Here is a 72,089-nt window from a genome sequence, read left to right as displayed (position 1 = left end):
CAGACATATTTGCGTTGACAATTCCGCAAAGCTTCAACACTTCTTCAATGTAGGTTGTGCACGTCTCGCCGGGCAACTGAGCCCTACGTGACAGCGTTTGCTCAGCTTTTCTTTTTCATGAAACTCGTGTCCCCAAAGCAGGCCTTCAGTTCCTTAACAAATATATCCCAAGTGGGGAGGACATGTTCATGGTTCTCAAACCAAAGCAAGGCTGTCCCGGCAGGGAAGAATACTACGTTCACGAGCTTCGCCGATGCGCCCCATTCATAGTAGCGGCTCACTCTCTCGAAGTGTTTTAGCCAAGCGTCCACGTCTTCGTCAGTTTTACCTGAGAAAATTCGTGGCTCAGGTGCCCAGTAGTCTGGTTGTCGAGGTCGACAGCCACCTTGTGCCGTGTCGGTGGCACTGGTGGATGCAGCAGCATAGGACGTCGATGGGATTGCTGTGTCGTCGTTCATGCTGATGTTGTCCGGAGGTAGGCCAGCTAAGCGTCTGCTTCTTCGAAGAACTTCTGCTGCGGGGTCCAGGATGGCAAGTTACCCAGCACCGCTCCACCAAAGCTGTTACGGATGTGATGGGTTTATTTACAATGAAAAATGTCAGCGCTCTACCGTCACTGCCGAATCACCATCGCTCGAGCGCGTCCGATCTCTTCTTCTTCCTCGCTCTTTCAGTCCGCGTTACAATATATATATATATATATATATATATATATATATATATATATATATATATATATATATATATATATATATATATATATATATATATATATATATATTGTCACGTTTGCGAAGTAACTCGCAAGCACAGAGACTATTGTGTGTAGTACGGCTTGAGTCGTACGACATGCACGAATTCGCGTGGTTTTCGTGGGGAAGAGGACGAAGAGGTTGGGTTGGAGCAGTTTTTCTTTTTGTCCTAGCTTGACGAGCAGTTCTGCGGAAGGTTTCCTTGAGTGAGACAAGATTGGTGACAAGATTGGTGGAGCTGCTGGGTACGACAACTGACGACGCACCCCATGCACAAGAGCCCATCCAGGAGCCGGAACACAAGCCCTGTGCCCGTGGACACGCCAGTTCACAGAACAAGCCGCCGCCAACGAGGCCTACCACCAGAGACACCGGCACAGCTTATCCATAGAGCGACTATGACTTCGCCTCAAGGCGTCATGGAAACTCCTACGTCGTCGGCACCAATTTATTGCACTGTCCAGAACCCGCTGATGCCTAGTCCCTTTCACGGAGAGCTGTTTGAGGATGTGGACGACTGGCTGAGCGAGTTCGAACACGTCGCAGCGATCAACTACTGGGACGAAGCCGCCAAACTCCGCAACGTCTACGCGTGTTTGAAAGACGGCGCCCGAACGTGGTTCATGAACAGAAGTGATGTCTTGACATCCTGGCGCGAGTTCCAGCATCGCCTCTTGGAGACCTACCGGAGCCCCGACCGCCGCGATCGTGCTGAACGTGCATTGCATTCACGCATCCAGATGCCTAATGAGACCGTCACCATGTACGTGGAGGACATGACGCAGCTTTTCAGGCGAGCGGATCCGGCAATGCCAGAAGAAAAAAAGCTACGCTATCTGATGCGAGGCGTGAAGGAGCAGCTTTTTGCTGGTCTAGTGCGGAGTCCTCCGAAGAGTGTAGCAGAATTCCTGACCGAAGCCACTACGATGGAGAGGGTACTTCATCAGCGGTCAGCCCTACTCAACCGGCAAGTGAATTCTGCATCACCTACTGAATTTTCCGCCAGCTTCGGGAGCAACAGCATTGAGTGGATTCGCGAAATCGTCCGCTCCGTCGTCCGCGAGGAAATCGCGAAACTACACGGGGCGAGACAGCCGGAGGTAAGCAGCATCACCAATATTATTCGGGACGAGGTCCAGCAGGTGCTTCACAGCCGTCGCCCTCAACCAACGGTTACAAATCTAGAACCACCTCCTGCGTCCACTGATGTTGGGAACCGCACATATGCCGAAGCTCTGCGCACTTCCATGCCGGTCTCAAGCCCTGCAGTCCCAATCCAGACGATGCCGCCAGTTTCAATTCAATCTGCGCATGCTGGTTTGGACATCGACGGTCGCCGTGCCCCTCCGCGGAAGTCCGATATTTGGCGTACGTCGGATAGAAGACCCCTCTGCTTCCATTGCGGTGAAGCCGGTCACATCTACCGGGAATGTCCATACCGACAACTTGGACTGCGCGGTTTCTCTATTCATTCGCCTCGTCCCCTAGTTGGTCAGAGGCCAAGAGAAATTGAGGACTACCTCGCGCAGCAACGTCTGCCTTTCCCACGGCGTCAATCGCGGTCTCCATCTCCACGACGACCCGCAGCTATTGGACCACGTCTCAGTACGATGGCACGGGGACGTTCCCCAAGCCCTCGTCGGGAAAACTGAAGGCAGCGACCTTCGGGGGCGAGGTCGCTGGGACTAAAAGTGCGGAAGACCTCCTATCGACGCTTCCACAAAACGCTGCAGACATTGAATTGACGTCTGAGTGCAGTGCGAGAGAAATGCCGGATTGTGCGTCTGAACCCAGTGGCCGAGTCTCACTCGACATTCCCGTGCTGATAGACGGTCTTCAGGTCAGCGCATTGGTGGACACAGGTGCAGATTATTCTATTATGAGCGGAAAATTGGCAACCAGTCTTAAGAAAGTGATGACACCTTGGAATGGGACGCGTATTCGCACTGCTGGAGGCCACGTTATTACTCCATTGGGTCGCTGTACCGCAAGAGTGGAAATACGCGAGTCAACGTTTGTGGTAACCTGCCTCGTACTACGCGACTGTTCTCGTCAGCTCATCCTTGGAATGGACTTCCTTCGAGAGAATGGCGCGATCATAAATCTCCGCGAGCGAATGGTGACTTTCTCGACGCAACTTGCAACCGATCGAGGCGCTGATAGCTGTCGTAGACCTGCGCTGCGTGTTGCCGACGAAAGCGTGACGTTGCCTCCCCGAGCGACTGCTTTCGTAGAAGTCACCTGTGAAGACCTCCAAGACGGTGACGTGGTCGCCGAGAGCAACGTATCCCTTTTACTGCTTCAAGGTGTGTGTGCAGTGCGAAGCATTCTGCGTGTGCGTGACGGACGGTCGCAGATACTCGTCACAAATTTTAACTTCGAGCACCGACATCTTTTCCGCGGCACCACCGTGGCCTTCGGAGACCGTGTAGCGGATGTCACCGAGTGCTTCGCATCCGAGGAAATGGTTGATGGAGATAAGTTTCTGGACCACATCGACGTCAGTTCGAAGCTTTCGGACGAGAAGAAGGCCGCACTGCATACCCTGCTGAAGGAATTTAAATCTTGCTTCGCCTCTTCATCTAGAGTCGGTCAAACACCCCTCATAAAGCACCGAATTATTACCGACGATGATGTTCGCCCAATCCGCCAGCAACCTTACCGTGTTTCGGCTAAAGAACGCGAGACTATACAGACGCAGGTAAAGGAGATGCTTGACGACGGGGTGATACAACCGTCGAGCAGCCCGTGGTCCTCGCCAGTCGTTCTAGTAAAGAAGAAAGACGGAACGCTGCGATTCTGTGTTGACTACAGGAAACTCAATAGCGTCACCAAAAAAGACGTCTACCCGCTTCCACGGGTTGATGATTCTCTCGACAGGCTACGACACGCGAAGTATTTTTCATCGATAGATTTGAAGAGCGGCTATTGGCAGATAGAGGTCGATGAGCGAGACAGAGAGAAGACAGCGTTTGTAACTCCCGATGGGCTTTATGAATTCAGAGTTCTTCCTTTCGGCCTCTGTTCGGCTCCCGCAACATTCCAGCGAATGATGGATACCGTCCTCGCTGGCTTGAAGTGGCAAAGCTGCCTTGTATACCTTGATGATGTGGTCATCTTTGCCGAGAGTTTCGAAGAACATCTGAAGCGTCTAAGAATGGTTCTGGAAGCTATTCGTTCGGCCGAACTCACGCTAAAACCCCAGAAGTGCCATTTCGGCTACGATGAGCTGAAATTTCTGGGACATGTTGTGAGTGCGGATGGAGTGCGGCCTGACCCAGAAAAAACTGCAGCAGTCGCCACCTTTCCTGTGCCGTCAGACAAAAAAGCGGTACGGCGTTTTCTCGGCTTGTGTGCTTATTATCGCCGATTCATTACCAACTTCTCGACGATAGCCGAACCGCTCACGCGACTCACCCGAGATGATGTACCGTTTGCCTGGACTACAGAGCAAGAAGCAGCTTTCACAGAGTTACGGCAGCGAATGCAAGAGGCACCTGTTCTTGCGCATTTTGATGAGGACGCTGATACCGAAGTTCACACGGATGCAAGCAACGTCGGACTTGGCGCTGTCCTTGTACAACGGCACAACGGCGTAGAACATGTCATAGCTTACGCCAGTCGTACTCTCTCTCGAGCCGAGGCCAACTACTCCACTTCAGAGAAGGAATGCCTCGCAGTCGTGTGGGCAACGGCAAAGTTTCGACCTTACCTCTACGGCCGTCCCTTCAAGGTGGTGACCGATCACCATTCGCTGTGTTGGCTGGCCAATCTCCGTGACCCGTCTGGTCGTCTCGCTCGGTGGAGTTTGCGCTTGCAAGAGTTTGACATCATGATTGTGTATAGGTCTGGGCGCAAGCACGAAGATGCCGACGCACTTTCTCGAGCACCCGTGGGACATCCTGATATGGACTCGGAATATGCTGATGGTTTTCTCGGAGCCCTCAGTGATTCTGACTTTATGTCTAGACAGAGAGCCGATCAGGAATTGCGCCCTATTATTGATTCCTTAGAAGGCCGAAATTCTCACACTCCTCGGCGCATCGCTCGCGAATTGTCATCCTTTTGTCTAAGGAGGGGCATTCTTTACAAGAAAAATGCTCGAGGTAGCAACAAAGCCTTCCTCCTCGTTGTACCAGCCGACATGCGGGATGACATCCTCCTCGCGTGCCATGACGAGCCCACGTCGGGACACTTGGGCTACTCGCGGACTCTCGCCAGAGTGCGCCAGCAGTACTATTGGCCACGACTTTCGACCAGTGTACACCGCTACGTGCAAGGCTGCCGCGAGTGCCAGCGTCGCAAGACGCCACCCGTGAAACCTGCGGGCCTTCTCCACCCTATTACACCACCACGGACACCTTTCGACCTCGTGGGAATGGACCTTCTAGGACCCTTCCCTTTGTCGGCCACTGGTAACAAATGGATTATAGTGGCAACCGATTACTTGACCCGGTATGCTGAGACAAAGGCATTACCCCGCGGCACGGCGTCTGAAGTGGCGAAGTTCTTCGTGCAGCACATCGTCCTCCGGCACGGCGCGCCGTCATGTGTGATTACGGATAGAGGAACATCATTTACGGCACAAATGCTAGAGGACATTTTCAGACTGAGCTGCACGAGTCACCGAAAAACAACGGCTTACCACCCACAAAGTAATGGACTGACGGAAAGGCTCAACAAGACCATAGCGGACATGCTGTCAATGTACGTGGACGTGCAGCACAAAACCTGGGACGATATCCTCCCATACGTCACGTTCGCATACAATACGGCAATGCAGGAAACAACCCGATTTTCACCTTTCCACCTTGTTTATGGACGCAACGTACAAACGATGCTTGACGCTATGCTGCCGTACGATAATAGCGATGCTCTTTCTCCAGAAGCCGAGCAATACACGCAGTACGCCGAAGAGGCTCGTCAACTGGCTCGCGTGAACATCGGTCACCAACAAGACGCAGATGCACGACGTTACAACCTTCGCCGTCGAAACGTCGCATACCACCCGGGTGAACGAGTGTGGGTGTGGACTCCTGTCCGACGACCAGGCTTGTCTGAAAAGCTTCTGAGCCGTTATTTCGGACCATACAAGGTTATCCGACGTGTGAGTGACCTTACATACGAAGTACTTCCGGACGGCACAGTGTCGTCACGTCGACAACATCGGCCCGAAACTGTGCATGTCGTACGACTCAAGCCGTACTACACACAATAGTCTCTGTGCTTGCGAGTTACTTCGCAAACGTGACAGTGATCTCATGTGGTGTTTTTTTTTCTTGACTCTTCCACTGGTGCTGTTGTGTTCGCGCATGGTCCAAGTGCTTGTGCGCCCTCTTTGTTTTCCCTGGCACTCACTTTGTCATTCTCTGCGTCAACGCGTGTTCTAATTATGGGTTTTTTTTTTCTTCTTCTTTTTATTTAGAAGCATCGAGTCGATGCTTTTTAAAAGGGGGGACTAATGCCGCATGAATTCGCGTGGTTTTCGTGTGGAAGAGGACGAAGAGGTTGGGATTGAGCCGCTTTTTAATGCCGCATGAATTCGCGTGGTTTTCGTGGGGAAGAGGACGAAGAGGTTGGGTTGGAGCAGTTTTTCTTTTTGTCCTAGCTTGACGAGCAGTTCTGCGGAAGGTTTCCTTGAGTGAGACAAGATTGGTGACAATATATATATATATATATATATATATATATATATATATATATATATATATATATATATATATGGGCTGTTCACCCACTGCTTGTAGTTTTTTTCGAGGCAGTTCTCTGCACGTAGCTCCTGACGGCCAATCTGGGCACTGGTTCTTATAGACAACTTGACCGCACGCACGTTTCCGACAATGTTATATGTATGCAGACGCTCTTCCTTCGTTCTGTAAATATACAGACATACATTTTTTCACACGTGCTGTTATGCCTAATGGCTTTCAAAATATGATAGACCCACAGCGTCGCTATGAGGCTGCAAAGTTGTGTTATATATCTTTGTTTAAGCTCGAAGTGTTTGTGTTTGTGTGCAGCATTGTGCCTCAAAACTGAGGCGCCGCAGTCATGTTGCTTGGAGGAGGCGAAAGTAGCGGGCGCAGTGCATAAAGCGGAAGCTGAGAGGTATAACGTTGAAAATGCCTTGTTTTTTTTTTTTTTTTGCGCGACGGTTCTTTTTACTTATTGTGTGGCTGCTTGCTGGATTGTTGGTTGCGCGAGTTGTTACGCCCGCGTTTGTGATATGCTTGTAGTTAAGGCGCTAAGTAATGGCTGCCTTGCGTGGTTAGAATAATGGCCACAGACGCGCAATGACAGTCTACGCATGTTGCGAGCGCGTTTGTCACGTTCAACTGATCGTTCTGCGTCTCCAAATGTGGTCGTTTTTGTACACCTCTCCGTCACTTCGCGTGTAGTTCATTGTGCGTACTAATTTGTTTTATATTTTCCGTAAGAATAATCGAAATGTCAAAATGATCGCGTACGTATATTCAAGTGCATCTTAAAGAACCCCCAAAGCGCGAAAAAATTGTGCCATGTTCACTATTGTGTGCCTCATTTTTTATCGCGAATGTAGGATGTAAAGCTGAGCACCTTCATTGAAGTAAATGCTTTATCGCCTTTGTATGCATTCCTCCCTGTGCTGGGGCGGTAACGCTTACGGGGCGCGCATGCGCAACTTGCCTGTTGCGCATACGCGCCCCGTTTCCCTCCTTTCTTACTCTCCATCCTCTCTTTCGTCTCGCAATGCCGACGCAGGCAGTGTCTCTTGCTACCCCCTCTCTCCTCCGGGCATCCCTCCCAGTGGTGTTTACACCCGCATTGCGCATGCGCGTTGTCTCCTCTCCTATGGTTTCCCTCTCTCGCCTCGGAACGCCGGCGCAGGCAGCGTCTGCTTGAAAAAAAAATCGAGTTCTCGTGCTCCACAACCGTTCACTGGCTACCCCGTGTATATAGACACTAGATCTCGACCTCCATGGTAGTGCCAGTGAGAGATTTCTCGTGTGCATTGTTGAATAATAAAAAAAATCACAGTATGTGATTTAACTGAAAGCGGACTGTGGGTCTCTGTGTCCAATCGGAGGTCTTCTGTCTCTCATTGTCCATTAACAACGATTAGCATGTTCCAGTAGAAACAGCGTTCTAGAACTGCGTTCTTTGCGCCTCTCCAGGTTTCTCTCCAGCGCAACGACGCGATGAGCGCCAGCGTCAGCGCCGTCGCCAGTATAAGCGTTAGCGCCCGCTGCTTCGCATCTTCACAAGGTGCCCTCTAGCGCGAGATGGTGGAACTTTTGGTGCGGGGTTTAAAAAGGGCCTAGAGCGTTTTGATGGAGTGTGTTGATGGAGTGTGTTTTGATGGAGCGTTCAGGAAAGTTCATGCATAACGTTCCATTGGATGGCCGCAGTCATTATGGGCAAATTGCCGCCCCTGTTTTCGAATTTCGCACGTTAGTCTTGTCAAAGCAATGCTATTTAGCAACTGCCCCGGACACTTTATAACTGATATCGCAATAGAAAGGCACGAAAAATCGGCCGTGACATCTGGTGAATATTCTCGTTGCGTCTCTGGTTCTGACTACACAGGGTTTTTTTTTCGCAAACGTAGATGGACTAGGTACTGCTGCATTCCAAATGATGTCAGCCTGATGGATTCGAACATTTGCTTGTTCTGCCTGGTCTTATCAAAGAAAAAAAAAAACTTATTGACAGGAATTCATATGTTTTTTTTACTTCTGTTAGAAGAATGTCGCATCGAACAGCGCAATAACAGTGAAGGAGGTCTGTGGCTTTGAGGACTATGCCTTAATGAGTGCCGTATAGCGCCGATGCGCACTCCAGGAACATGTGTGACGTCCCCGCAAACACGGACTGAACCCCAGTCCTTTCAAAATGTTTACGGTCGTTTCTTAAACCCAAGCATTAAAAAAAGGAAAAGAAAACCTTCGGTGTAACGAATGGGCATTCCGGAGTGGAGTACCTGGAAGAATTATTTCTACTGTTCTCGCCCCCCCCCCCCGCGAACACGAGGGCCGGGCGGCGCCTTGTTGTCTACAGAGAGTGTGACAGTGTACGGTGGCAATAATCCGCGCGCACCCTTCAGATTTGTGGCATGGGGGAGCAGCAGAGCACCTTTTGTTGGTTCGGGGAATGCGACCCTGCCGCAGCGCCTGTGCCCGGTGGGGTCTGACTTTCCGTCAGCCTCCTTGGCTCCAGGGCTCATTACTGCGTTCTGCGCGGATGGCTACCCGCGGCGTTGAATGACGAAGAAGCGGCGACTACGGAGAATTTCGCGGGAGACACCGAGCTGCATGGAGACGTCGAGACTCGTTCTGGACATCGGCTCATCAAGTACCAGAAACCGGGGAAATTGGTTCGGCCGAAAACTTTTTGGCACAACACTGCAAACTCCGACGTTGGCCAGTACAGGCGACGCACTTTGTCGGAAGCATCGGGACCATTGTTCGCCCGTAATTAAAGTGTCTTGGGACAGCTCTCCCATCTCTCTCTCTGCAGCTTGAGTTTGTACATTGTTACTTGCTCGGATTTGTTTGGGAGAGGGTTTTCTACTGGTATGGGCCACGGGGGCGGCCGTCGAAGATGATACACTCCGACTGACAAGAAAACATGCCGCGTCGATAGTGGCAATCGGTTTGGTGCCCCGGTAGGGCGGAGTCGGGTCCTACAAAAAGGAACTACGAGACGATACGAGGGGGTCAGAGATACGATGCAATGAGCTCGAGATGGTAGAGAGACGGAATGGAAAAGGAAGATAACGGTGCGAAGAGATAGCGATGAGAGGCGATGAGATGATGACTGGGGCAAGGACGGTACGATGAGGAATGAAAGTTAGGGATAGGAGGCGAGTGAATGGAGCGTTACGAAAGAGGACTAAGATGGAAATCACTGAGAGGCATGACGAAGGCGACGATGACGAAGACGATGAAGACGCTGACGAATTGGACAATGACCCCAGGAAGAAGCCCTGAGCCCCGACTTGAACAGCCAGCTCCGAGGCCCCCGTCAACATGGACTTTTCGTGAGACGGACTTTACGCACCCTATTTAGATTAGCTTTGCGGGAAGGGAGGTAGCGTGTTGAGATATTGCGTGGTTTTATTCACTGATAACTTCATCATTCGTGACGTCGTGTGTTTTCTTTATATATGCATACCCTTGTATTGTTGCAGTTACTTTCTTTATGTGCATGTCCTGTGTCGAACGTCGCGAGTGTCTAAATCATGCGTTATAATTTTTTGTGTAGTGGTTGACGTACGCGGGTATACGATGTTTGCCGTTAGTAATAAATTAAATGAATCAGTAAACAGAAACAGGTCGTAGCGTCTCTTACTTCCCGGCCCCAGCACGAATCCCTGTATGTGAGAAGTGATTGAGACATATAGCCAAGAGGGAAACGGATAGACAAGGGGTTGAGTGGTCTTCCCTCTCTTTGGTAATCGGTGGCGTAGTGGGGACGTCTCAATGTGAGATTGAAAATAAGTATCCGAGACTTGTAAACTGACTGGGCCATAGTATCCCAGAGTAGATCCTTGAAACTGTGACTCACAACCACGCTGTGAGATTGACCAAGAACTGAAACATTCTCAAAAAACACATAATAAATTAAGGGTCTAAGTTTGTCTTTGTAGAAAAAAAGTATAAAAGTTGAACAAAAAAGTTATAACTAGAATGTAAGTAATGAAGCAGAGAACTTGAATAATAAATAAGCCATTTATAAAAGTAAAAAAAGAGGAGTAAAGACTGATTCTATGACCTCAATATATTTGACCCTCAAAGGAACTCGCGCAAGGCATCGGCAACCTTTTCGTCACTGTATTCAAGAGACAAAGACATGAAAGTACATTTGGTACATTTCAATTGAATCTCAAAAGTCGGAATACAGTACCCACAGTGATACAGTACCCAAAGGAGTTAAGACTATAATTTTTCATGTACTCCACAGCAACAGAAATTGCTAGGCCAACTCCGTGTAAATAAAAATTTATATGTAGAGTCGGACAACGTACTTTGGTTCATTTGCGACTTTAATTGTTCGAATTAGACTTATTTTACTATTCCACTGATGATTAACATGTTGTAATTAGAAAGTGATTGTTATTGAAGGTGTAGAAAATTAACCCTATATAATATTCTCGCTTAGACTGGCGTCCATAATCAATATTTTGGATACCGGCAACATCTGAATAACCGTGCTTGTGTTTGCTACTGAATTTGCGATGTTGACTTTTGTGCAAGAGAAGAGGAGTAGCCGGCGCCACGCATTGGCACCAACCTCTCCTTACATACATTTAATAAAAAAAAAAAGATTGGAATGCGCACTAAACGTGCAAGCCCTCATTTTCAAGTGAGGAAAGATTATGCCGATAGCGAATTTGTCAAAATTACTGCGAAACTTAGTGATACTCTTTAATTTATGGATAACTACAGTGATCGTCAAGAATTCTGCTACAAAGATGGACGTCACTTCTGGAAGGTGAAGAGAAAGCGACCACTGTAGAGTAAAAGAAGAAACCCAATGACACGTATTCTTCACTTTGTGAAGAATCAGTTGTTCTGGCTGTTTTTGTTGGTATATATACACTAGCTTATCACTTAAATTAGCGTTTAAGAAGTGGTATGACATTAGTTGTTCATTTCTTGGGAAAATGTCGTCAAACTACTTTATTAGAGTTGTTTCTATTACTGATGGAAGCCACTGACTGATTAGAACGTTTAATTTGTGCGAAGCCTTTTGCATAATCAGAATTTGAAGTGTGTAAAATCTCGGCCAGTCTACTAAAAAAAAAAGAAGTGAGCACGGGCAATACAAACTGTTTCTGAACGTCTTACGTGGGATTCATACCACATTAGAGATGATTGTATCGCTAACAGTTTAAAACGGGTAGCAAGTGAGCGGATCCTGGCTTCCAGATAAAAGACGTTCAGTGCTACACATTTAAAAAGATCCCAACATAATTTCAAGGCTTGTCTTTTGAGGACTACAAGGGGATGACACTTATAAGCAGGAGCGTCAGCGCACATATGCATGCCAGCGCACATAAATACTTCCTAAGGATAATTTTTTGTTGGGGAGACAAAATGATAATTCTGCATTTATAGGTTGCTGTATTATATTCTTTTTATGTAGAAATTTATATAAAGCTCGTTGGAAGGGAACAAAAAAACTTTATTTTAGTCCTTTTTCGCGCGATCGAGTTTTCGCGCGATCGCTCGGTTCTCCAGAGTTAGAAGCCGTCGCTCATCGCCCGGAAGTGCTGGGCTCAAGCAGCCAATATCGAAAAACAGGAAAAAGACAAAGACTACGTAGGTGCACGTGACCCTGCCCGAGTCACGTGTGCGCAACAAGAAATAACGCAATGTTTATTACGCATGTGCATATAAAAATTGATGCAAAGCAATAATAACCACTTTCCGTTTCATTACACAACAATATATCTTATTTTTAAATTGCATACCGCTCGCTACGTGGTTTTCTTGGTGCGAGTAGACGGCCTCATGCCAGCAACAGTGGAATTCGCTCGCCGAAGCCGTCGCGTGAGTGAGGTTTGCCTGCGCTAGCGACTGATCGCGCGAAGCCGATCTATGTCGCGTCGCTCGTCGCTGTCGCGTGCATTTTCGCGCTTATGAGGTTTGGCCCTAAAGCGTTTTAGAACATCAAGTTAACAACCAGGCGTCACACAATGCGAATTGGGTAACGAGTTGGTCATTCAATGCTACAACTCATTAGAAAACTTGTTTTAGACCACCTATTAACTGTGGCGCTTACCCACTTCAGGCATAATTCTTCAATGTCGTCAGCCACTGCAAAAAAAAATTGCACAAAATTCTTAGCAAGGCCGGGGATACCACGCTTCTCCGATGAATGACGAAGGTAGCATAGTGAATGCTGGCGTACTACACAAAAGTTGTAATTATTTATAACGTAGTGGGTACCCAGCAAGTGTGCTTGTAGCAGTTACCCAAATGGCGTTAAGAAAGGGCTCTGAAAGGCCGCTCTTCTACCTTTCGCTGTGACTGTGCTGCGCCTTCCGCGCAGGCCTGGCGTTTTTTTTTGGCAATACATATATTTATGAAAATTTTATGAAAGTAAAGCACCTGTAGTTTTTACTCACAGACTCTACGTCAAGGCGGCGAAAACACAGTGCCGCTGCTAAAGCTGCATCGAAAGTACTAATGTACAAAAACTGATTATTAGCGTTCAAATTGTCAACTTGAAGGCAGTTGATGAATTAGAAAAAAAATTGACGGCGTTGTAATATATGGGAAATCAGTATATATTTTTTATTTATTTCACAGAGTCTCACGTGATTGGAGACATTTATCAAGTGAAACCAGGACGCGGAAACCGAGCTCGACAGGCGTATATAAAGCGCGGCCGTGGTGTTGACGTCGTGTGTAGTCTGTGTGAAACATAGAAGAACGGTGTTGAACTTATAACGTGTTACTAATTGAAAGTCTAGATTAAATACTTGGCGGTGTGATGATGGTTTGTAAAGGCCGACTGGGTGGTAGTTTTACTACTACAAAGATCATTCTTACAAGTATTATCGTTTCTTTTGTGCTTTGTGAAAATATGGCCCTTTTTGTTACAGAACATTGGTGCACAACATATAGCCCCTTAGCTTTGTGCAAAATGCCCCGCCGCGGTGGTCTAGTGGCCAAGGTACTCGGCTGCTGACCCGCAGTTCGCGGGATCGAATGCCGGCATTGGCGGCTGCATTTCCGATGGAGGCGGAAACGTTGTAGGCCCGTGTGCTCAGATTTAGGCGCACGTTAAAGAACCCCAGGTCGTCTAAATTTCCGGAGTTCTCCACTACGGCGTCTCTCATAATGATATGGTGGTTTTGGGACGTTAAACCCCACAACGAGACTGGTTATAATCAGCCCGCGAGGGCTGATTATAACCAGTCTCGTTTCCCCAGGTTCTATGATCGGGGAACGGGTCCATATATGCACCATCCAATAGCATTTCCTATAGCACTCCCGAGGGTCATTATGCCAGCACCGCCCCAACATACACACATACACAACCCGAGCACGTGTATGGTTCTGCCGACGCTTTCTCATCCGGTGAATTTCGCTTCCAGCAACTGGGGTGTGATGAGTCCACCGTCTCGGCGCTCGGGCCGACCACATATTCTGTCCAATGGCGGTTGCAGGCCAGACGCCTCCGATAGCATATGCCTGACCACAAGGCGCTGATTTGAGCGTCAGCGGCCTATATCAGCCAGAGACTCACAGCGTAGTGGTCTGACGTCCGTCTTTGGCGGAAACTCGGCATTATGGATTTCCTTGGGGCGCAAAGACGCCCCGTGTCGCATTTCGGCACCGGCCCCAGTGATAGCAGTACTCCGTCAAGTAATTGCCACCACGCACTCATAAGAACGCACTCAAATGTGGTTCCTCCGTCTGTTTCGTCCAGTTGGTCGTAGCACTGCATACGAACATTAACCAAATTGGCCAACTGGTGAATGCATTCGAACATCATTGCCTACTATATATACCGCGTCGTCTATACCACGTTGCGACGCTACTTTACTGGCGCTTGTCTCTTGATGCCCTGCTCTTATCACATTGTTATGGTGATCAGTACCCCGTGAACCCTTTTGTGTGTGAGGGAACTATAGTGTCACGATTGTGTAGCGATGGATTTTTTGAATGCTGTATAGTTGGACCAACTTATAACAATACACAAGTGCCACGAAAATTTCATTAATATATCCGATAATTGCTGTAAATGGGTAGCACAAAATTAGCAAGATACGGGGATGGTAGGCTGTTGGGAGAAAAATATCAGACGGGATATGCAAACAGACACCAGTGATAAGGATCACAAAGCTGCCGAATTTTTGGACTTCCTTGAAAATTTGCGCTCTTTCACGAGACCGCCAAAGGCTCCATAGAGCCAATGTAGGAAAATATTTGAAGTTTCAGGACGATCAAACTCTCCCAAGTGTGATCTTTTCACTAAAATTGAGCATCCGAAAGTGCATTAACAGAAGCCACCGCCGTTACCGCACCGTACTGGATTACCAAAGTTTGGCTTTGCCGCAGTTACAGCCAATTATGCGGGGAAGCAATCTAAGAATCTGAAGGTGTGCTGGGTGACATTGGTTGTGGGCGGGAGTTGAACAGCTTGAATTTCTCGTTTTGTTCTTTCTCTTCAAAGATTTCGCGTTAAGACAACTTTTCGCACGGACATCGAACAGCCAGAATTCATTGTTATTAGCAATAATGCGTCATGCGGGCATTGCTGTAAGCGGGACTTTTCATCATAAAAACATAGTAACGTTGACGGTGCAGCAGTTTCACATTGTTATAACTGAACCATTGTTAAAACGGTAGTGTCATACAGTGAAATCTTTGTGTGCGATGTCAAAGCTCTAAGCACAAGAAGTCACGTTATCGCTGCAATGGGAACCCTAAAGGGTCTAGTGTTGGTCCAGCAATGTAATTGATGCTGCCCTGCTTTTCTGCAATAAACTTGCGATCTCCTCATCACGAAACTATTCGTAAAATGCCTGCTTCTCGGATGCAATGACGTCCAAAACCTCGGTGAACTCCGCAGCGAGCTTGAACTCTTCCAATGCCTTCTTGAGGAGGCACGTAAGCTGTAAAATGCAAAGCCGTCGCAGTGCCGCCATTTCCCGGCTTCGCGCGTTTTGACGCTACCCGGGGTGTCCCCCTGGTCCACCATTCAGCTTTCGTCCACGGTTCACCAACAGAAGAATGTAAAAAACGTCCATTTTGAATTCCTTGTCAAGATTCATCACCAAGCCCTGCCAGTGTTCCAACTACACGGTGTAGCTCCGAACGTTGTGCTCATGGGCCATTTTTTTAGGCAAAACAGGCACCTGGGCGAGCACTTCAGGGGGTGTCGGCTTCCTATGGTGAAACTGCTTGAACCACACCTTGAAACTGATGTGCACCCTCAACAGCGCCTTGAAACACATCTCGAAGCACAGGAACTCTCGCACGGTGTTCTCTTCTTCTGACGGCAACTGCTCATCGTGCATCGAAGAGCGCTTCCACAGCTACAATGCCAACTTCACGGAGTCCGCTGGCTGTGTATAGAATGTCTCGTGTGCACCGGCGATCTTCCCCAGGCGCACATAGCCACGCATGATTGTGTAGCGTCATCTTCACCATTATTCATCATCGTTATCACTTTTTAGCCTCAGCGCCGCGCCTCTCGCGTCACTCGTGCTGGGAGCTCGAGGCGCGAGCTAGAAGAGCATGAGTTCTCGCGCGCGCGGCTGTTCGATGCTGGCAGCCGCCGCCGCTTCGCTTTGGCCCTGTAGAACCATGTGGCGAGATCCTTCACGTCGCTCTGCATATCGCTCCAAGTGCATTCGCTTGCCTAATCGCCTCATATCTGGCAGAATTGCCGATCAGGATTATCACCCGTGGTCTGCACTCAGTGGAGGTTGCGCAAAGCTTTATTGGTTTCTCGCCAGAAATGTGAACTTGCTCGACCAGCCTCCGGGTAATGGCAGCATTGTTTCGCCCAGCCGACCATGCTCTCTTAAAAAAGAAGGTAGACATATTCACAAACTAAATACCAACCGTTCTGTTGTCACGAAAAGTACTAGCATCTTAGTAAGCGAAGGTAGTAAGATTCAGGTTAGTCAAATTTACTACCTAGTTAGTGAACAGTGCTGCCAGAAATGGTAAGCCTATCGCTAAATTTTTAATAACCACCAGTGTTGTATCCGTTAATAAAAAAGTCACTAAATAAGTTACTCGTTACACCAACATATAGGAAACGCGTTACCGCCCTGATTAGCTACAATAATAGGTAACGCGTTACCGTTACCGAAAAATGTAACGGACGTTACCTCTATCATTACTACACCACCATGAATTTGAACGATTTTATATATATATGTGGTTTAACGTCCTAAAACCGCCATATGGTTTGGAGAAACGTTGTAGTGGAGGGCTGCGGAAATTTCGACCACCTGGGGCTCTATAACATGCACCCGAATGTGAGCACACGGGCCTACAGCATTTTCGCCTCCGTAAAAAATACAGCCGCTGCAGCCGGCATTCGATCCCGCGGCCTGCGGGTCAGTAGCCGAGAACCTTGGCCACTAGGCCGCCGCGGTGGGGGCATCTTAAATTTTATTGTGCTTGGCTGCTGACCCAAAAGTCGCGGGTTCGATCCCGGCCACGGCGGTCGCACTTCGACGGAGGCGAAATCGTACAGGCCCGTGTACTGTGTGATTTCAGTGCAGGTTCAAGAACCTCAGATGGTCCAAATATCCGGAGACCTCCCCAACGGCGTCTCTTATAATCATGTCGTGGTATCGGGGTGTGAATTCCCACATAATATTATGATTAAAATAAAAAAAGTCCTTGCTACAAGAACTCGCATTAAGAATATTTTATATCTCATGTTTACGCTTCAGATCCAACTTCTAACCTTAACAAGGATTATACTCAATAAGCTCATTGAACGAGTATAATTTGCACAAATTTACCCGACCCTATAGCAATGTTAGAAAGGCTTAATATTACTTGTAGGGTAACCTGTGATGGCTTGTGAATCTGTTGCACATGTGAAGGCATTTGTTTCAATGCGAAACTACACAATATAAGATTCAATCATCCATGCTAGCCACAAGGATAGTTAGAAAGCATCGCTGAACTGACAAGAAATGTACAGTAATCAGCTTTTTCCGGGTCCGCATAGCCCCTCCAGTGGGGATCGTTGAAATCGAAACTGGTCGTTCGTGCCCGTCGCGCATCAGTAGGCAATTGTAAGGGCGTGCATTGGCGCTCTTTGGAAGGGGGGGGGGCCTATGCAAGTTTGTGACACCTGATGTCTCTTGTGTTGAGTGTAGACGATAACGATGGCCGCATCTTGGGCATAGGTGTCATCATCATGGGCATTAAGGTGTTCCATTAAGGGGAAGAAGATGGAGCAGCCGTGTCGTCGGTCTCATTTTTTCATATATGGTGCCGTGCAACCCGGCACTATGTCTCCGGCTGAAACTAAGACCACTGGGAGCACCCAGGGACGTACGTGAGTGCGAGCATCGTCTGAAGGCTCGCGAGCAGGGAGCCCTCACGTCTCCTTTGGCTCCGTCCTGACTCGCCCTTCACGGTGATGTCCTGCGGTTCGCAAGGTTTGGACACACACGTAGAAAGGAAAAGCCCGAAAGCCTATCGACTACTCAATGCCCATCGCAACATTTTCTTGACAATGACACTTTATCGCGGCTCGTGAGGCCAGCGCGACGAACTTTTGTCCCGTTGCCCATCTTGTGGGTGCAGCCTTCGTAGCAGCAGGAACATGTAGTGGGATGTAAACTTCCCTCACGAGAGTGGCTTCGAGGCTCTCAGGATTAATATGCTGAATTCTTGTTATCCACTCTTGACTCTTGAAACCACCAGCTGCGCATCTTTCTATATGATGGAACTTTATTATGACAGTACATACAAGATCCGCGAGGCCAGTATGTCGAGTTTTTTGGGTAGCATCGGCCTGTGAGGCCTTAAGAGCGTGAAAAGACAAGAAAGCTGTGCATCGCGACAGACGTATGGGCATTCGCTGTAACACAGCGAATGCCCAAGTAACTATTGCAATGTAAGCGACCATCTGAACCACGAACTACTCAACCTGATGTAAGCCATTTGAAGACTATTGTTGCTCACAGTGCTTTTGTTTCGACTCAGCATGTTTATCTGGCGCGGGCGTCAATGGGTTGAGTATAGGCGAAACCGACGGTTGCATCTTGGGCATAGGTACTATCATCATGAGGATTAAGGTGTTTCATTAAAGGGAAAAAGACGAGGCAGCCATGGCGTCGGTCTCAGTGCTTTACACCATTGTCGACTCTTTTTGCCTTGTTTGTGCCGCTAAAATTTATGGTGAATGCTCCATTGGCGCCTGTGCGCATGCGCGGACGATCTACACAAAAAGGGCCCACTTGGACGACGCGCTAAGAAAATGCTTTATGGCCTTGTCACAGAAAAAAATATTTGTGCATAAACACTTCTCGTCCTTGTTTACCTGGTAACTACCGAGAAAATTTGCGAGTGTTTATGACAGCGTGTTCAAGATCTGTCTCGCTGGCCAGTAATTTATAACCAAAAACGTTGCTGCCGTTTAGGAGAGAAAGAAGCCGAAGTTGTTTTATAAACGAAGTTGATAGGTCGTATCAAGTTTCTGGCAACTATTTTGTAGCAAGTATTATAAAAATTTTCCACTTATACATTTTTTTAAAGTGACAGTTTCGGCACAAGTTCGAAGCAATGAATGCGATAGACACATCGGAAGATATAAGGCTTAGCATACTTAGGAACGTTATGGAATGCGGTGAACATGGTCGAATTTGCGTTGAGCTGCAGTGTTTCTCCTCCGCGTAGCAGCACATTATCCTTGTGCCCGAGCTCGTACGCGAGCCCATCTTGCTTCAGCGTGACTAGCATTCCATTAAAGCTGTTCCGCAAGTGCTCGCACAACACGCGGTGACTTCACAAAGGCCGAACTACATACAGTGTTTTTGTTTTTTGCCGGTGCTCGTCCGTCGTTTCCTTTTTTGGCGTCAGTCGACGATGCCGGTGATGGTAGCAAAAAGTACAGTTCCAATGAACTTCGCGAAAACATCATGCACTTCGCCAAACAGTCAAAATTGTACCAGACATTTCTTTGTGGCTGTCGATGGCGGAAACAGCTGTGTGGTGAAAGAAGCTTGCTTGCTTATTCTTTGATATATAGCTCCCACCCACCATGGGGGCAGACCATAAAACTAGCGGTTAATTTTCTTACGGAAGAGAGACGCTGTACCAACGAGGCCGTGGATGAAATATATTTCAAACCAGCAGCAGCAACGGCGTGACTGGTAGGCATGACGATGATGATGTTGAAGATGACGATGATGATGATGACCTCTTATGAATGGCGCTCACCCACAGAGTGGGATGGGCCAAGAACCGGGTGGCAGGATACTTAAATGAAACTAAAATGAAAGTGAAGCCAATCTGAAAAAGTATAAAAATAATACTACCAAAAACAAAAATGTTTGCTGAGCAAGTGGTCAAACCATCTCTTGTTTTTGATAGACATAACTACGAATTATAAACTAAAGATCTGAAAAGGTTGGGGTTCACTAGCACGGTAATCTTTTAGTTGCGTTGATGTAATCAAACACAGTGGAGCATACATCCCTGTGGCAGTAACCAAATGAAGTTCCGCCAAGTGATAAAATTACTGGTAGATTTACTGGTGTTTTTAGCTTTTGTAATGGGGCTACAAAAAATTTTTTTCTCTGATAAGAATAACGATGACAGAATACAAAGAAATGTTCAACTGTTTCACTTTTGTTGCACCAAATGCATAGCGGTGACGCGTTAAGTCGAGCTTTGTTAAGGTAATAATTTAGTTGTGGAACTGCACAGCGCAATCTGGTATCAGTGACCTCTAACTGGCGAGATACACACCACTGTTTATTCCAGCAATAGCTAAAATGCTCGAAATCTTTGTATTTATCCAAATTACTTTTTTCCCATTGCAGGCAAGCATTTCGGAACCTTAGCGCTGTCTCGTAAGCCTTATCTGGCAGAACTGGGATGGTGGGCCCACCCAGGGATACTGCTGCTAAAAAGTCCGCCATTTTGTTCAAATATAATCCGCGGTGGCCCGGTACCAATAGCAAATGCAGTTTTTTTTACGTTTTTCGGTACTAAATGCCGAAACGTATTCATCAGCTCTGCATTTACTGCCACAGAAAGTGCATTACAAACTGATAACGAATCTGTAATGATAACTGCTAATGATTTGCTTGAGGGCCATTTGCGTAGGGCAAGAACAATGGCAAATAATTCTGCAATGAATACAGGGGCATAATCTGGGAGTCGAATCGAAAAGGACCAGTCCAAAGAAGGAGAGAAGATGCCAACCCGAGCCTTTTCTTTTGACACAGATGCGTCAGTCGCCATGATATTGCTTATCTCTTAGTGAGCTAGATAATCTGCTAACTGGTCATTTAAATACCTATGTGCCAATTGTTTCGCGTAATGAGGAAACAAATCATCAAATTGTATGCTAAGCATTGACTTTAAGTTGTGTATTAGACCAATATGTCTAATTTTACATTCAGTTGCTGTAGTAGCGCTTGTGCAAATACTATTTGTGGGGTGTGTAGTCGCGACCAATGGGTTTCGAAAAATACTATTCGACGAGTACCCATCTTTAAAGCAGTAATATTCTCTCCCTCTTAAAAACTCCGACACCCACGCAGTGATGTAGATGGGAAAGTGGTGATATTCCATCTGTTTCAATAAAATTGAATGCTCAACCCTGTCGTACGCTTTAGCCAAATCAAGAGTAACTAAAGCACAGTATTGGCGCCGACGCCGAGCCAGTTGTATTCGGCTCTCTAAAAATCAACATGCGAACACCACATTGAGCAACCGGATCTAAAACCAATTTGACTGGGGTTTAATATTGCGTTATTATTAATATACTTCATTACACGGGCATTCAAAACTCTTTCAATTAGCTTAACAAGATTTGACGTGAGTGATATCAGCCTTACATTGTCAAAGGCAAATCCTTTTTCCTGGTTTTTAAGAAGTGGAATCACTTGAGACAGCTTCCATTCCGCAGACACCCAAGATTTTGTCAAAAAAAAAAATCACCAGATTAAGTACTTCAGTTGGACAAATCTCGGAAATTACTTTTATCATTGCATTTGTTACCCCGTCTGGTCCAGGTGCTGAAGGAGATAAGTGCCTTATTATCTCTGCCAGCTCATCTAAAGTAACCTCCTCAAAATCCTCGCCTGCCATTGGGTTCACAATGTGCAGTGGTATAGTTGACATAAACCTACCTTGGAGCCCTTTCGCAATATAGACCAGACACCAAGCGGAGACCACTCTTCGTCTTCCTCGTCAGGCACACACGTGCGTCGCCCCCTAGAATCTCAATTTGCATGCATGCAGCAATATAAACAAAGTTTTTAATTACTGGTAATAGACCTAAGAGGAACATTCTTTCACAAAAGAATTGTTTAGGTCCATCAAAGGTAAAACAGTGGTAAATGTGATATATATATATATATATATATATATATATATATATATATATATATATATATATATATATATATATATATATATATATATATATATATATATATATATATATATATATATAAAATGTTACAGACAATAATGCCAAGGAAAGTATAGAGGAGGTTATTAGACCGAACTGTAAGGTAATTGTGAAGAAAGAAAAGTGGTTGAAAAGATAACTTGCCGTGGGTAGGAACCGAACCTGCAACCTTCGAATAACGCGTTCGATGCTCTACCACTGAGCTACCACGGCGGCTATCCCTCAGCCACTTTATTGAGTATATATGTGAAGTTAAACTTGGGAGTGTCAGTCAGTGCCATCTGTAGCCATGGTAGTGAGTGTGGCACACCCTTTTATGAGCCTGTGTGGCGTCACGTAGCACGTGAAGTTATTAGGAGCTGGCAGCTGACCAATAGTCCCTCGTATACAACCTAAGGCACCAAAAACACCATTGAAAGGGTGTTACATAAGGGGTGGGTACACACATGAAAAATAAAAGCAATGTTTTATAGAATGACAAGTGATCTGTTAAAGTGGTCGAAAGTGTGAAAGAATGGGTAATGGCTGTGATGTCATTGGAAAGGCCGTTCCATTCGGTTACTGCACGATAAGAGAATGAGGACGAAAAAGTGACGGTGCGGTCACGTGGGCGAGCAATTTGTGTCGGGTGACCGGTGCGACTGGAGATGGGGGATAGTGTACGGTGGCTTACCGAGGGAGCTGTGAAGAAACCTGTGAAAATGACAAAAGCAAGTATTGAGGCGACGAGATGCGAATAGTGATAAACTGGATTCTGTTTTCAGTGCCGTTGTGCTGATGTCATAGGAGTACTTACAGTGAATAAACCTTGTAGCTCGATTATGAAGTGACTCGAGTTGATTATGAGATATTGTTGATGAGTGCCCCAAATGGCAGATGCATATTTTAACTTTGACCTGATGAGAGACTGATAGGTGAATAGTTTTACATCTAGAGGGGCATGACGCAGGTGGCCTTTTAAAAACCCGAGTGTTTTACAGGCAGATGAAATGATGTTCGTAATGTGAGTCACCCAGGTTAAATCACTACAAATGGTTGCTACGAGATATTTTTAGGAAGACACTAGTTTAAGGTTAGCGCAAGCAATTTGGTAAGAAAAAATAAGTAGATTTTCATGGCGGTGGAAAGAGAGAGCCTTTCGTTTATTAGGGTTTAGTTTCATTAGCAATAGGTTACACCATTCTTGCACACTTCGCATGTCGTTTTGAAAAGAAGCGTTATCGGAGACGTTAGTAATGGTACAATAAGTTACGCAATTTTCGGCGAACATACGAATATTATATGAGATGCAGTGGTAGATAACTATGTACCTTAAGAAAAACAGTGGACCAAGTACGGACCCCTGAGGAACACCTGAAGTTAAGGGGGTAGCACTGAATATATGGTTTTTAATAAAGACGGATTGTGAGCGTTTACTTTATAATTCCTATATCCATGCTAAAACATTGGGATTTAGATGTAATGCATCAAGTTTCAGTGGTATACGTTCATGAGGAACTTTGTCGAAGGCTTTTGAATAATCTAAAACGATGGACTTAGCTAGTCTGTAAGTTAGAATCCAGATTTACATGCAGGTCGTGAGCAAACATGGCTAGCTGCGTGCCATATGCATGGCACACGCTTCACTCTGCAGTTACTTGCAGTCTATAGTTATCCTAACCACTGTTAATGACTTCTCCGGTGTTGCATGGCCTACGTGCTCTACCAGGTCACAATGCGAATTGCAAGATCCCGCCTAACGGCTCTTGTGCGGCGCTGATAACTCCTCGCAAAGTGTATGGCTCTGAAAATATATCGCAACTGCTGAACCTCCTTTCAGAAAAAAGAAAAAACAGTTTACGTCAGAATTGTTCAAATGAGTGGTGCTTATCTACATCGCGGTATTACTAAGTATCGGCGAAGAGGGACTGGCAACACGGCGAACGGAACCACTGCTGATGAAATAAACATCGTGGTGTTGAATATATATTCGGTGTTTCTGGCCTCGTAAATTATGCAGTTAAAAAGATAACTGAGATCCTTTTCGGGCTACTGGATGCTATATGTTTAAAATATGAAACACTCAATTAACTCTAATACATAATTTACGAATTCGTGTCATTCTTTCGTGGAATGGCCCGTTCGCAATAGTGACGTAGCCAGGAGTGGCTCACTGAGCCCGTGCGCCACTCGCCCTAAATTTTTGTTGCCACCATTTATAGCGCTAAATGACCGTTCGCCTGCCCGGCCTCCACTTCAGCTCAGTAAGGTTCCCCCGGCCCACCTCCCGAAAAAAATACGTTTCAAGCCCCTTTTTGCGGTAATCGCGGTTATTACACTATCTTTATATCTGCCATGACGCTGCCTGTAACTGTTGTTAGCTGGTGTGTTCATGTGACAGCAGTAATATTGGCCTTTAGTTGAAACAGGGGCTACCAAGAAACCGCGCCAACCGATAGGGTATTCAGAAAACAAAAACAAAGCCTTTTTTTTCTTGAGAAAAAAATTGACCTCTGGCGCTTCACTCACATTGTTTTTGAAGGTTTCGATCTTGCCACAGAGTCACTTAAGCCTGTTGTCCATGAAGTAAAGAATTGCGTTTAGGCAAGTTCCCAACGACAGTGGAGTGGTACACTCGTCAACTTATAGCGGCTGTCTCATGGATGCGCCAGGATTTTACAGAAAGCCACCTATAAAATCGGCTCCGGCCCAACTAGTCTAATATGGTCGTTCACCACGCTGTGCTCAGGCTGTGCACTCCTTTGTCCTTCGAACATGCAGACGTCGGTTTTTCATTGTTGCAGGCTTTCGAAGAAGTTCTTGCTTCCCCCAGGTGTGAAGCGTGTCAGTCAGCGCGTGGTATGAAATAAACAAGCCCTTGTACTTTCCCTTCGGTCTGCCGGTATTTTGGGCACGGAAAAGTGTAGGTGCCACCAATCCACCTGCTACAATCCACTTTTATGAAAAGTATGATTCCACGGGTTTTCGCAACGGAAACTGTGCCCTTCTTCAAGCTTTGTGATGGTTCAAAACTCTCCACATGGAGTCGCTTCCATTCAGGAATTTCTATCTGTAATTTATGCAGACTGAAAAAAAAAACATTCCACTCTCGCTTTCATTGTGAAAGCGTGCGCTCGGACAGCTGTCAGACGTTGTGACAAAAGAGTTCATCGGGGTGAGTTTTGGGATAAGGGCATCTCCAATATGAAAAATTAACAAGTACCTTCACGCCGTGCGTTACCGAAAATTTGTAAGGTAGGTGAGTTACCCGTTACTGTGCTAAACCTGGAATGAGTACGTTACTAAGCTTCCGAAAAGGTAAAGGGTTACCAGTAACGGCATTACGTGGAATGCATTAGAGCCAATAATGGTAACCACGCTAGCAACTTTGTGAGCATAATACTCTAGTGGACTGCAATTAGTCAAAAAATATTTACGCGTGTGTTCTTATACGTGCGTGGTTTGCCGTAAGAATATGATCCTATTACAAATGTAAGGGATTAAAAAGAATGGCCGTGTCTCACCCTGTTGCACTGCAAAGGACGTCAAAAGATGATAGTTTTCAGTATGCATTGCTGCCTATAATATTGCGCTAACTGACCGTAATGTCAAGAAAGGAAAGTGTTTTCAGAACGCAGAAGCACTGGAAAGTGGCAGCACCGGGTGGTTTAAGTTTAAGACACTTGTCTTTTTAGCGAAGAGTAGTAGGAAGCGCCCGCTTTTTCTTTCAAACTTTTGCATTGTCAGCGCAGTGTAATTAACACTTCTGTTTTTAGAATTACGTACCAAAGCATGTTTCAAAGAAAAGACCACACTGTCATACACTTACGTAAGATTGTTACACCTGAAATGTGAGTAATACAATTTTCACGAGTATGAACGCAGCCACCAGACCAAGTCGAATGGACTTTGCGCACTGCCTTCTTTCGCCAGGTGACTGTCTGCCGTCCTTCATTGCTCTCCTGTTTTCCGTTGCAATAAAAAGCTTTCCGTGTGAAGTGTCTCACCTTGCAGTGGGTTTTCTGAAAACTGCGTAGAAATCTTTAAAACAGAGCTTTGGTGTCCATGTTATGTCTCCCTATATTGGTGGGATGAATGCCAAAAACACTGGTCGGTGCCGGTTAAAGTCGAAAACTGAAACCGCGTGTGGTTTTTGCAGGCTTCATCAATTTTGGTTAATAATAAAACAAATAACTTAGTGGTTGTTTTAGACATGCGCACACGTTTTTGTTGTTCTCGTGAAAAGCGGCGGACACCGTTGTCTAGTTTCTCTGCCGTTTCCAGGCAGGCATGTAGGCAAGCAAACACACCGTCGGCAGCGCCACTGGACACCTATTCGAAAGCATGAGACAAAAAAAGCAAAAATGGATCTTTGGCCCAACCTAAAGCGGTCTCAAGTGCATAAATTACAATTTCAAGTAAATGTGCTTGCTATTGGGCGGAAAAATTCTACCTGCTTTAATTTCTTGTCTTACCAATAGATTGTCAAGATTGGCCGTATTCGCTGTTGGGTGACGCTAGTAGTCACTTCTCATCTCCTTCCAACATGAAGTTAATGTTATAATGCGTTTTTTTCTGGCATATAAGCAAGCTCGTTGCCCCCGATTTAATGAACGATCTTTTCATTTGCGCCACATTCAGAAAATGTTTCTCACCGGTAGACAATCTCTATTTTTTGGCAAAGACCAGCAGACAGACCAAATATTTGCGTTGATGCGTATCAAGAAGTTGTATCGCCTTTGAAAACGAAGTGGCATTGCCCTCGTACATAAAAATGGCCGCTAACTACTTTATGTAACTGCCATGGTAATACCGCATTGTAGCAACATACACACATAGAAGCGATCACATACTCATATGATCACATCATACTCACCTGATCACATAGAGTATATGATCATATGCGTACGTGAACTCATCAGATCACAAGCGAGAACGCACAATCACACGCGAACTCGCAGAATTTCAAGTCTTGGACATAGCCAATTTCTACTCCAGCAGCATGAAGGCTATTGAATTCAGATTGCACAACGTGTACTGGTTACCAGCCATAAAATTTAGAAGAATAACTGATGCTTTCTACACATCAAAGTATGTCGTTCTATTTGCTTATGTGTACCATCAGGTATCGGGGAACTTCTATATTTGAATATGTAGTCAATAAAACTAAATTTTGTAATATATTGCTTGAGAGTCTCGCGATTACGGCAATTATACTTCAGCATCTAGGAAAGATCTTTGCAACGTAGGCGAATTAGTATTAGTTAAAAACGCTAAGAATGTTTTCCTGGTTACTAGCGGCTAAAGTAACAAGGTTTACTAGCTGCTAGTAAGTAAAGGTGTGCCGGAAAGGCAGTAAAATACGGTGGACTCTAGTAACTACACCGGAGTGCTCAACACAAAGGCGGAGGTCCTGTTCTTTGGGGCTCTAGTTTGGAGGCCGTGCAAGCTGCTTGTACTTGGCGACAGGGTCGGTTGCTTTTAGAGCGGCTGCGTACGTGGCCACCAAGGAGGCATGGCTTTCGTCGACGAGCATGTGTATGTAGATGCTAAGAAGTTCACTGAACGCCTCAGTGCTGGTCTCGGCGCCAACTTGTCGCAGCAACAGTGCCATGTGAACCAGAAACCGAATGGTCAGAAGCGGCGTTTTATCCACCTGACGAACTACCCAGTAGTGTATTTCTTCTATCAAAGCATCAGCATCGCCAAGCACTACACCTCGCTGCAGGATGTGTGCGATCTCTTGGTGCCGCTTGCCCCTCGTGCCCACAGCCTCCCGCAGGTCACGGAAGACGGTTTCAAAGGTTCCACGGTCACTGGGGTAGCCGGGCGGTAATGGTCCGAGGCTTCTATCTTGCTTCTTGGCAGTGCGGAGCTCCTGCTCTACGCACACATCCACAACAGCGCGCATGCGAGCCCATAGCTGATCATCCCATGTGGTACACGTGGGCAGCATTGCTTGTAGGTTGCCACTCAGAGCACCATACACAGCGCGCTAGTAACGTGAACACACGGGACTCGACGCCGCTCTCCAGCAGGCTCGCATCCAAAAATTCCAGTAGAAGCTGCCTTGGGTGGTTTGCTTGAAGCCGGCACCAAAGATGCTGGCGTTGTGCAGGTCATGGCATGGCCTGCATCCTTCGAGCGCGGCGGCTAGCCAACGATGACCGTTGTCGGCAACCAGCTCTTTGGCCCTCAGCAGTTAGCCTGCTCGCAGATGGAAGAATACGCTGTGGAAGAGGTGGAATTCGTGCATCGGTACCCAGTGCCTCGAGGGCGCGCCCGCGTCCAGTTCAGTCACGTGAGACGACGATGCACTACCGATGTTATTGTGGGACTGCACATGGTGCAGTGTGTTTTTCCAGGCGCAGCTTCCGCCGGCAATGTACTGGACCTTGTCGTTGTCATCGCGCATACCGCGCTGATGCGCCACGCAGCTTTCCATCCAGTCGACCACTAGTTGCGCCTGGCGTGTGAAGGAGTCTTTCGCCATGAGGGCCTCCACAATTTTCCGGTCGCTACCTTCGCAAGATCTGTCGACGAACATGGTTCTGTTGCCGCGTTCTTCCATGAACTCGTTTGCCTTGAGACGGTCGCGCAGGAGGGCACCCGTGAGCTTCCAAGTGTCTCGCTCTTCGGTGAGGAATGTTTGGCACGCGATGGCTTCTATTCGCGCCGGTGTGGCCTTGCGAGAGACTAGGCTCTCGGTCACTTTCATCACTTCGGCTAAGTAACTGTCGCACAGGCTAGCGTACTTCTCAACAAGCGTGACGACGTCCTCCCTACTGGTATGAGCATTGTAGGCTTTCATAAAGTCCGTATATATGCCGGCAGTAACGACGGCTGCGGGATTTTCGGTCGCTAGCACTATGGACGCGCTAAAGGTGGTTATGTCGGCGGCTTCCAAGTTAGTACTTACATTGCCGGTGCCACGCAAAGGCCTGCGACCATCAGGCGTAGTGAAGTCTTCCATAGATCCTCCCGCGAAGACGCTCGCAATTCTGCTTAGGGTACTGGTTTACGAGGCTGCTGAATGCTTAAATCCTGCTGCTGCCGTGGAAAGGACGCCCTCCAGTTGCTGAAGCGGCTTCAAGATCGTAGCACGGTCACCGGCGTTATGGCTCGAGCTTCACAGCACGAGCTGGTCTTCGTCTACTTCCTCTCCACACATGGCACAATGCCATTGGACGGAATTCGCCGTGTAGTAGGTGAAACTTCCGGTGTGTGTTTCGGTTCTGATTTCGTGGTTGTCAGATTCGTTTTGATATGAGGTGTTTTCGCCCACAAGGGGTGCTCCCTTGTGTACATTTAGAGTTTCTGTTAATGCTTCAAAACGACCAAGAATTTTTGGAAATGCGTGGAGTGAATGGCTTTGGCGTGAATTTAACATGAAATAACCACTAATGAGTCAGTACTGACACAATGTGACTCGCGATACCTTATCACGCCTATCACCCGTGTAAGCACTATTCACACCTTCGATATGCATATCAAAGGAAACGCCGTCCACACAGTAATAACTTGATACTTATTAACCAGGCCAATGATCTCATCACGAGTGACTTAGGTGACGTGCTCACGCATATCCCCCGCGCACGCACTGTCATAACCTTCCGTCATGCATATCAAATAAAACATCTTTGAAAGGGCAGGATCTTGATACCTAAAACTCGGCCAAGCCACCGGATCACCAGTGACTCAGGGGACGTCACCACCCTTATCACCCGCGCACGTAATATACTCGCCTACCGACATGCATACCAAACGAAACATCTTTGAGAGAGCAATAACGTGTTACCTATGACTCGGCCAACTGACCTGATCACTTGTGACTTAGGTGACGTCATCACGCCTATCACCCACGCACGCAATATCTAACCTGCCATCTCTTATACCAAACGAAACATCTTTGAGAGGCTAATAAATTGAATGCTGGCACTAGGCCTAGCGACGTCAACACTAGTGACCCACGTGATGTCATCATGCATATCACACACACACGCAGTGTCCAAGCCTGTCTTCATACATATCAAACAAAACGTCTTTGAGAGAGTAATAACTTGAATGCTGTCGCTAGGCTCAGTGACGTCATCACTAGTGACTAGCGTGACGTCATCTCACCTAAGGTTCATGTAAGCACTCTCTAATGTGCCTCCATGCTTATCAAACAAAACGTCTTTGAGAGGGTAATAACTTGAACGATGTTACTAGGCCTAGTGTCGCCATCACTAGTGACTCACGAGACGTCAACACGCCTATCACACATTCTTTCGCGTTCTTTCGCGGACAGTTCGCGTGCCCGAGCACGCGAACTGTCCCACCGTGACGAGAAATCGGCATCTAGTTTTGGGGATGGCATCCGGCAGCTTGATTCGCTCCTCACCTTTAACGAAATTTGCAAAAATTATCAATTGGCCAGGCGTAGCTTTCCGCTCCCACACCCGCAACTCTCTAGGGCCCAGTCAGTCACTTTAAAAATGCTGCAAACGGGTACTTACCCGTCGCCTTTAGTGTACAGCAAGTTTATCGACAGCATAAAGCCGCAATGCCCTCATTGCGAAGAGAGACGTTGCACGTTACCCCACATGCTCTGGCAATGCGCGGCGCTGCGCGATGGCGAGCCTTTCAGCACAGAAGCTGCCTGGAGGACGGCAATTACCAGCTCGGACCGAGAGGTCCAAATCCGGGCTGTCCAGAGGGCTCGCAATTTGGCGGAGGGGCTCGCTCTTCCTGTCCCCACGTGGGTGCGGCCCGCAGCCGACCCTCCCTCTTGAGGGGAATCGGCTCCTCAGGACAATTTGTAAATAAAGTTCATTGACTGGCCTATCACACAAGCACATGGTGTCCTAACCTGTCTTCATGCATATCAAACGAAACGTCTTCAAGAGAGTAATAACTGGAACGCTGTCACAAAGTCTAGTGACGTAATCACTTGTGACTGGCGTGACGTCATCTCACCTGAGACTCACGCAAGCACTCTCTAGTGTACCTTCATGCATATCAAACAAAACATCTCTGAGAGGGTAATAACTTGAACGCTGTCAATAGGCCTTGGGACGTCATCAGTAGTGACTTTCGTGACGTTCTTACGCCTAATACACACGCACGTGGGGTCCTAACCTGTCTTCGTACATATCAAACGAAACGTCTTTGAGATAGTAATAACTGGAACGATGTCACTAGGCCTAGTGACATCATCGCCAGTGACTCACGTAACGTCATCTCACCTAAGACTCACGCAAGCACTCTGTATTGTGCCTTCATGCATATCAAACAAAACGCCTTTGAGAGGGTAATAACTGGAACGCTGTCACTAGGCCCAGTGATGTCATCACTAGTGACTCGAGTGACGTCATCTTACCTAAGACTCACGCAAGCACTCTCTAATGTGCCTTCATGAATATCAAACAAAACGTCTTTGAGAGGGTAATAACTTGAACGATGTCACTAGGCCTAGCGACGTGATTACTAGTGACTCATGTGACGTCATCATGTCTATCACACACGCACGCGCTGCCCTAACCTGTCTTCATGCATATCCAACGAAGCGTATGTGAGAGATATATATTGTCATACTTAAACTTGGCCAAATGACTTGATCTCTAGTGACTTACGTGACGTCATCACGACTAACATTCATGCAAGCACTTTCTAACGTGTCTTCATGAATATCAAACGAAACGTCATTGAGATAACATTAACTTGAAGGCTGTTGCAGGCTTCGTCTGCTTATAAAAAACTGAATTCTGGCGCTGCACAGCCGTTCACCGGCTAACCGGTATATGTAGGCACCAGATCGCGCGTTTCGAATTCAGTCAAAGGCGTCTTTACATGGCTTTTGTTTGACTGGACGCTTTTCTTGACTCGAGTAGATGCGATGGAAGCAACAGTACCTTCAAGCAGCAGTGGGGTACAACCCAACATCAGCGTCCCACTACTCGTTGAAGGCAACGGTTCTCCTTCATTCAATAAATAGGAATAATAAAGGCGAAATGACAATTGAGGATTTTCCAAACAATACTCAATTACGCAACATTCAACCGATACCCTGACCTCTATGCGATGCATTTACTCCAGCTCGTCGTGTTGGAAGATGTAGGCGGCTTTTTTGTTGATTCTCGTGTTTCGAAGTATGCCTTGAAAATGCGGGCAGCCAGGCCGCACTACTGTGAACGGACAGGTGTTCTACACTAAACAGGCACGCTTATTCCAAGCAGACCAACCTATAAGAAACGGCGTGGCGTAAAATGTAGAAAGGAAGGCACGAGTTAGGCATAGCATTCAATGGCGCATCATCAGCAAGTGGTCACTTGCAAATGGCAATAGTATGTATCTCAAGTATGGGGAATGCCCTCTATTACAACGGATTTGTTTTACAGGATAACCAGATGAAATATTAGTTGGGCCGAAGGAGTAGTAGACAAATCTTTTTTTAGCAAGTTTTGGAGCAGGCAGACCATGCTTCGTATGCTTGATTACGGATATACAGTGTTATGACTTGAGGCCGGATTATATGCAAATGTCTGTTTCGTTTCTTGCGTTCCTATCATGTCGTTTTGACACATGAGCACAAATTAGAGGCCAATGAGAGCTTTTATAGTGCTTTTGTAGTGCCTATATATGCCTAGTTTGGATGTTGTAGCCTGAATTTTTATAGGTGCCTGTAAATGCGAGTTTTTGAAATCTATGCCTATATAAACGCTATTTAACCTAAAATTTCTCTTTCAAGTACCGCTGGAGCCCAGTATTCAAGTTACCCGGCAAAATATAGATTTCGGTACACTGTGGGGTGCAAACTACACTTTATTTCACGAGTTACTTTTAGAACTGTCAAGCCCAGAAGGCATTTTAGCCAAAAGGAAGGTCGATTGCCCTCTACGCATGTATACCGTCCATGTCGCGTCGTCTGCTCAGCCTCTTTCCAGCGTCCGCTCGGATGCGTAGGGAGCAGGAGGTGCTTCTGTGCAGCGGCAGGAAGATGAAGAATGAATGTGAAACTGTGGAGAGTCTTTAGGGGAAGTAAAGTGCAGATAAAAAAAGCAACATCTATGTAGTTTTTTTTTCATTTGTCATTTGCATGTGGTGCTTCACTAGGTCACCTGAAATTTTTTACTTGGGCAGTGGAAAATGTTGCGTGCCCAATGAAAAGCTTTGTACCAATAGAATTATTTAATTTGATCATTAGAAGCTGCGAAAGCATGATGTGAGGTGGTGAGCTTGAAACGTTCGCCATTAACTCTATGTAGACTTCGCAAGTCTAATTCCTTCCCCGCTATTGGTATCAGAGTCACTCGGAGCTTGAGCATCACACGACGTGCATGAGCACGTCTTGCGTGTGTAAACTACACTCGCATGTGATGCCCATGTCAGCCCGTGCGGGCAAGCAGTGTTCTGCTTTCTCGATGTTCTTTTGTATGTTACTGCTAGTCTTTGTGGGATGAATCCCTATCTGCGCGCACGTCCTGAGAGGCTGGCTTGGATAACGTATCCTTACCCCGATACACAGCGTCACACCACTACAACTTCTGTAAGAACGAGGGCAGCTTCTACAAAAATGTAATTGTGCCTATCATAAGCGGTACAGTCCACACGCTGGATGTCCTGCACAGAGCGCCCCGCGGCCTCAACCAGCAGAGCACTGCGATGTTCTTTCTTAGAGACCCCTCTCGGTCTTGTGAGGAGATCATCCCTCCGTTCGCTTAGAAAGCCTTTTACACCTGCCTTGAACTTTGAGAATAGCTCCTCAATCGGATTGAACAAAGGGCTGTGTGGCGGTAGCCACTTGACTGTGTGGTCGCTTCCCACGAGGACAGCCTGTACGGCATGGCAGTGCGCTGGTGCGTTGTCAAACAGGAACACTGCCTGTATTCCTGGTTCCTGCTGGGAAATTTTACTCGACATTTCTGCAAGAAAGTCGCTGAAGACAGCCTAGTGGACCTTGTACGCAATTGTCCAATAGAAAAGGCCATTCGCTGATATGCAGGCTATAACATTTACATTCACCCCCTTCGCTCTACTTGAAAAACAGCGTGCTGGAGCACCTCGTTTCGCCCTTCCAAAACTGCGCGAGCACCATACGTTGAAGTTGGTCTCGTCGATGTAGTATCGTGTTAGCGTAGTCCCCTCGCTCTGAAGCCACTGGGCATATCGGCACCGCAGCTGTTTCACGTCAACGCGATTTCTATCCACTGGGCTCTGTGTCAGCAGCTTCACCGAATAATTATGGCCATCGAGAAGCCAATCAATCGTCGACGTGCTCACTTTATTGTTAGGCATCTCATCTTTGAGAGTCTTCTTTATTTGTTCCAGCGTGAAGGATGGATTTTCCTGTACGATTCGTTGCAGGGCGTCCACCACGTCCAGTCCAAATTTTCTCGACGACCACCACGTGCTTTAGCTGTCTCACGGTCACTAGCGGCAATAGAACGCACGGTCTCTATATCGATTTTGAGTGTTTCGGAGAGCACTTTTAAATCACCTCCGCGCCTGTAAACATCTATTATGCGGCAACGATCTACAGGGGAAACGCGAGCATACTTTTTCTTCTTTCATTCATCAGGTGCCTTCCGTGGCCTTCCGGGGCGCCGAGAGTCTCGGTCTTCCATAGCACCAGTGGTCGAAGCGCAAACTTTAACTTATTCCCAAGTCTGCAAAAGTGCTCACCTAACGATGACTCTGGCGGAAACTTGAAACTACGCCGGCTTGTCGCTCGCGTCGCACCACGTCGTCCTGTCGTCTGAGCGAAACAGACTCGCCGAAAACAGATGTGATACACTGTCGTCTGCTTCAGTTTTACTTCAAGCAATTGCTTCAAATCATAAATAACCAGCATTAGGGTATTGTAGCAAGAATAAGAACGTATCTTCAATTGTTCAATTCATTATTTCGTGGGATTGTCGTCTGTATTGTAGAACGTCTGCCCGGCGTCCTGCAGGACCACGGGCAGTCATGCCGGACGACGGGCAGCATACCGCGCTGATGCGCCGCGCAGCATTCCAACCATTCGACCACTAGTTGCGCCTGGCATACGAACGATTCTCTAGCCATGAGGGCCTCCACAATTTCCCTGTCGCTACCTTCGCGAGATCCGTCGACGAACATGGTGCTGTAACCGCGTTCTTCCACGAACTCGTCCGCCTTAAGACGGTCGTGCAGGAGGGCCCCCGTAAGCTTCCAAGTGTTTCGCTCTTCGGTGAGCAATGTTCGGCTTGCCACGGCTTCTATCCACGCCGGCTCATCCTAGCGATACACTATGCTCTCGGTCACTTCTATCACTTTGTCTAAATAACTGTCGCACAGGCTAGCATGCTTTTCAACCAGCGTGGCGACGTCCTCGCTACTACTATGAGCCTTGTAGGCTTCCATGAAGTCCATGTGCATGCCGGCAGTAGGGACGACTGCAGTATGTTCGGTCGCTAGCTCTGATGACGCGCTAATGCTGGTGGCCACGTTGGCGGCTTCGAAATTGGCACTTACATTGCTTGTGCCACGCAAAGCCCTGCTGCCACCGGGCGTAGCGAAGTCTTCCATGGATTCTCCCGTGAAGGCGCTCGCAGTTCTGCCTAAGGTACTGGTGGTGCTTGTTTGCGAGGCTGCGGAATGCTTAAATCCTGCTGCTGCAGTGGAAAGGACGCCCTCCGGTTGCTGAAGTGGCTCTGGGATCGTAGCTCGGCCCCCGGTGTTACGGCTCGAGCTAAACAGCACGAGCTGGTCTTCGTCTTCTCCCCCTCCGCACATGACACAATCCAATTGGACGGAATTAGGCGAGTAGAAAGTGAATTGTTCCCATAGTTTCTGTAATGTGTTATTATTACTTCCTCATGGTAATAATTGTAATAGGTCGCTGAATTGATGTGTGAAATACTAGTAATAAAAAAATTGTGCACGCGCAATCTAGCTCAAGATCTTTAGTCACAATGGTTTTTTCCATAATGGCAAAGAAAACATCCCTTTGGCTTTACCACTTGTTTTGAAATCCAACACCTTAAAAATATTACCGATATTACGAACAGAATTCATCCCTTCTTTTTCAAGAAGTAAATTAACTTAAAAAGCAAAGCACCATCCCACTTATGGTCTATCCCACTAGGTTGTTTACGCCAAGTTGTTGAGGAATCAACCGACAAACCATTTGCGCAGTGGCCCCAAAAGATGTAAGAACTTGCTCTGATAGTTACAAACCCTGTTTTAGAATAGTAGGTTCTAGTATACTCTCCACTTTCCGCCATATTTAGCTGCCCTCGCAATACTTGGTTCTTCACGAGCTTGCATTAACGCAATACGAGACCATGAGCTCACATTTTAATGTCAAACTTCCATTGCAATTTTCGGATTCGCTCAAAAACTGGCTAAGCGATTGCACGGATCACATGCTTTGGGTAACGCGGTGAGTGTCCTCTCAGTTCTAACATACACGCGATACCGAGAGTGGTGCTTGTGCTACTGTTTTGCATGCTCACGTGGCCATCTGCGGTAAAATGCATTGATACCTCCGGCCACTCTCTGAATAATAAATTGCGATACAAATTTAGATTTCAGAGAGCGGGGAGAATGCCTCCAAATAATTTGCATCGGAGGCTCGAGAAAACAATGTTACCAGCCGAGATAACAGCGTCGGTAGACACTTATTGCAACAGAAAAATAGAGCCAGATAAACAATAGTGAGCTAAAATTTACCGTGAGTAAACAAACTGTGAGCTCACAGTTTAGTGTCAAACTTTCTCGGCATTTTAAGGGTTCGCTCGAAAACCGCCTAAACGATTGCACGGATGGCATGATTTGGGTAACGCGGTCAGCGCCCTCACTGCTCCCCCAGTTATAACACATACACTAAGCCGTGAGTGGTGCATGCGTCACTGTTGCGTGGCTAGCTGTGTTGAAATAATACATTTATATCCCCCGCCGCTCTATGAAATATACATACGGATACGGAATTAGATTTGAGAGAGCGGCGAGAACGCCTCTAAATAATTGGCATCGGGAGCTCGAGCAAACTACGTTACCAGCCGTGATTAGAGCGTCGATAGACACTTATTGCAACAGAAAAAAAACACCAGATAAACAACATGTGTGCCAGTAAGTCAATAACTGATTTGTATGGCTGAGGAGCTGCATTCTCGGGATTATTTTTGTGTTATGAGTATGTGTATGTGTGCATTTTTGTTGCCGATTTCGTCGATATTTTCCTTTGCTTGCTGGCTTTATTACACATGTCTTCAATTGTTCAGAATAGCCTTTTTTTGCAGAAACTCTGCCGATCGTAGATTTGGCATTATGGCAGCAGTTCAGCTCATTTCTCACTAGTTTCTTGGTGTTGAATATTCATTTCCTAAAGTGCGCCAGCTTGTTCTGCATGGCTGAGGTTATAATGATGTAAACGATTTACACGCTATTTCCTCACATGATATATAAGTATGAAAATTCACAGCATACCCACGGGTGGATGATTATGAGTGGGGCCAAGCGTCTGTCGGTCTGGTTTCTGTCTGTCTGTCTGTCTTTCCGTCTGTTCATTCGTCCTTCTGTGTCTGTCTGTCCGTCTGTTGTTTTTTCTTTCTGTCTGTCCATCCGTCCGACCCTGTATCTGCCGTGCGTCCGTCGGTCCGTATGTCCATGCATCAGTTCATCCATGGACCCGTCAGTCTGCCCGTGCTTCAGATGGTCCGTTCAACCGTCCATCCATGCACCCATGTGTCCGTCAATCCATGATTGCGTCCATGCTTCCGTCCATCCGTCCACCCGTGCGTCAGTTAGTTCGTAGGCTCGACCGCCCGTCTATCGGTCCGTCCGTTTGTCTGTTCGTCTATGAGTCCGTGCGTCTGTCCGTCCCTCCGTCCGTGCATCGTTCGTCCGTCCGCTCATCTGTCCGGGTGTGCATTCGTCCGTCTATACATCCGTGCTTCCGTCCATGCTTCTGTTGATCCGTCTGTACATCTGTCAGTATGTCTGTCTGTCTGTCTGTCTGTCTGTCTATCCGTTCATCCCCACCCAAAAAATAATTATTTTTCTATGCTACCTGTCACCACACTCTAACCATATTCCTTGTAGTGCACCTGTGTTTCCAGTAGAACACAGGCAGTAACTTCATTTCCTTTACGGTTGCTTTATAGATGTCACCAACTTTGCCGTCAACATATGTATCAGTGGGCTTGTGCTGAATATTGTCTTCGCAAGTGCTATATGCTGGAGAGTTACATCGGTCAAAAGCTGTAAAAGAAACCTTAAAAAAATATATTTTTAGTTTGAAAGTCATAACTCCCTGGTAACTGCACCTATGTTCGGCTAATACATAAAGCTTTCAAGTGAGATATCATGCTCATTTTTTGCCCAAGCTCCAAGGTGACTTGAGGCTGAATACAGAGCTTTTTCCCCCCCTAAAAAAAGGTAAAGTCACCTTTTTTTTCGCAGACGATCTGTTGTACTTTCAGTGCCTAAATAATTTTTAATTTTGAGCATGTCAAACAGGCCAACTGCACATAACCTATTTGTGTTCTTTCAGCTTGTCGTCTCCTGAAAAAAGAAAACAGATTTGGCAACTATACAGTTTTGCTGGTGTGGGAAGCCCTCGAAGAACTGATATACATTATTAAGTCATTATTTTTACAGGTTAATATCTTCATTACCTTGCCACAAGTACTATTTGATAGAAGGAATTACAAAACATTTGAAGAAAAAATGCTTTTTGAGTCCCTCTAGCTCAGTCGTCACAAGACTACAGACTTAAAATAAACACGAAAACTTTTGACAACCAGAAAAAACAACCAGGATGAGTTCTTTGAGAAATCTGACATTTTTTCGGCCATATTTGTGATAATCTGAAAAACGCTGGTTGCCTTGGCTTGTCGTGACCCAGTTATAATGGGCTGACTGGATGCAAATTAACAAAAAAAAGGGAGCCTTTTTGAGGGGCTTATTTTTTGTTAGACAGTGCAACAATAATTCAATTGACAATTAGACCAGGAAAAAGCATTGTGGACAATAACTATAAACTATACTGCACTAATTATGGCATCAATTACAGCGGTCATGGCAGGTGAAAAGTCAATGCTGGGCTGAATGTAACACCAACCAAGCTGGTACAATTACCGAAAGTTCGCAATGAGTTTTCTTGCTCTGGTTTGATGAGCACATCATACTAAACATATATGCACGGGTCAATCACCTATCTACGCCCAGTCACCAAATCAGTAGAGTATTCAGGAAACATGACTTCATAAAAATCATATTGAGTCAGCATTCATACTACTCATATATGGTGGTTTAAATACCCTGCCACCACTCTCAAAGGGCCACTCACCAGCTGTGACAATTTTGAAATGACAAGCGCAATGTGTAGACGAAGCGTTCATGATCATGTCTGCCAAAATTTGCAACGCTACGTGCCGCTGGAATGGGTCAATTTTCAAGATGAACGCTGCTCCCCCTACCCTCTGCCGGCGCGCGCCTAGAGAATGAGGGCAAGACGTGCGCATATGAATGGCCCTACGTACACGGCAAAGTAGTGACATTCGTCCGCTACGTAGACGACTCTGCTCTGACGTTGCAAACAGCGGTACGTGATATGGCGAAATCTATTTAACTTGGCCTGCGTAGTTTATGTAATTTGTTGCTTGAAAAGATCAATAAAACTGTAGATAAATAATGAGACCCAATAAGGAAATGTGAGCATGTTTTTTTCCATTTTTCTATCACGAATTGCAACGAGATGCGGGGCTAATGTTACGGCGTTTCGCATGTGTGTTCGTGTCCCCACGGTCAGCCCATGGAGCACACGACCGCCGTGGAACGCTCCTACGCGTTCGCGCACTCATTGTGTTCATCTATTCTACTGCATCTAAGCCAGCCTTTCCAAACAATCCTGCAGAAACAGGCAGAAGACCACAAATTAACGCTGGTCAACAAAGCAATGCCACTCGCGTGCTCGGGGTTTGGACTTGTTTGGGCAGGTCATGGGCACGTCACCTTTTGGTCGGATGCCTGAGAGATTGGGGAAGAGATTTGGCTTGCGAAGGCTACGGGGAGGAGCGGTTAGGGTTTCGAACTCACCTCCTGTAATCCTCATTTTGCGCCGCTTCAAACAACCTGTTTTCTCCGCTCACGATGAACCGATTGAAAAAAATTTTTGTGGCAAAATGTTCCTCATCGGTTACCCAACAATTTCCGCTGTCTAACTAAAATTTGGTATGGGGCCTGGTGAGTGACTCTTTAGGGCAAAGGTAAGGTCAATGAAAACGTTACATTAACTGCAATCAAACTTATCAAGATAGTACCAGGAAGAAGCACTTTTGTGAAAAAAAAGAGCAGCAGGACAAAATAATCACCACTAATTTTCAAATTCAAAGCGCAGCTATTTGTATAAAAGTGGAATAATGCATGTAATACCGATGGTTCAGATGATCACGACGACACGTTGAAGGACTGGACTGCTTGCTCAATTCCTGGCAAACTTCGGTTTAATTATACACTGAAACTTCTTTACAAACAAAGGCCAGGGTGGCCACTAAACCAACCGCACAGTAAGCACTGCATGTATTAATATCAATGTCGGCGTTACTTGCCGAGGCCGTCATATACTCTACACATTGACACCAACTTCTCGATGTAGTATCAACATTGGATCAGTGTCTGCACTAAGGATGACCTCTGTCTCCGCTTCCCGATCTTGTTTCCAAGCACGAAGCTCTCCTTCTCTCCATCTCTCTTCATGTAATAGCTCCCGTCTCATCTGAGACTGCCTCTTGGGATGAACTCATACTCGATGCTCCACCAATGAAGCAAACAACTGCCATTTCCTCAGAGATGGGTCTCCGCCTCTGTGTTCACACACTTTGCTATCCTCTGAGCATCGGCCAAAAAGAAATCCGTCATTTCAACAACGTACAGCTTAACTGATACTTTCGTGCGACAACAAGCTTGTCTAGACAGCCTTTCGGCTGTCTGGCGTTAGTAGAGACGATTCTGCCGTATATCCACACGTATTGTTACAGCATGGCACAACATTATCTTGTCGGGAGCCTTGTCGTGACAGCGACCACTTATTTCTCAGTCTGGTTCACCTTGAGAGTGCTACCGCGATGCGGGTGACTCCTCAGCAAAAGGTGCGGTAAACAAAGGCTCACGTGGTTCGAAGACAGAGACGCGTTCCTAGGAGAACGGCTTAGTTCGCGTCTAGGCAGCATCTTTTCATTACCTTTCCTTTTTGTCGGACGCCGTCTACTGATTGGTCATCCTTCGCCTGCCCCAAACATAACTCTCCGTGAACGATTCCCTGTGTGATTTCCAAGTGTATTCCACATGAGGCACGAAAAGGTAGGCTATTCTAGAAAATTGCGATTAGGCTTCAAAAACAAGCTGTCCACCATAACGAAGTGGAGAGACAATATGTTTTCTGCACCTGGTAGGGGCGAAACTGAGCTCGTTCGTACGATAGAAGAGAGAAAGCAACACTTTAAAAAGGAGTTGGTGATAGGGCTACTTTGTGTTTGGACATAATAGCCATTGCGAGTAGCGCAACGAGGCAAGACTGATATCAGATAGGAACGGACTACCAGAGGCACAGCAGTATTGGAACACTAAAGAAAACTGAGCAAAATTGTAGGTTTCATTGTTGATGCTGTCAAAACAATAGAAAAATATTCTTCAACCTTACATGGTCTGTCCAATTGAGGTTGACAAGGCATGTTTCACACCCATGTCTTGTTTTGGTGGTGTGACAGACAATTATATCTGTTTTGCATGAAGCACATGTGAAGTGCTTCGTTTTAGCAGAGTTTTAAAAGAACTGGTATTCGGAAGGGGGATTGTACTGAAACAATTTTTTCTGATTAGTTCATTACTGACTATGGGCACTAATTCAAATGACTGTAGTAATGTGAGGTAAGGTAAAAGGCTAGCTTCAAAAACGAAAACAAGTGTCTGAAAAAAAATTGAAGCTCGTTGCCAAAGCGCCCAACAAGAAATTTGGAAGTATTTGCTTACCATAACGTCGCAGAATTTAAAAATAGGGTAGACAGAGGTCCATGGACTCACTGTTTACTCAACCCCTCCTAATATTTATGGCTTAATTTGGGAGGCGAAGCTTGAGTGCTCGTGAGAAGGTGCATGCAAGACCTTTTATTCGTGCGAAGTGCTCATCTTCATTAAATCCCTTCATAGTATGGAATGAACAAAAAATGGGGAATGCTAAGAGCTCGTTTTCCAATATGAACAATATATTAATAATAACAAGAAAAGCAATGACAATATAGGTGGTAATATTTCAAGTAATTATAGTGTAATTGTCATAAAGGTGCACAAAAAATGGTTTTCCTTTGGCAGAGACCAAACCAGCCAACTTGGAATAAGTCCAATTACTTGTTCCTTAATTTTAACAAATGTACCTAATGGAGGTGCGCAAGCCCTTATAGTTCCCCTTATTCTGTTCCTTCACAGCAAGGGTCTCATTCTGTCAGACTGGAGGCCCTCTGGTAGTATGCAAAAACTATTTGTCAGCTTCCAACTCATAAAATATTACATGCTTTAGAATTCCAGCATGCGAGAAAAGGGCTACATACTCGCCATCATGGCTACCAGCAGTGTTAACACTCCCAGCACATACATGAGTGGTGTAGCCGTATATTTCTTGCAACCTGTACTTCTGTGTCTGTATTCTTTCCATGAAAATTTGAGCTTACCTTGATAAGCCTTTTGTATAAAAACGTTTTGGGAAAACAGGTTTATTCAAGATGCTGCTTAGTCAGTCTAAAACATTTATAGTATTGAGCACCGGCACAGTTTTGTTAATGGCTTTTTCATTACTAAAATGCATCCTTGCAGATCAATTCCGATAGGTGTTTAAACGACCCTTGACACCAAATTTGGAAATTCAAAATGCTTGTGTTGTTCGACAGTCCAGAATGCGCAGGTACTCATGACAAATCATTCACAAAGAGCGCTGCCTATAAAATATTTTATTTTGGTTTTAAAGTAAGGGTTAGTGCTCATACAAGTTATTAGCATCAATTGACATCTCTGATTTGATGCAAACAGGTCACGCATGACGTTCTACGAGTAAGGGGAGTATTGGCGACAACAGAAAACATTTGTGGGGGGCGCACCATACCCCAACTGGCACCGATAAGGAGTGCCACTTCACCCCTCTCCCCTCTCACTCTGTTTCTGGGCTGCTCTCACAGTGGTTTTGGCTGCTTCCAACAGTAGTTGTCCTCTTTCTATCTCAGGTGAATATAGTCAAAGGCCTGCCATTGTTTCTACACTCTTCACCACCTGCAGGTCTCCTGATTTTTGAGACTGCATGCGCTGAAACATCGTTCTCCCGACTGATGCTTCAGCCATGCAGCCTCAGGCAATTTCACGCTGTGTGGTGCTTGTATTTTGGGATACTTAGCTGGGCGTTTTCAATCGACATGTTATCGTAATTAATGCACTAGTATTGATTATACAATGCGTGAGAGCAGTTATATTCCAATGTCGGTATCGCCACAAGTAAAGCTCCAATTTTTTTTAAAAAGTTGCAAACGAATCTTTCGCTGTCAGGAGTCCTTAAAGGGCATGCCCACAAGTTTCTATGAAGGGTCATGGTGGTGTGCATAGCACGTAGATTTCACTTTGGGGAACAGGAAAGAGTCTGCTGGTGCTAAGTAAGTGCAGTGAGGATATCGGGGGATCATTGAGACTTCATTTAGGTCAGGTGGTCATGTATTGGGAGGTGAACACAAATGTTAATGCTCAGTCATATTGCTTAGTGGGTTGCTGCATTATGCACTAGCACAGTCCCTCAACACGAGTCTTCTAAAACTTGGTGTAGCCTGACAAAACACTGAGATGATCGACATTTGGCACATCAGGGAGGTTACATCTGCCACCACAGTGCGAGCGTGTTGCGAGTTTCCCTGCGATATATTCATGCCAGAAAAGAAACTTCGTTCTTTTTATACACACACACACATACACACACACACTGTATATATATTTATAATTGTCTGTCGCAAGGCACATCCTTTTTATGGAGAAGCCTTGAGTATAAGCCAGACAGACCCCCCAAAGAATAAAAGAGAAGAGCACTGGCCCAAGCAATTCTGTTTTTTTTTGCAACATGTACAGTAACCCACCGTTGTTTCGGACGCTGAAAATTTGAATATGCCCATTCATTCAGACATATCTGTGGCACCACCACTTATCCCATTGAAGCACTGCAAACTCAGGACCGAGAATTTGGATGTCTCATGGTGCACAGTTCAGATTTTCCGCACTCCGGCTGGCTAAACGAGTGCAGCATCGAATGCCATGACCACCTACCGGCATTGTTTAACAATAATTTCACTAGGTTGCCAGCCCTGAAAGGATGCAGTGGCTAAGGCTGGAAATCGTGTCAGGGTAAAAGGCAATGATTGATTGATTTGTGGGGTTTAACGTCCCAAAACCACCATTTGATTATGAGAGACGCCGTAGTGGAGGGCTCCGGAAATTTTGACCACCTGGGGTTCTTTAACGTGCACCCAAATCTGAGTACACGGGTCTACAACATTTCCGCCTCCATCGGAAATGCAGCCGCCGCAGCCGGGAATCGAAACCGCGACCAGCGGGTCAGCAGCCGAGTACCTTAGCCACTAGACCACCGCGGCGGGGCGTAAAAGGCAATGCAGAAATTAGAATTGTCGATTTCGAAGGCCATAAAATTATGGGCGGCACGTAAAGGCCGTTTTTGTACTAGTATCTAATAAATAACTACCACAATCAAACTGCAAGCCAAGCCAAGCCATACTAAGAATCGGCTTGGTGATCGCTCGATTTAGCCACACATATGCAGCAAACAAAGGAACACTAGTGCTGCAGCACGAAATACCTTTATCCGACTTAGTTTTTTTTTTGGCCTTTGAGAGTTTGCCTCTCAATTATTTCTGTGGCAAAGCGTGTTTTGTGTCTTGCTCTCTTGTTTGTTGCAAGGCCTGATAAAATGGCTTCTACACTACCAAGTACATTTTTGTCGATGCCACTAACAAGAGAATTCAGAATTTACAAGACATAGATGGCGGTGAAAGAAGCAGTAATAATTTGCAAGACCAAAGTAGGGAAACTTCAATCTGATGCAGCTTAGGAGCTTGAGTCGGGCAACGATGGGTGAACAGTGGCTTATGATTACTCCCCTGAAGTGCCGCCCGCACCAATGCTATGCAGATTTAGCACATGCCATAACAGTTCACTGTCCTACAGTTATGGGCAAACACTAGCTAAAATGCAGGTAGACTTAGTCACCTGTAAGCGTGCTATGTGGAGACGTGCAGACTTGCACTTTCTGGCCAATGGCCAATTAAAGGTGCTTTTTTTCTGACGAATCATTTTTTGCGGACTTTGATTATTGAGGTTTTTCAATAGTTCTTTCCGTATGGTAATAAACAGTCGGCGATGTATAGATACCATTGCTACATAACATTGCATATGCAGCAAAACATATTACATACCAACACACACATAGGTAACAATGAAGTGAATGCACAAATTGAAAGTAACAGGTTAAACATATAGAGGTATTAATGATAAAAAGCTTTCCAATTTTCTTGATGGACCAATTTTAAGTGCAAGCAACAAATTTACTCTTGCTTTTGCCGAAAATCGGTGTCTCACAAGATCATGAGACCTACCGCAGCAGTTTAGTTCAGAGGAGCAACAAGATGTCCTCCTTATCCAGTATCATTTATGCATTGTGCACATTCTTCGATTAGCTCAATTATTCAATGCCCAGTTTGCGCAATGCAGGTCTTGCTACTAGAATGAGCTACGGTGTGTACCAAAGGTCCTGCGCAGAATAAAGCAGACTCCATGCATGACTAGTGTCTCCTCCCTCCCCACCCGCCACTGCATATACAGCAGCACTGCTCAGCAAGCTTGTTTCATACAGAAAAAGTCATAGAGATATTGTGAGTGCTAACCACTCTTTAGGTTGACGTGCGACAGCATGAAATTAAGGTGCCACAACTGGCCCAATAGTTCACAAATACACATCACCCTCTTGAAGTTCTTTTAATCGGGGCCTGGGTAACGGATGTTAGTAGCAGCATAGGTTAGCTTGCAGCCAAAGCATGATGTAATACCTGACTGGTGAAGCTCTACTACATTTTACTGTGACGCAAGCTTTCGAAAGCAGATTTCATACATAATGACACAATTTCTTTTTGATAACTTCCCAATGGGCTGGCTGAAATCGCACAAGCTTTTGGCATACGTTGACTTCTGGCCTTGTTGATGTTCACTGTAGACTTAATAAAATAAAATAGAACAAGAGGAAGGAGGACACCTTACACTCGGCACACACAAAAGTGTCTGTGTGTGTCCCCCTTCGTCTTGCCCTGTAGTGATAAATCTGCACTTAACGACATCAGCAAAGCTGAAAGCCTATGTCTATGTTGTTTAGGTCAGCCCATTGGATTTTTGTAAAAAGAGGAATTGTGTCAAGTATGAAATCCTTTTTCGAAGTTCATGTGAACAAAAGATGCAGAGTTTTGGCATTTAGGTAGTACACCACATTTTAGCTGCAGAACACAATATGACGCTACATACAGATGTTCCTGAAGCCTTGATTCAAAAATGAAAAACTAGTAAGGCAGTGACATGTGAACGAGAACCATTCAGGTCATGTGCAGTGCTTGACATTATCATGTGGCACATTAGCTCTCGAGAGTTTCTAGAAGGCACGATGTCCATCTCGACACTTCTTTACAATGAACAGGCTTGCTCGGGTGTGGTTTCACACAAGTGGTGGTAACAGGCATGGATAGCAAATCAAGCAAAGTGTCTGCTATGTTCCATGCAGCAAATGTGTAGTAAATTCCATACTGCTGTCTTGTGTCAAGACATCAAGTGGGCACAGTATCAATGAAAGATGTAGGGAAGAATGTGCAGAAAATAATACTTCTCACAAAAATGCACACTTCTGTGTTCATCCTAGTAACTGCTGCAACTGTGCGCTGCAGTGTTTAAGACCTTAATTCGACTCCTTATTTCTGCTGCAAAAACAAATAGCTCAGAACTACAAGAGGAAGGCATTTTTATGTTTGAAGATAAATTGAGGACATATTTTGGTAGTACAGCAGTACAAAAAATGAAAACGTAAACAAGAACTCTTATGGAGCTATTCATCGCGAGTCCTTGCTGGGCTATTTGTCACTATAGATCCATATGAACTACACCAATCAATATGCTGTCGTGGCACAAGCTCTTGTGTTTTGAAGTTGACGACAGCGCAAAGCAATAAAAAAAGGCATTTGAAAGCTCCGCATGCAGACTATCTACTCTGTTCTTAATGCACTGCAAAGAAATTCTTCACTTCAACAAACATTTTTAATTCAGGAATCTTACAGCAGCAAAGCTAACTCCTGTTCACCTTCTTTGACAGCAATTAACAAAACAGCAGGTTGCTCTTTGTATCCCTCTATTACACTAAATCGCTCTAACACATCCACTCTGTCTCCTGCATAGGTCCTTACAACTTAAGTTCAACTTTGTTTTGCCCACACTTCTAGGTATATTTGGTTTAGAAGAGCGAAGAATCTAAAGGAAAGAAAGACTACATAGAAAACGCTCAACGTGCAATCGAGTTTGTTTTAAAAAGTATCTCAGCTCAGAAACAAATGTGCAGGCATTGTCACACCTGAATATCACTGAACAAACAACAATTATCTGGGTAAAATAATGTCTTCACAGTCGACGATACCATAAATGGGGCATGCCTAATCAGTTTTTGAATTAAACTGCAGTGAAGAGAGTTTAATTCCTTCATTGTCAGATGCACCGATGATGCACTAATGCATGCTTTTGTGGCAATTTCAATATTTCCTGCCTGTCACATCTACCCTCAGCCCTGCCCTTTACATTCGCCTCCTCTAAAAGTGCATTGCAGCCAAATGTACTGCAATGCACAGGAAGGTGCGCCCCAATTGTTCCAAGTAATCACTGCATTTTATTTGCCCTCCTAGTTCATCGTTAGGGTATCGGCCTGTTTGTCCAATGTAAGCTTTGCCACAACTGAATAGTGCTATCTTATATACCACTTCCTTAGCACAGGGGACAAATGGCCTCTTATGTTTCATTCAACAGACTTGTTTCTCTGGTCTGTCACCTGTAAGAATGCATAAATGGATGGTGAGAAGACTAGGTCTTCATTATGCATTGAACAGTTTCATAAGGTTGTGCGAAATCATGTGAATCTAAGGAATTGCAACAAACTTGTAGGACCTTTGTCGCATTGGCACGCTCAGTGAAGTCGCAATCTGCTTGAAAAGGGAGGATGCTATGGCAATGAGCGATGTGAAAGAAAAACGCCAAGTTATAAGATGCAAAATCTGGTACTCAAAGCTAAGGCTGTCTTTAGGATAGCATGACTTGGTCAGAGCCGTGTTGAGACATGAAAAAGCAATCTCTCTTTCCACCAGTAAAGTGTGGCAAGAGTCATATCGAAGGATAGCTTTTTTGACTGTGGCTTATACTCCCAGTAATTGTGGTCGTCATAATTGAAAAACAAAGGTAAATAAAAAACTGGACGGTACTGTGTTTGGTTGAACACTGCTTTAAGCAGGGTTCACCCTCATTATCCTTTACAATAGACCTTTCTGACAATGATGCGATCCAGAAAACATGGGATGACCACATTTCCTGGGAGTATAAACCACGTCAAAAAAAGCTGTCCTCCAATTTGACTCTTTCCGTAATATACTGGTGAAAACGCGGATTGCTTCTTCGTGCCTAAACTTGGCTCTAAGCAAGTCATGCCGTCTTCAGATCAACTTCAGCTTCGATCACCAGATTCTGTGCCTTCGAACTTCGGGGTTTCTTTACACATTGCTCGTTATCATAGCATCTTCCTTTCTGAAGCAGATTGCAGCTTCACCCAGCATGCCAACACGAAAGAGGTCCAACATGTTGAACAAGTTTTTTGTGATTCCTTACAATTACACAATTTCACACAACCTTGGGAGGATAGCTCAAAGCAGGGCATAAACCTCGTCTTCACGGCATCCTGAAAGCTTTTTCGTTTGTGCACTTCTTGTAGATGAAAGAACAGAGAAAGAAGTATGCCAAAAAACATAGGAAGCCATTTGTCTACTGTGCTACGGAAGTGGTGTATAAGATACCATTCAGCTGTGGTAAAGCGTACATCGCCCAAACAGGCCGATGCACTAACAATAGACTCGGAGAGCACGCAACTACGGTGAATGCTTGGAACCATGGGGTACATCTTCCTCCGCATTGCAGTACATTTGGCTGCGATGCACTTTTTGAGGAGGCGAATGTAAAAGGCAGGGCTAAGGCCAAATGTGTGCGCAAAATATTACAGGAAGGAAAGATTGAATTTGCCGCATTAGTGCATCATCGATGCATCTGACAATGAAGGAAATAAACTTTCTTGACTGCAGTTATAAAAAAATGGCTAAGCGCGCCCCCTTTAAGGTATTGTAATTTGTTAACACGATTTAATACCCAGATTTTTGTTTTTGATTGAGTGAAATTTAGGTGTGACTGCGCCTGCGCATTTGTTTTTGCACTGAGAAACTTTAAAAAAAACTCGGTTGGAAGTTGAGCGTCTTCTAAGTAGTCTTTCTTTGATTACAAGCCTTCGCTCTTCTCGGGCAAATGTAAACTAGCCAAACAATTAAGTATTTTGAAGTATATTTGAACATATAATGGCTGCTGTCCCCACATGTCCACCTTATTTAGGAATCATGGCACTTCCCAGTAAAAGTCACTTCATAATCTTTTTTTTGTTGATGCAACTGCACAGTTGTTTGGAGTGTATTCATGTCTCTCTTTTTCTTTTATGAAAATTACTGCATAAAATTAGTTTTCATTTATGCTTGTTCGGCACATGTTTTATTGATGAGCATAGCTAACTTGAGTACATTTTGTCACAGCAATTTTTTAGCACTTGGGCCTTGTGACAGCTATACCAGGTCTGTTTCTCGGCCTTATTCGCTTTGAACTTCTTGGTTCAGTTCCTTTGGCGATGCTTCTTTTCATATTCACTGCACTTAAGCACATCTCCAGGTTTCCGGCTTTTATTTCAGCAATTTTAATGCGGTCTATCTTTTGTCAAAAGAAGGCGAATTTAAACATGAGTTGAATTCAAGCTACCGTTCTGCGGTGCAGATAACCACTACTACAAGAGTTATATTCTTGGGTTGGTTCCTTAAAATCTACTACAAATCTTGGTCACTTGCATATTGAAGCACACGTTTATGACTGAATTTACGCCTTTCCACAATTACAGACATCTTTGAACATCAGTGAATTTGAACTAGTTCGCCTACTTTCATGAAGAGCTTTTCTCCTCGCAATGACAGAACCAAATTCTTGTGAACTTGTTATGCTTTAGTGCCAATCATTAGTAAAAGTAGGCACGATTTTTTCTAATAAGTTATGTTATTTGCCCTGAAGCTCCAAACGCTCAACACAGGATTGACAGCTCTCAACTTCACAGTTCAATTCATCTGATCAATATACAGGAGCATGACTTGGCCAAAAAAATGAAAACGCTACTTGCCGAGCTTTTCGGATTTTTAGCTGGCCTTGCGGTTATTGCACATGCGATGTCCGTCTGAAGCCACCACATCCTTGTTTGTATTGTCCAGAGGGCCCTGTGACACAGGTCTCACCCTGATTGCCAGAATAATTGTTGTACACTAGGATCAACGGCTCTGCAGTGAAAAGGCAAATTATTTATTGGCCAGAAATGTTTTTTCATTTATTGGAAATATGACACACATAGAACCATTTGCAGCTATCAACATCCCTATGCTACTTGGCAATAAAACGTCGTACAAAAGCTTTCACCACGACGCTAACATCCCTTTCATTTTGCTTATATATATTTGGTATGCCTCCTTTGTTTACTAATGTTAAATTTGATTTAGTTATGCTTTAATAAGCAAATAGGTTAGATCAATCAGTGCATTTTTATTAGGTTTCTTTCATACACACTGTGACACAAATGTTCATGAGACTCCGGCACAGAAAATCCTATTCATTATTGCAAGGCTGCGTGAAGTCATCAAAGGCTTTTCGGAAGCGGACATACCATATTAATACAGCAGACCCATTATATGTCAGCAACTATTTTTACATCCACTGTTAGTAAATTCTGCTTCAAATATTTTGTTCACCTCACAGATATTCTGTAAGAATTTTATTTAAGCTATGTCTTGGGGGTGCAGACAATTTCTGAATGACATTGATAAAAATGTGAAAATTTAAGCTTTTCAAAATATCAAATAGTCTGACTACATTAGTTGCTATGCATGGCATAGTGGAAAAAACCTACACCTGATACACAAATTAAGTGCGAAAGACATTAATATACCAATGCTTTTTTTGCATTTAAATGTTTATGTCAATGCCATGGAACCCTATTCAAACTGGGCCCAAACTAGGTCTACCTCTCACCGGAACACTTGTTGCCAAGTGCCGAAGTTCTTGAAAGAAGAATGTCGAATAGCAGTTGAGGCAATGAATTGAATCTCATGAAGGTTCAGAGGTGTTGTAACAACACTGAAAGGATATGTAATGATAACATAATAGAAGTGCAACAAAGTTGAGAACGTCAAGCCAGAGGTAGCAGCACAGCAGGTACTCCTGCAGAAAATAGTTTACCAACTACGTATTTATTTGAAAAAGAAGAGCCATGAGAAAGCCAATCAAAGCCCTTGCATTGTTCACTTGGCAGCTGGATGCCTTTTAATCATGCAATACTATCTTGAGCCTAGTGCACATCCACAATAATACAGCGATGGAGGAAAAATTGTGCAGTATAGCTTGGGGAGATTTTGATCAAATTTTCGGATGCTAGTGCTAAACCCTATATGCATGCCCCGCCGCGGTGGTCTAGTGGCTAAGGTACTCGGCTGCTGACCCGCAGGTCGCGGGTTCAAATCCCGGCTGCGGCGGCTGCATTTCCGATGGAGGCGGAAATGTCGAGGCCCGTGTGCTCAGATTTGGGTGCACGTTAAAGAACCCCAGGCGGTCAAAATTTCCGGAGCCCTTCACTACGGCGTCTCTCATAATCATATGGTGGTTTTGGGACGTTAAACCCCACAAATCACATCATCATCATCATCACCCTATATGCATGACCTGCTCTCAAAATTTTCTTTGCGTGCTTTATCATCACACAGTATGATGGCCACAGCTTGATAGAAACGAAAGAAACATCAGTAGGCCCATGACAACTAATGCATACACTACCACAAAAGGGAACAACCATAGCTGAAGTGATATCTGGCTATGAGTCTGCATCTTCTTTCTGAAAGGTGCCAGAGTTCAGAATCAATTACACTTTGTTACAGCAATTCAGTTGCAAGCCAGCTAGTAATAAATTGATCTAACTTTGAAGAACATCACAAAAATAATGAATTATGACTGCAACAAACACAGAAAATGAAGCATTATGCTGAAAGTGCTTATTGCGCTGCTTAGGCTGCTGAGTTCACAAGTTTATAAAGACGTTATTGAATGCAGCACCAGCCTAGTACAGCATGCAACGTGTCTCAAACACACAGGCGTAAGCAAAAGTGTGAAGACCTAGGGGTCGAGAGGCAGAACGCTTCGACGTGCCATCTCTGCACACTGCCAGCTGCAGTGTGCATGCCTGTCCAGTCGTAATCAGGAGACTCCACACAGCAATTTGTTAAACGAAGTTATTGTGCTCACAACGAAAACAACAAGCGAGTGTTGCTTTCTTTGCTCCTTCAAATCTATGCCGCTCTTTCACGCAGCAGCTCAGGCAGTGCCAATTAAAATTCCGAGCGGGCAGCTTTTTTTTTCACCAGTTAGCCTTAAATTAGCATAGCTAGCACCATATAACCAAATGAAGCCTAGCATAAACAATTAAATTTCCTCGGCGCAGCTTGGCCATGTCACATTAAGCCTAGTTAAATCTGCCCTGTTGCACCAAACTGAAGTATTAACTACTCAAGCATAGTGTAGCATAATATAACCTGTAAAAGCTAAGCATAAGCAGATTCAAATAAGCTAACTTTAATTAGAAATAGGTGTGTGCTATTTTCGTGTTTATCTATGTAACGCTTAAATAGGCCGACGTGAGTCAAGTATATTCGAATATATTGAGGCCTAATATATAATGGTATCACTTCATATAGCCGAGAATAATTGGCCTCGATAAGGCAACATTAATCACGGTCGAATAATCCAAGTCGAGTTCCCCAAGAGCCAGAGAAGAAAAGCCCAGGACGAGGCTGACTACTCTTTACTGACTAGATACAAAGAAGCTTAGTTAAGTCTCACATGTGTTGAGTGATGACTCACATGGTTCACATGTGTTGGGTTAAAATAGATGAAACGACGTCTCAACCTTTCGGCAGCTATGCTCCTACAGCGCATGTTTCAAATCGCAGATAAGAATCAGCTTACTCTGTCCCTGTTTTACTTGTGATATCACGTAAGTTACAGGAGAGGAAACAAAGGTTGTTGGCCAGAAGCTTTCGTATATGTCTTGGTGTACCGCGTGCGTCTGCCATTGTTTTGATAATTGCGGATTCTCATCAACCGACATTCCATGCTATGAGATTTACGGAAACTTGCCTGTATGATATACGGTTGGCAACTCAACACGCTAATCGTCACCTATCTCAAGCTATTCAGGAGAGATCAGCTGTAAGAATATATAATACTTTAGCAGAATTGAAAATTTACTGCCTAGGCACACATACTGCCCTCTTTGTGCATCCCACCCACCATGGCGTCTCTCTATCCCAGATTTTACAACTTCGATTCCAAAATTAATTTTTATTAACAATATACCTATAATTGAAATAAAGCAATTAACTTTAACACACCTTTATACCAATTATGAAGACTTTATTCACGTGTACACCGACGGATCATGTCTTAATCAAAACTCAACGTCGGCATTCTTCGTACCTACAAACCAAGCTAGGAAAGCTTTTAAACTCAGCCATTTCACAACATACACAACAGCAGAACTCTATGCAACACTCTGTGCTTTACGCTTCATATGTGTACAGCCAGGTTCACTTGGATGGGTAATTATCAGTATTTCACAGTCCTCATTATTTTCCTTAAAATGAATCAGCTTGGGCAACAAAGCTAGTGAGCTTGCATATGAAATACAGAAGACGTACGCTATAGCAAAAAATTTAAACCATACTATTTTTACCGGAGGGTGCCAAGCCACTGTGTAATCACAGGAAACGACATAGCTGATTACAATGCACATGCAGCACATCAAGAAAATAATATATCACTGCTACCTCTATCGATGAGCGATGCACGATGTCTAATAAATAAGCTGAGCTGTCAACTGTCTATGAAAACCTGGTTAAAAATTGGTGCGCAAAATTCTCATTTGTATAACATTGATCCTGGTGTAAAATTTATTATTTCGTTAAAGGTTAGCTGATTGGTAGAAACAGTTATCCATAGGCTTCGACTTGGTACAGCCTACAAGAAAGCCTTCCTGTATAGAATAAGGAAAGCTGGCAGTCCTACCTACTCATGTGGAGAAGCTCAAGAAAGCACGGAGCACATTCTTCTGCATTGAGAAAATCGTGACGTACCTCGAAAGAACCTTTTACAAAAACTCAATTTTTTGGATAAGCGACCTGCATCAATTGCAAAAAATCTTGGGTCCATGTCCAAAAGGAAAGCTACAAGCCACTGCAGCGCATGCAGTTATTCACTTTTTGGAGGAATCAAAAATAGCTAAAAAGTACTAAACAATTAAACAAAACGTACTTCGTCACTGTTAACCGGTATGTTTCAAAACGGTATTTTCGTGTTTAAGTACGACTTTTTTGGAAAAAAACCTTTCTGAAAAGACTTCAGTATTTAAACAAGATCACCTTAGACGTGTTATTGAACTTTCATGGTTTGTGTGAACACTTAAACTGGCGTGATTACTTGTGCTTTCACAATCTCTGCGTAGTGTGTACACATTTACATGTAGTATGGACACATTTCTGTGCGGTGTGGACGTTGAGTATTGAAAAACTCTGACTCATTGTGTAAGCGTTGTGCTATGTACATAAGTATAGCCTTATGTTTGCTAAAAAATATGCGAGTTCGACTTTCGTGCAAGAGAAGAGTAGCCCGCGCCATGCTTTGGCACCAACGTCTCCTTATATACGTTTATTAAAAAAAAGAATCAGCTTCTCTTACCACATCGCTTTTAGAAAAAAAAAAACTCGCACGCTGCAGCAACTCAAATAGGTTAGCTTTGCATGAAAAAACTTTCTGGCCGAACGCCGTCGCTCGAAACGCCGAGCGTTAACAGCACCAAATAAAAGCACACCAATAAATGCGAGGTTTTTGATGATCTCAAGTGGCGTTACGACTACCCCACGGTGGCTTTGGCAACAGAACTGCACATTTGCGTCACACACACTTTGCATGTATAGTCATTCCTAATTTTTCCCCTCGAACGTAGCCAAGAAAGAGTATGCGCTTACTACACACATGCCGCATTCATACTTGAGAAATAGCTGCCTAGCCGAAATCGTTTTTCGCGGGGGGGGGGGGGGCTACAATGGTAATTTTCTGCTCTCTATGACAAAGAACAAACATATGAAAGGGGGGGGGGGAATGCACGGGCCCGGTGTGCCTCCTCCTGGCTACGCCCAGTATGTCAAAGTATGTCGTTCTATTTGCTTATGTGTGCCATCAGGTAGCAGGGAACTCCTATATTACAATATGTAGTCAATAAGACTAAATTTTGTCAAATATTGCTTGAGAGTCTTGCGATTACCTCAGTTATACTGCAGCATCTAAGGAATATATGGAAACGTAGGTGAATTAGTATTACATAGGTAAAAACGCTAAGGAAGTGTCCCTGGTTAGTAGCGGCTAAAGTAACAAGCTTTTCTAGCTGCTGGTTAGTAAAAGTAGGCCGGAAAGGCAGTAAAATACGCTGGAGTCTAGTAAATACATGGGTTTACTTGTTCTTTGCCAACTTTTTTCTCCGAAGAGGAGTGTTCAATACGAAGGCGGAGGGCCTGTTCTTTGGGGTGTCTAGTTCGGAGGCTGCGCACGCTGGGTGTACTTGGTGACATGGTCGGTTGCTTTTAGAGCGGCCGCGTACGTGTCCACAAAGGAGACATGGCCGTCGTCGATGAGCATGTGTATGTAGTTGACAAGAAGAGCGCTGAACGCCTCAGTGCCAGTCTCACGGCCAATTTGTCACAGCAACAGTGTCATGTGAGCCAGAAACCGCATGGTTAGAAGCGGTGGCTCAATCGCCTGACTGGTTACCCAGTCGTGTTTTTCTTCTACCAAAGAATCGGCAACGGCCAGCACTACACCTCGCTGCAGAATGTGTGTGATCTCCTGGTGGCGCGGGCCACTCGCGCCCACGGCCGCCCGCAGGTCACGGAAAATGGCTTCAAAGGTTCCACGGTCACTGGGCTAGCCGGGCGGTAGTGGTCCGAGGCTTCTATCTTGTTGCTTGGCAGTGCGGAGCTCCTGCTCTACGCACACACCCACAACAGCGCGCATGCGAGCCCATAGCTGATCCTCCCATGTGGTACACGTGGACAGCATTGCTTGTAGGTTGCCACTCAGAGCACCATACACAGCGGGCTTGTAACGTGAACACCTCGGACTCGACGCCGCTCTCCAGCAGGCGCGCCTCCATAAGTCACGGTATAAGGTGCCTTGGGTGGGTTGCTTGAAGCCGGTGCCAATGGTGCTGGCGTTGTTCGGGTCATGCCATGGCCTGCCACCTTCGAGCGCGGCGGCTAGCCAACGATAACCATTTTTGGCAGCCAGCTCTTTGGCCCTCTGCAGTTATCCTGCTCTCAGATGAAAGAATAAGCTGCGGAAGAGGTGGAATTCGTGCATCGGTAGCCACTGCCTCGAGGGAGCGTCAGAGTTCATTCCAGTCACGTGAGATGACGATGCACAGCCGATGTTATTTTGGGACTGCACATGGTGCAGCGCGTTTTTCCAGGTGCGGCTTACGCCAGCAAAGTACTGGAGCATGTCGTCGTCATCACCCGTACCGCGCTCATGCGCCGCGCAGCTTTCCAACCAGTCGACCACTAGTTGCGCCTGGCGTGTGAACGAGTCTCTCGCCATGAGGGCCTCCACAATTTTCCTGTCGCTACCTTCGCGAGATCCGTCGACGGACATGGTTCTGTTGCCGCGTTCTTCCATGAACTCGTCCACCCTGAGACGGTCTTGCAGGAGGGCACCCGTGAGCTTCCAAGTGTTTCGCTCTTCGGTGAGCAATGTTTGGCACGCCATGGCTTCCACCTACGCCGGCTCGGCCTTGCCAGATACTGTGCTCTCGGTCAGTTTCATCACTTCGGCCAAGTAACTGTCGCACAGGCTAGCGTACTTCTCAACCAGCGTGACGACGTCCTTGCTACTAGTATGAGCATTGTAGGCTTCCATAAAGTCCGTATATATGCTGGCAGTAGCGAAGGCTGCGGGATGCTTGGTCACTAGCCCTATAGACGCACTAAAGGTGGTCATGACGGCAGCTTTCAAGTAAGCACTTACATTGCTGGTGCCACGCAAAGACCTGTTGGCACCGGGCGCAGCGAAGTCTGCCATGGATCCTCCTGTGAAGGCGCTCGCAGTTCTGCTTGGGGTACTTGTGGTAGTGGTTTAACAGAGGCCGCCGAATGCTTAAATCCTGCTGCTGCCGTGGAAAGGACGCCCTCCGGTTGCTGAAGCGGCTTCAGGATCGTAGCTCGGTCACTGGCGTTAAGGCTCGAGCTCCACTGCACGAGCTGGTCTTCGTCTTTTTCCTCTTCGCACATGGCACAATCCTATTGGAAGGATTAGCAGAGTAAAATATAAATATTCCCTTAGTTATGGTATTATGTTCCTATCACTCCCGCTAGTTAATAATTGGAACTAGATTTTGATTTGATTGGTGAATCACTCGTAATCAGATAAGTGGTGCGTATGCAATCTAGCAGGAAATTTTTCAGTCACAGTGATTATGTCTGGAACGGCAAAGCTAACATCCCTGTGGCTGTACCCTTGAACAGTGGCCCCGCACGATTGAAGAGCAGGTTCTGATTGTTACAGACCAAGTTTTCGAAGAGGTTGTTTATGTATGCTATTTACTTTGCGCCATGTTCACCTGCCGTCGCAATACTCAATTTGTTCTTCACCAGCTTGCATTAACCCAATACAAGACCGTGAGCTCACATTTGAGTTTCAAATGTGAGCATTATTAGGGTTCGCTTAAAAACCGCTTAAACGATTGCACGGATGACATGCCTAGGTTAACGCGGTGAGCGCCCTCACAGCACCCCCAGTTCTAACACAAACGCTGTGCCGTGAGTGGTGCATGTGTCACTGTTTTGCATTTTCGCGTAGCTGGCTGTGTTAGAAGAATGCATTTATATCCCCGCCACTCTCTGAAATATAAATTTCGATACGGATTTAGATTTCAGAGAACGGCGAGAACGCCTCAAAGTATTGGAATCGCGAGCTCGAGCAAACGACGTTACCAGCCGTGATTAGAGCGTCGGTAGACACTTACTGCACCAGAAAAAAAAACAGCCAGATAAACAGCATGTGGGCCAGTAAGTCTTTAATTGATTTGTATGCTTGAAGAGCGGCATTCTCGGGGTAATTTTTTGTTATGAGTATGTGTGTGTGTTATTTTTGTTTCCGATATAGTAAATATTTTTCTTTGCTTGCTGGCCTCACTAGACATGTCTTCAATTGTTGGGAATAGCCTTACTTTTTTGCAGAAAATCTGATGATCGTAGTTTTGGCATAATGGCAGCAGTTCAGCTCATTTTTCACTAGTTCCTTGGTGTTGAATATTTATTCCGTAAAGCGCGCCAGCTGGTTCTGTCTGTCTGAAGGTGTATTTATGTAAACAGTTTACATGCCATTTCCTGTCATGATCAGTATGAAAAAACTCAGCATATCCATGGAGTGAATGATGATGAGTGGGGCCAAGCGTCTGTCTGTCTCTCTGCCTTTCCGTCCGTTCGTTCGTCACTCTGTTCCTGTCTGTCTGTTTTTCTGTCCATACGTCCGTCCCTCTGCCTGTCCGTCTGTGTTTGCGTGCGTCCATCCGTCGATATGTCTGTGCATCAGCTCGTCCATGCTTCCGTCGATCCGTCTGTGCATCAGATGGTCCGTCCATCCGTCCGTCTGCGCACCCGTCTGTCCGTCAACACATGCTTCCGTCCATCCATTCGTTCGTCCGTCAGGGTGCCTGTCCGTTCGTCTCTCCGTTCTTCTGTCTGTGCGTCCATCCGTACGTGCGTGCATCCGTCCGTCTGTCTATTCGTGCTTCCGTTCATGCTGCTGTTCATCCGTCTGTCTGTACGTTTGAATATCTGTCTGTCTGTCTGTCTGTCTGTCTGTCTGTCTGTCTGTCTGTCTGTCTGTTTGTCTGTCTGTCTGTCTGTCTCTCTGTCTGTCTGTCTGTCTGACGCTGCTGGTTACGCCTGACGCAGGACATGAGTACACTAAAAGGAGCTTCGCTCCTAAAACACCTGTCTTATATTCAGGACTTATCCTTCGCACTGAAGGTGGTGAAAAGTTTAATCACAAAGGCAGAATTCATATCCGGATGTTATTGCTGTTAACTGTCGCCTCGGAAGTATGACGCTAAAGGCAGGTGTATATTTGGAGGAAGCATAACACGTAGATTGTGTATTAAATCAGGGAGCATGCGCATCTGTCCGGATTGATGAACATACAAGGGAGGCCAATTATTGATGGGACCCTTGTCTCAACGGGAAGGCCATGCGTCAAAGCAGGCGTCGCGCTGACGCAGCGTAGCTGGACAAAAATATCGTGGTAAAGCGCAGAATGCATATTTCATTTTCATTTTTATTCCTTAAAAACCCCATTGAAGGGGTGTTACATAAGGGGTGGGTACATACATGAAAAATAAAAGCAATGTTTTATACAATGTAAAGTGATCTGTTAAAGTGGTCAAAAGTGTGAAAGGAGAGGTAATGGCTGGGATGTTATTGGAAAGGCCGTTCCATTCGGTTACTTCAAGATAGGAGAATGACGACGAAAAAGTGACGGTGTGGTCACGTGGGCGAGCAACTTGTGGGTGACCGGTGCGACTGAAGATGGGGGATTGTGTACGGTGGCTTACCGAGGGAGCTGTAAAAAAACCTGTGAAAATGACAAAAGCTAGCATTGAGGCGATGAAATGCGAATAGTGATAAACTGGAATCTGTTTTCAGTGCCGTTGTGCTGATGTCATAGGAGTACTTAGAGTGAATAAAACTTGTAGCTCGATTTTGAAGTGACTCGAGTTGATTGATGAGATATTGTTGATGAGTGCTCCAAATGTGGGACGCATATTTTAATTTTGACCTGATCAGAGACTGATAGGTGAATAGTTTTACATCTGGAGGGGCACGACGCAGGTGGCGTTTTAAAAACCCGAGTGTTTTAGTGGCAGATGAAATGATGTTCGTAATGTGAGTGGCCAAGGTTAAATCACTGGAAATGGTTGCTACGAGATATTTTTAGGAAGACACTAGTTTAAGGTTAGCGCAAGCAATTCGGTAAGAAAAAATAAGTAGATTTTCATGGCGGTGGAAAGAGCGAGCCTTTCGTTTATTAGCGTTTAGTTTCATTAGCAATAGGTTACACCATTCTTGTACACTTCGCATGTCGTTTTGAAAAGAAGCGTTATCGGAGACGTTAGTAATGGTACAATAAGTTACGCAATTGTCGGCGAACATACGAATATTATATGAGATGCAGTGGTAGATAACTATGTACCTTAAGAAAAACAGTGGACCAAGTACGGACCCCTGAGGAACACCTGAAGTTAAGGGGGTAGCACTAGATATATGGTTTTTAATAAAGACGGATTGTGAGCGTTTACTTGAGAATTCTTATATCAATGCTAAAATATTGGGATTTCGATGTAATACATCAAGTTTCAGTGGTATACGTTCATGGGGAATTTTGTTGAAGGCTTTTGAATAATCTAAAACGATGGACTTAGCTAGTCTGTATGTTAGAATCCAGATTTACATGCAGGTCGTGAGCAAACGCCGCTAGCTGCGTGCCATATGCTTGGCACACGCTTCGCTCTGCAGGTACTTGTAGTCTATAGTTATCTTAACCGCTGTTAATGACTTCTCCGGTGTTGCATGGCCTACGTGCTCTACCAGGTCACAATGCGAATTGCAAGATCCCGCCTAACGGCTCTTGTGCGGCGCTGATAACTCCTCGCAAAGTGTATGGCTCTGAAAATATATCGCAACTGCTGAACCTCCTTTCAGAAAAAAGAAAAACAGTTTACGTCAGAATTGTTCAAATGAGTGGTGCTTATCTACATCGCGATAATACTAAATATCGGCGAAGAGGGACTGGCAACACGGCGAACGAAACCCCTGCTGATGAAATAAACATCGCGGTGTTGAATATATATTCGGTGTTTCTGGCCTCGTAAATTATGCAGTTAAAAAGATAACTGAGATCCTTTTCGGGCTACTGGATGCTATATGTTTAAAATATGAAACACTCAATTAACTCTAATACATAATTTACGAATTCGTGTCATTCTTTCGTGGAATGGCCCGTTCGCAATAGTGATGTAGCCAGGAGTGGCTCACTGGGCCCGTGCGCCACTCGCCCTAAATTTTTTTTGGCACCATTTATAGCGCTAAATGACCGTTCGCATGCCCTGCCTCCACCTTCAGCTCAATGAGGTTCCCCCGGCCCACCTCCCGAAAAAAATACGTTCCAAGCCCCTTTTTGGCGGTAATCGCGGTTAGTACACTATCTTTATATCTGCCATGACGCTGCCTGTAACTGTTGTTAGCTGGTGTGTTCATGTGACAGCAGTAATAATGGCCTTTAGTTGAAACAGGCTAGAGAGAAACCGAGCCAACCGATAGGGTATTCAGAAAACAAAAACAAGGCCTTTTTTTTTCTGGAGAAAAAAATTGACCTCTAGCGCTTCACTCACATTCATTTTGAAGGTTTCGATCTTGCCACAGAGTCAATTGAGCCTGTTGTCCATGAAGCAAAGAATTGCGTTTAGGCAAGTTCCCAACGACAGTGGAGTGGTACACTCGTCAACTTATAGCGGCTGTCTCCTGGATGCGCCAGGATTTTACAGAAAGCCACCTATATATTCGGCTCCGGCCCAACTTGTCCAATATGGTCGTTCACCACGCTGTGCTCAGGCTGTGCACTCCTTTGTCATTCGCACATGCAGACGTCGGTTTTACATTGTTGCAGGCTCTCGAAGAAGTTCTTGCTTCCCCCAGGTGTGAAGCGTGTCAGTCAGCGCGTGGTATGAAATAAACAAGCCCTTGTACTTTCCCTTCGGTCTGCCGGTATTTTGGGCACGGAAAAGTGTAGGTGCCAGCAATCCACCTGCTACAATCCACTTTTATGAAAAGTATGATTCCACGGGTTTTCGCAACGGAAACTGTGCCCTTCTTCAAGCTTTGTGATGGTTCAAAACTCTCCACATGGAGTCGCTTCCGTTCAGGTATTTCTATCTGTAATTTATGCAGACTGAAAAAAAAAAACATTCCACCCTCGCTTTCATTGTGAAAGCGTGCGCTCGGACAGCTGTCAGACGTTGTGACAAAAGAGTTCATCGGGGTGAGTTTTGGGATAATCATCTCCAATATGAAAAATTAACAAGTACCTTCACGCCGTGCGTTACCGAAAATTTGTAAGGTAGGTGAGTTACCCGTTACTGTGCTAAAACTGGAATGAGAACGTTACTAAGCTTCCGAAAAGGAAAAGGGTTACCAGTAACGGCGTTACGTGGAATGCATTAGAGCCAATAATGGTAACCACGCTAGCAACTTTGTGAGCATAATACTCTAGTGGACTGCAATTAGTCAAAAAATATTTACGCGTGTGTTCTTATACGTGCGTGGTTTGCCGTAAGAATATGATCCTATTACAAATGTAAGGGATTAAAAAGAATGGCCGTGTCTCACCCTGTTGCACTGCAAAGGACGTCAAAAGATGATAGTTTTCAGTATGCATTGCTGCGTATAATATTGCGCTAACTGACCGTAATGTCAAGAAAGGAAAGTGTTTTCAGAACGCAGAAGCGCTGGAAAGTGGCAGCACCGGGTGGTTTAAGTTGAAGACTGTTGTCTTTTTAGCGAAGAGTAGTAGGTAACGTCCGCTTTTTCTTTCAAATTTTTACATTGTCAGCGCAGTGCAATAAACACTTCTGTTTTTAGAATTACGTATCAATGCATGTTTCAAAGAAAAGGCTACGCTGTCGTACACTTACGTCAGAATGTTACACCTGAAATATGAGTGATACAATTTTCACGAGTATGAACGCAGCCACCAGACCAAGTCGCATGAACTTTGTGCACTGACTTCTTTCGCCATGTGACCGTATGCCGTCCTTCATTGCTCTCGTGTTTTCTGTTGCTATAAAAAGCGTTCCGTGTGAAGTGTCTCACCTTGCAGTGGGTTTTCTGGAAACTGCGTAGAAATCTTTAAAACAGAGCTTTGGTGTCCGTGTTATGTCTCCCTATATTGGTGGGATGAATGCCAAAAACACTGGTCGGTGCCGGTGAAAGTCGAAAACTGAAACCGCGTGCGGTTTTTGCAGGCTTCATCAAGTTTGGTTTATAATTAAACAAATAACTAAGTGATCATTTTAGACATGCACACACGCTTTTGTTGTTCTCGTGAAAGGCGGCGGACACCGTTTTCTAGTTTCTCTGCCGTTTCCAGGCAGGCATGTAGGCAAGCAAACACACCGCCGGCAGCGCTACTTGGTGCCTATTTGAAAGCACGATACAAAAAAAGCAAAAATGAATCTTTGGCTTAACCTAAAGCTGTCTCAAGTGCATAAAATACAATTTCAAGCGAAATCTGCTTGCTATTAAGCGGAAAAATTCTACCTGCTTTAAATAATTGTCTTACCAATAGATTGTCAAGATTGTCAAGATGTTGGGTGACGCCAGTAGTCACTTCTCATCTCCTTTCAACATGAAGTTAAAATTATAATGCCTTTTTTTCTGGCATAAAAGCAAGCTCGTTGCCCCCGAGTTTATGAAATATCTTTTCATTTGCGCCATATTCGAAAAATTTTCCCCTGCGGTATAGAATCTCTTTATTTCTTGGACAAGTGCTAGCAGACAGACCAAATATTTGCGTTTATGCATATCAAGAAGGTTTATCGTCTTTGAAAACAAAGTGGCTTTGCCCTCGTACATAAGAATGGCCGCTAACTACTTTATGTAACTGCCATGGTAATAGCGCATTTTGGCAACATACACACAAAGAAGCGATCACATACTCATATGATCGCATCGTACTCACCTGATCACACATGAATATATGCTCATATGTGTAGGTGAACTCATCAGATCACAAGCGAGTACGCAAAATCACACGCGCACACGCAGAATTCGAAGTCTTCGACATAGCCTATTTCTACTCCAGCACCATGAAGGCTATTGAATTGAGATTGCACATTGTGTACTGGTTACCAGCCTTAAACGTTAGACGAATAACTGATGCTTTCTACACATCAAAATATGTCGTTCTATTTGCTTATGTGTACCATCAGGTATCGGGGAACTTCTATATATCGATATGTAGTCAATAAAACTAAATTTTGTAATATATTGCTTGAGAGTCTCGCGATTACGGCAATTATACATCAGCATCTAAAAAAACATCTGGAAACGTAGGCGAAACAGTATTAGTTAAAAACGCTGAAAATGTTTTCCTGGTTAGTAGCAGCTAAAGTAACAGGGTTTACTAGCTGCTGGTAAGTAAAGGTGTCCAGGAAAGGCAGCAAAGTACGGTGGAGTCTGTAAATAAACTAGTTTGCAAACTTTTATTTTTCTGGAGTGTTCGACACGAAGGCGGAGGTCCTGTTCTTTGGGGCTCTAGTTTGGAGGCTGTGCAAGCTTCTTGTACTTGGCGACAGGGTCGGTTACTTTTAGAGCGGCTGCGCACGTGGCCACAAAAGAGACATGGCCTTCGTCGATGAGCATGTGTATGTACATGCGAAGAAGATCACTGAACGCCTCAGTGCTGGTCTCGCCACCAACTTGTCGCAGAAACCGTGCCATGTGAGCCAGAAACCCAATGGTCAGAAGCGGCGTTTTATCTACCTGACGAATTACCCAGTGGTGTATTTCTTCTATCAAAGCATCAGCATCGCCAAGCACTACACCTCGCTGCACGATGTGTGCGATCTCTTGGTGTCGCTTGCCCCTCATGCCCACAGCAGGATGTATACGCTGCGGAAGAGTTGGAATTCGTGCATCGGTACCAACTGCCTTGAGGGTGCACCCGCGTCCATTTCAGTCACGTGAGATGACGGTGCACTCCCGATGTGATTGTGGGACTGCACATGGTGCAGTGTGTTTGTCCAGGCGCAGCTTCCGCCGGCAAAGTACTCGAGCTTGTCGTTGTCATCGCCCATACCGCGCTGATGCGCCGCGCAGCTTTCCAACCAGTCGACCACTAGTTGCGCCTGGCGTGTGAAGCAGTCTCTCGCCATGAGGGCCTCCACGATTTTCCTGTCGCTACCTTCGCGAGATCCGTCGACGAACATGGTTCTGTTGCCGCGTTCTTCCATGAACTCGTCCGTCTTGAGGTGGTCGTGCAGGAGGGCACCCGTGAGCTTCCAGGGGTCTTGCTTTTCGGTGAGCTATGTTTGGCACGCCATGGCTTTTATCCGCGCCGGTGTGGCCTTGGGAGAGACTAGGCTCTCGGTCACTTTCATCACTTTGGCTAAGCAACTGTCGCACAGGCTAGCGTACTTCTCAACAACCGTGACGACGTTCTCCCTACTAGTATGAGCATTGTAGGCTTTCTTGAAGTCTATATATATGCCGGCAGTAAGGACGGCTGCGGGATTTTCGGTTGCTAGCACTATGGACGCACTAAAGGTGGTCATGATGGCGGCTTTCAAGTAAGCACTTGCATTGCCGGTGCCAGGCAAAGTTCTGCGGCCTCCAGGCGTAGTGAAGTCTTCCATGGATGCTCCCGCGAAGACGCTCGCAGTTCTGCTTGGGGTACTGATTTACGAGGCTGCTGAAGGCTTAAATGCTGCTGCAGCCGTGGAAAGGACGCCCTCCGGTCGCTGAAGTGGGTTCGGGATCGTAGCTCGGTCACCAGCGTTATGGCTCGAGCTCCACAGCACGAGCTGGTCTTCGTCTACTTCCTCTCCACACATGGCACAATCCCATTGGACGGAATTCCCCGAGTAGAAGGCGAAATTTCCGGTGTGTGTTTCTGTTCTGATTTCGTGGTTACCAGATTCGTTTTGATATGAGGTATTCTCGCCCTCAGGGGGTGCTCCTCTGTGTACATGTAGAGTTACTGTTTATGCTTTAAAACGACGCAAAATTATCGGGAATGCGCGTAGTGAATAGCTTTGGAGTGAATTTAACAGGGAAAAACCATGAATGAGGCACTAATGACACAATGTGACTCGCGCTATTTTATCACGCGTATCACCCGCGTAAGCACTATTCACACCTTCGACATGCATATCAAAGGAAACGCCGTCCACATAGTATTAACTTGATACTTATTAACCAGACCAATGATCTCATCACAAGTGACTTAGGTGACGTCCTCACGCATAGCAGCCGCGCACGCACTGTCATAACCTTCCGTCATGCATATTGTCACGTAGCAAAGGACGACGCAGTTGTCTATAATTAAAACAAGTTTATTGGGGCGAACTTGTGCTCTCCTAACAACTGAAACAATACACAGGCGGCGAAGCAGCGGTCGGCAAAGCGACGTGCTCGCTAGTGAGTGTCGGCGATCGAATGTCGCGGCATCGGCTGTGCGGGAATTTATATCCCTCGGCGCTACACACTAAACAAAAATGACCTGAAATAACCTCAAATCTGGGTAAACCATTTGTCCTCTAGCGCACTACCTTTCCTGGGTTTTTTTTACCACCTACTACCGAGGTAAAAATTTACTCTCGTGCTAACTGAGTTTTTGAACGTAGGGAGAGTAGTAAATATTTACCCCAGTGAGGTTTTAAGCGAGTATAGAGAGAGTAAATTTTTACTACCTTCACACGGTTATTGAGGTGATTACTGGGAGTTATCTCTGCTGGTAAAAAAATAAAAATTGACGTGTGCATTCGCCCAGAGACGACAAATTTATTGAAGAGCAGAATTGATTGAATTCATTGAACGGCAGAATTGGTGACACATAGATTCACGTACAGACAAACACGCACACACAACAAATGCAGAATAATACACCACTAGAACAGACTGCACGCGTTGCTCGACTACACTTCGACAATCCGGTATATATATAGGCACGACTTTTTGACCGGCCATGTAGTACCGGTAGGTGAGCTCTTTTTTTGCATCGATTAACAACAACGCTTGAAGGTGCAAGCGTAAGCTTCAGGTGGGCTGCAGGGCACTAAATGTCACACCGACCTTTTATTATAAATCTACACGATCTCACATTTTTGATTATCCAATAATCGCTTGGCACACCGGGCTCTTTGCCCCACGCGTGTTAGCACTGCTGATGCGCAAGTCCATAAAATATACCTAAGTACGCACAAAGCATGGTAGCTCAATGATTTTCATTTGGCGACGGTGTACAAACACAGTAGCAGCACGTATTCATCACAACTGGCGTAGAAGAGCGGTCCACGCCTGCATACAAGCTGCTTACCGACGGCGTTCTAGGCCTTTTCGAGGAGCACGGCTATCCGATGAAACACAGCTGGCGATCACACAACACATATGCTGTGCGAATTTCGTCGTCATTTCAGACACAAATGAACACGTGACCGCTATCTTGCGGGGACGGGGCGGTGTATGCATACTTTCAACGAAAGACCACCATCCGGGCAGATCCGGATTTTCTTCGTGCTCACCGGCTGCCGCTTGTTGGTTCCGTCTGCCACTTATCGGCTTCGTGCTACATGTTTGAGAACAGTTGGTGCATGAGGTGGGCAATTCGGGCAGCACTTTACTCGTGCAGACATCGCCTACTGTGGAACAAAATATATGCGATGCTTCTTTCACCTGCCCCGGCGACACACTCCCACTGGTCACTGGTGGCCGCAGCTCGGTGCCGACGACGGAGTGAAGCATTTTCCTTATTGCTCCTCCAGCAGGCAAGCACGGACGATGACACCAGATTGATTTTGTTACTACTGGCAGATCCGGAGATATACGCGAACTGGAGATATCCGCGACGTGCAGGTTCGGAAGCGCTCGGAAGAGCACGGTCACTCGATGATGTAGAAAACACGTGAGATCCATCAGCCCAACCAGACACACAGATACCGAGCTTCTTGCACTGTCTGTCTCCAAGGCCACCGCCGAGCAAAAGCAACATTTTGCGAAAATATGCAGGACAACTTTCCACAGCAGGTTTTTTTTCTTTTTTGCTCTTTTGAGAGGCCCCCCCCCCACGTCTTTTTCTTTTTTTTTCGTTCAAAGATTGCTGTTCTCGCTTGTTGTGCTTATGCTGCCCCCAGTTCCAGTAAAAGTGCGCTGACTCGAGGTCAGTCCAGAGGCACGGCGATGCGAAAAAAAAAACAAAAAAAACATCTGTGGGCTTCGCGCACCTTCAGTATTCACTGAGAGCGTCACAAGGGGGGTATGGGGCAAAAGCCGCCGAAGCAGCTGCACCTTGCAGTCACGTGGTAATAAACTCTGAAACGCAGGTTAAAAATCACGTGATAGAAAACTCCCTAAGTGGCAAAACTGGATTTTGACATCCTTTTACTACTTGCCTGAGAGGTGGTGGTAAAACAATGTCATGTACCATCTTTTACTCCTACGCGAGGTAGTAATTTTAAACGCGAGAGAGTTTTCAGAGGTCATGAGCCAGAAAAACCCCAAACTCGGATAGTTTTTGCTTACAGTGTAGCGTTTCTCGAATAGTCGAATTGTATCGAGAACGCTGTGATAGCGTTTGTTTGACACGCTGTTTGTTCGGAACGCTCGAAGCGCTGTTCGATAGCGTTTGTTCGAAACGCTGTGATAGCGTTTGTTCAAAACGCTGTGAAAACGGTGATAGCACAGGCCGGCGCAGCCAGGCCGAAAAAGCAAAACACAAATTAACAAACCCAATGCATGGTTCGCGGCATTACCCCTCCTCTAAGAGTGCATCGACCCGATGCTAACATAAGGGACAGTCCAAACAAATTAAAATAAAAGTTCGTCATCGTCCGTAGAAAGGTTTTAAGCGAACCACATGGACGACTTCGGGCCGCGTGCGTCGTCGTGATGTACGGGAGTCACCATCGGGGATCACTTCGTACGTTAGTTCGCCAACACGTCGTAGAATCTGGTAGGGTCTGAAATAGCGTCGCAGAAGTTTCTCACTGAGTCCACGTCGTCGAATGGGAGTCAAACCCACACACGATCTCCAGGATGGTACTCGGCGTATCGGCGTCTGAGATTGTAGCGTCCGGCATCCACCAGTTGCTGGCCGTTATACGAACTCGAGCGAGCTGGCGGGCCTCCTCCGCACGTTGGAGGTATCCTTGGACGTCGGCGTTGAGGTCGTCGTCTTCTACGTGCGGAATCATGGCGTCGAGCATCGTAGTCGGGCGTCTTCCGTAGACGAGCTCGAACGGTGTCATCTGCGTGGTTTCTTGGATAGCCGTGTTGTACGCAAACGTGACGTACGGGAGGACTTCGTCCCGCGTCTTATGTTCAACGTCGACGTACATAGACAGCATATCCGCGATTGTCTTATTCAGCCGTTCCGTTAGTACGTTCGTTTGGGGGTGGTACGCCGTCGTTCTTCGGTGATCCGTGTTGCTGTAGCGTAAGATTCCTTGCATGAGCTCCGCAGTGAAGGTCGTTCCGCGGTCTGTGATTAGGACCTCAGGGGCTCCAAGTCGTAGCACAACTTGGTTAATAAAGAACTTTGCAACTTCTTGTGAAGTTCCCCTCGGAAGAGCGGTGGTCTCTGTGTAGCGCGTCATGTAGTCTGTCGCTGCGACAATCCATTTGTTCGCGGATCGGGATGTAGAGAACGGGCCCAGAAGGTCCATTTCGATCTGTTGGAAGGGCCTCGTTGGGACGGCGATCGGCTGCAGAAGTCCGGCAGGTCTCGTCAGTGGTGTTTTTCGTCGCTGGCAGTCACGGCAGCTCCGGACGTAGTGGGTGACATCGGATTTAAGGCGGGGCCAGAAGTATTTCGCCTTAATTTTTTGTAATCGTGCGAGCTGTTCCGAGATGTCCGGAAGACGGGTCGTCGTGGCACGCTTCCGAAATTTCCTCACAAAGATCTGCGGGGATGACAAGTAGATAATTCGTTCTCGTTCCGGGGTTGAAATTCTTCTTCACTAGGATGGAGTTTTTGAGGCTGAACGCTGGTAAGTTGTGGTTGAACGCCCTAGGCACGGCGACGTTGCGTCCTTCGAGGTAGTCGATCATGGCGCGGAGGTCAGGGTCGGCACGCTGCTGGGCGGCTAGGTCGCTCTTTGCCACTACTGCGAAGAACGCGCTGTCTTCATCGGAGTCCTGTGGTGGTGGGTCGACGGGGGCGCGGGACAGGCAGTCGGCGTCGGAGTGTTTCCTGCCGGATTTGTAGAATATTGTAACGTCGTACTCTTGCAGGTGCAAGCTCCACTGCCCAAGACGGCCAGAGGGCTCCTTCAAATTGGCGAGCCAACACAGCGCATGATGGTCTGTCACAACCTCAAACGGTCTACCATAGACGTATGGGCGAAATTTTGAAATGGCCCATATGATAGCCACGCACTCTTTCTCGGAGGCAGATTAGTTTCTCTTCCTTCGACAGACCACGGCTTGCATAGGCGGTTACCTTTTCGTAACCGCTTTGCTTTTGGACGACGACGGCACCCAAACCGGTATCACTGGCGTCCGTGTGCATTTCCGTTTCGGCGTTTTCGTCGAAATGAGCGAGTACGGGCGTTGTTGCAGCTCGCAGAATGCCTTTTCTTGGTCGTTTTCCCAGCTGAAAGGGGTGCTTTCTTTCGTCAGGCGCGTGAGTGGCTCTGCAATGCGTGCGAAGTTTGCGACGAAGCGCTGGTAGTATGCGCACAGACCGAGAAACCTTCGCACAGCCTTTTATCTTTCGGCCTTGGGAAGTTCGCAATGGCTGATGTTTTTGCTGGGTCAGGTAGGACTCCCGCGGCGTTCACGACGTGACCCAAGAACTTGAGTTTCTCGTACGCGAAACGGCACTTCTCAGGCTTCAGCGTCAACTCCGACGTAAGAATGGCCTCGAGTACAGATTCCAACCTTGTGAGGTGTTCGTCGAAAGTCCGGGCGAATACGACAACGTCGTCGAGGTACACGAGGCAAGTGTGCCACTTCAGGCCTGCTAGCACAGTGTTCATGACTCTCTGAAACGTTGCGGGTGCCGTGCACAGCCCAAACGGCATCACCTTGAACTCGTATAGACCGTCCGGGGTTATAAATGCAGTCTTCTCTCGCTCTCTCTCGTCCACTTCAATTTGCCAGTAGCCGGTTTTCAGATCCATGGATGAGAAATACTTGGTGTGGCAGAGGTGATCGAGGGCGTCTTCCATTCGTGGCAGGGGGTACACGTCCTTTTTGGTGATTTTGTTTAGTCTGCGGTAGTCAACGCAGAATCTTAAAGTGCCATCTTTTTTCTTCACGAGTACAACCGGCGCAGCCCACGGACTTTTCGATGGCTGTATTATGTTGTCGCTGAGCATGTCATCTACTTGAGTCCGGATGGCTTCGCGCTCGTGTGAAGAAACACGGTACGGTGACTGTCTGGTAGGTCGGGCTTCATCTTCGGTTATTATCCAATGCTTGGCCAAAGGTGTCTGCTGTAACTTCGAGTTCGAGAAAAAACACTCGCTGTAGCGACGGATCAACTCCAGTAATCTGTCCTGATTTTCTTGCGACACCGCCGGGTTCACGTCGAAAGGATGTGGGAGCCTGGAAGCATCTGCACGTGCGCGTTCAAAGGTGGCGACCGCAATCACTTGACTCGCTTCTTGTGTTTCTTCGAGGAACGCAATTGCAGCGCCCTTGTTTAGATGCTGGTACTCCTCGGTGAAATTGGTGACCAAAACGTGGTATCTGCGTTGCTTAAACCGCGCTATGCCTCTTGCGACAGACACACCGCGGTCCAGAAGCAACCTTTGGTCAGTCTCCACGATGGCGTCGACGTCAGGAGCAGCACCTTCACAATAGACGGCGATCATCAAGCTTGCGCGGGGTGGCAGGGTGATGTGAACGTCGGCAATTCTTACAGCAGCACGGTGTCCGAGGTTCGCCTGCGGCGTCGTGGAGTGAT

At 46.0% G+C, this 72,089-nt stretch overlaps 1 protein-coding gene across 1 annotated transcript; it reads right to left on the bottom strand.

Moving 5' to 3' along the window:
- Positions 1-27,282: 27,282 nt before the first annotated feature.
- LOC142790139 (nuclear pore complex protein Nup107-like) lies at positions 27,283-28,827 on the bottom strand. Its single transcript, XM_075885117.1, has 2 exons — positions 28,066-28,827; positions 27,283-27,849 (listed from the first exon to the last, which is right to left on the bottom strand). The coding sequence occupies exons 1-2, from the start codon at positions 28,825-28,827 to the stop codon at positions 27,283-27,285; spliced, it is 1,329 nt and encodes a 442-aa protein (XP_075741232.1).
- Positions 28,828-72,089: the final 43,262 nt, after the last annotated feature.

Source organism: Rhipicephalus microplus, chromosome 2 (assembly GCF_043290135.1).
Source record: "Rhipicephalus microplus isolate Deutch F79 chromosome 2, USDA_Rmic, whole genome shotgun sequence".
Classification (NCBI taxonomy): domain Eukaryota; kingdom Metazoa; phylum Arthropoda; class Arachnida; order Ixodida; family Ixodidae; genus Rhipicephalus; species Rhipicephalus microplus.
Note: the sequence above shows the minus strand (reverse complement) of the source record. Positions and strands in the feature narration are given on the sequence as shown.

Coding starts and splice junctions, on each gene's coding strand:
- LOC142790139 (XM_075885117.1), bottom strand. CDS start 28,827: ATGGAAGACTTCACTACGCCTGATGGTCGCAGGCCTTTGCGTGGCACC. Junction 27,850..28,065: donor GCGTATTCTTCCATCTGCGA/GCAGGCTAACTG, acceptor TCACGTTACTAG/CGCGCTGTGTATGGTGCTCT.